This window comes from Arvicanthis niloticus, chromosome 16 (genome assembly GCF_011762505.2).
Source record: "Arvicanthis niloticus isolate mArvNil1 chromosome 16, mArvNil1.pat.X, whole genome shotgun sequence".
In the NCBI taxonomy this organism is placed as follows: Eukaryota; Metazoa; Chordata; class Mammalia; order Rodentia; family Muridae; genus Arvicanthis; species Arvicanthis niloticus.
In genome coordinates, this window is record NC_047673.1 from 61,384,669 (window position 1) to 61,454,067 (window position 69,399).

Sequence of the window (69,399 nt, forward strand, 5' to 3'; positions counted from 1 at the left end):
CTATACACACATTCAAGAGTGAGTTTACCTACAAATACATACACACACACACACTCAATGCAAGAACTCAGTCTATGTAGCTCTTGAATGCTCTCCCACAGTCCATTGCTATATTAACTCCTCAGAACAGAAGTTCAGAAACTTCTGAAAGAACCAGATCCTTACAAATATTACTCACTACTGAGGTCTTGGGTCAATACAGGCATGTAGACTTGTTTTCCCTCTATCTCTTTTTGAGACAAGGTCAACATCTGTCAATTTTTTTTTTTAAAGACATGGTCTTAATGATGTAGCCCAGTCTAGGTTAGAATTCTCAGTATTCCTCTCTCAGCCTCCCCCGTACGGCGATCATGGGCGAGCCTGCACACTGAAATGTGAATTTTATAGAATTTATGTGTTTTGAAATAGTCTTCAACTTTGCTTTACTTTCTCTTCCTCCAACAAAACAAAGTAAAAAACACTTTGGTCTTTCCAGGTGGCCACAGACCCCCAGGGCGCATAGACCAAACGCCCTACCCGCCCTGTCAGCCCCTCGTGCGGACACGCCCCTATTTGACGCCATGAGTCTCCACCTCTAGGAGGCGGGGCCCGCGCAAGCGCGACCTGGGCTCAGGCGGAGGCGGGGCAGACGCGGCTCTGACTTCCAACATGGCGAACGCAGGCGGTGGAGGCTCCGCGGGTCGGGGATTCGGTGGCTCCCGCTGGGGTCGTTCGGGCTCCGGGGGGCACGAGAAGCTGCCGGTGCACGTGAGTGATGTCCCCAGCCTCCTCCTGGGAACCCGGACCCCCTCGGGGATGGCGTCCCGCCGTGCGGCCCCGCCTCGGCCTCCCCTCTGCGCAGCTGGGGCCCGGGGACCCCACACCCCTTCCGCGGAATCCTTCAGTCTTCGCGGCAGCCCCTCGGTTTCCCCCTAACAATTCATTCTCTCCGCTGCACGGACTTCTTAGAGATGCGGCGATCCTTCTCACATCTCTCAGTCATTCTTGCAGTCCCTGTCATCCCGGGGACCCTACGGTGCGCCCTGAAAACCCTCGGTCCTTCTAGTTGGCCCTTAGGTATCCTTGCAGCTCCCTCGGTCTTCCAAGGGATTTCGCTACCTCCCCGAGACCCTTCGGTCTTCCCCGCCGGTCCTCGGTCCAACCCGGAACTCCTCGAGGCCCCTCGGGACTACCCGCTGGCTTTCGGTCCTCCCAGTCGGCCCTCGGTCCTCCCCGGAACACCGCAATTTATCCTCGCGGCCCTCTGCTGCCCCGTGTCACCCCTTCTCTATCCCTGGCCTTCCAGCCATCAGTCTCCGCGTCGCGTGACCCTGGCCCACCCATGGCCTTCTTGTTCCCCACAGGTGGAGGACGCTCTCACCTACCTCGACCAGGTGAAGATCCGCTTTGGCAGCGACCCTGCCACCTACAATGGCTTCCTGGAGATCATGAAGGAGTTCAAAAGCCAGAGGTAATCTGCAGAGCCTTGTACACCCAGGAGCTGGGGGCCGAGCCCTCCAACTCCCAAACCAACTACACCGTGCCCCCCCCCGCCCCCAACTGGTGATCATACACAGGGTTGGCTGGCCCTGGGAGCCTCTTCTAAAACAATCACAAGATGAGGTAGTTCTGAGGAACCGAAAGGGTGAAGGAGTTAGTGAATCAAGGCCTGGACAAGGAGTGTTGGGTGTAGTCTTTATTTAAAATGTTGATTTGGGGGTAAGATGTCCCAGTGCGTAACAGTGCCTGCCACCAAGCCTGACCACCTGAGTTCCAGCCCCAGAGAGAAGAGAAGCTTCAAGTTTTCGACCTGCCCTTGGGATCTGTGGTACACGTCCAAATGTAGAAAGTAAAGGGGGTACAGATTTTGATTGTTTTGGGAAGCAATTTTTGTTAATACTGCAAGAAAATATTACGAGGGGCAAGCACAATCTCTTCTGCACTCTTGTTACTAAGATGCTTTTCATAGCACTTACTAATCTGACCCAGTGTGGCTATAAAGGACCTGAAGCACAGGAACTGTTTTGTAGGCACAGAGCAGTTAGGTGTTTTGGGTTGCTTCTGAGTTATGCCTGTTTTCTAGAACCTTCTGGGAGGGGAGGCTTGGTTTAGGTAAGGAACTCACCCTAGTGACAGGTGGGTGGAGCTAGAACCTAGGCTGTCAGTCAGTAGGCTTTCCACAGGTCTTGATACTGACCTGCCTGTCTGCTCTCAGGAAGTGTGGAAGGCCTGGGCCAGTTTCTTGTGGATATTTAGGGTACTGAGGCCAGAAGAAGGCCCCCATGTCATTCCAACTTTACCAGACCCCCTCCTTTAGTAAAAGAAAATTAAAGTGTATCCCCACCCTTCCCTAATTCACAAAATAAGAGGGAATTTCTCACACTGCTTGGAAAACTATATCCTCCTGTTGAGTCTCAGCCCAGCACCCAACTCTTGGGACGTTTTCAGAATTGGACCCAGGAACTCAGATGGCCTGGAGATACAGTTTTTATATAACACACACACACACACACACACACACACACACACACACACACAACCTATCATTTAAATATATAAATATAGATAGAGTTTTTGCTAGACTTAGCCACAGGTGGTTTCTCATGGCGGGGCCCATTTGTTTAGTGGGGCATGGTGGTGCATACCTTGAATCTCAGGCAAAGGCAGGCATATGGAGGCTAGCCAGGGCTACACAAGAGAAACCCTGTCTCTAAGGGAAAAAACCAAAACAGCATGGTGGGGCCCATTTTCAGAGTCTTTGCCATCAACTAAGCCTGGGCTGAGGTGATCTTGAGGCCATCCAGGGCAGTTTACTCCCAGGACTCTTGCCCACTTCCCTTTTTTTTTTTTTTTTTTTTTTTCCCTCAGCATCGATACCCCTGGCGTGATCAGGCGTGTGTCCCAGCTCTTCCATGAACACCCTGACCTCATCGTGGGGTTTAATGCTTTCCTTCCGCTTGGATACCGTATCGACATTCCCAAGAACGGCAAGTTGAACATCCAGTCGCCTCTAAGCAGCCAGGTAGGCTTTGCTTGAGTGATGTGGACCCACAGGGAGCACAGTGCACTAGGCATTTGTGATGTTTCTGGGAGCCTTTATATAGCCTTTTCTTTTTCTAGGTTCTCTAGTGCATGGCCGGACAGAAACACAGAGAGACAGCCTTTGCATCCCATCAAGTGTAGTGGCTGGGGTGTGCTTCAGTGTGGGATAGTACACTTAGCATGGGCAAAGTCCTGGGTTCAGTCCCTAGCACTTAGGGGTGGGCATGTAGGGAGGAGATTCCAGGCTCATTGACTCACTTGTTGCTGAGATCTAGCCTCCAGGCTTTCCCAAGAAGTCTAGCAGGCCAAGTATACACTGGCATCTTACGGCTTCCCTTGATGTCAGGCCACCAGTAAAACGGAGGTGTTGAGCTGTGCGCATGGGAATAACTGTTTCTCTCACTGTGTCATAGGATTGCCAAAGGCTCTTTTCTCAGCTCAGGCTTGGGCTCTGCAGCCTGCTGTCTGTGGTTCTCCACACTGCCACTTCACAGTAGCCAGACAGGTCTGACCCTCATCCTCATGCCTCAGTCTTCCAAGTGCTAGGATCACATGAGAGCTGCCACCACAGGCTTTCAGTGAGGTTGAGAGGGACTCGGGAAAGGTGGTGTGGCCCCACAGGCCCTCCAAGTGGCTCCTGTGTAAGTTCTGCGGCTCTGCTCATCAGCGTGACTCCTAACTCCGAGCCCTGCCCAGTTTTCAGAGGGAACTCCTGGAAGCACATGCTACTGAGTTGTCAGGGTCTTTCATTTCCCACCTGTACCGGGACCCAGGAACTGTGACCACCAGTGCCTTAACAGAAGTGACTTCTAGACTCTGGCTTTGATACAAGGTGGTGCGAGCTGTGTCAAGAGCAAAAAACAGTTCCTACGGCATGCGTGATGTCAGAATTCAGGACACCACTCACTAGAAAGCTAAGGTGCAGGGAGGGAGAGCTGGCAGGAAGTAGAGTCTGAGTCATGGGGGTGGCCTGTTCCCTTCATAGGTGCTTAATTGACCAAGGGGCCCCTGTGACTTACAGAAAGAATGACCAAGACAGTCTTGGATCCTTGAACAGGCACCTCCTGTGAAGGGAGGAGACAGATAACCATGCCCTGACATAAGCGGGAGGCTTGAGGCACATTTCCCCTGCTGTTGCTTCTCCCTCAGCAAGCATCCTGGGAGCTGTTGCCTCAGATTCCCCGCTGCCACTCACAGGTGGGAGAAGTATATATTCCTTGTTTTGGTGCTGCCCTCCTGACCAAGCTCTTCGGGGGAAGCAGGACCTTTACCTGGCTCACTGAGCTGTGTTGGGAAGGAGTAGGAAACAGCTGTCAGTGGGCAAGTGGGCTCCTGGGGACAGTCAGTAGGTCCTGGTCTCGCATACTCACAGGAGGCTGGCCCTTTACCACCCTCTTTGGGGAGGCTTGGTCAGTTTTTGACAAGGACAGGTAGTGCCTTGGGCCTGATAAATTCCAAACCACTACATCCTTGGACACTGGTGGCCCTCTGTTGTATTTGGGGTTTGGATGTAGGACTCCCAGCATTGATAGGAGGGACTTTGTGGAAACTGGACCCATGTAGGGAAGGGCCTTGGAGGGATGTGCCATTAGGAGGGTTGTCTGTAGAGTAGAGTAGGGCTAGAGGGAAGCTGAGAGGCAGGCTTACAGGGCATGAATGGCCAGGAATCAGCCCAGCCAGAGGCGCCAGAGAGGTTGGGGAGGACAGGATCCAGGAGGGGATTAGTGAGGTTGTAAGATGAGCCAATGGTTCAGGCTGGCCCTTCTGGTAGAGGCAGAGCCAGGAGCCCCGGGGCTGGGGCTGGGGCTGGGGCTGGGGCTGGGGCTGGGGCTGGCTGTTTGCTCATTTAGGTTCCCGAATAGCCAGGAGAGCTGCATGGTTCTGGGCATATGTGAGGCTGAGTGTGAGTGTTAGCTATGTAAACAAGTCACCCTAAGTGCAGGCAAGAAAGAGGATGGAACGTTCCAGCAGGGCCTATCTTATAGCTGTAGGCTGTGTAGTGGTGGTTTTTATATTTTCCTAAGATCACAATAGAAGATGGTATTATGGTTGTACAAGCATCACCACTAACTCCAGAACATTCTATCACTCCAGAACAGACCCTGTTTGTTGTCTGTATATTATCTCTTCTGGCCATTTTATCAGTCACTCACATCATAGTATCTGTCAGTGTGTCTTGTGTGAATAAAGTTCCACTGGATAGACTACATTTCATTCATTTGTCTGGGGATTTTAAGAAGTTGCCACCTTTTGTTGGCTTTTGTGACTGGTGCTTCATTGAATGTTGGTGTATGAGTCCTCTTCAGTTTTTGGATCTGCTTCTAGGATTGTGATTGTTGGACTGTAGGAAAATTCTTTGTTGGATTATTGGTTACTATGGCTGTTGCCATAGTAACTGTCCTTATCACCATCTAGTGCCTTCTGCAGAGTTCCTGACTAGAGGGCTGGCTCTGTGTGCCATCCGGCTTATTCAGGGAACCAGAGAGATCATACAGTGCTGGGGAGTCCTTAGGCTTACCAAGGGCAGACTCAGACCCCGTGACCTTGAGTGAGCAGTCAGGTTCCTCAGTTGTAGCCCACATTTGTAATCAGTGTCTGTGTCCTCAGCTTTGGCTTCTAGCAGTGTGTGTGTTCACTATTGTAGCTCAGTCCTGCCTCCTAGTTATGTGTTGAGGCTTGACTCCAGTCCCTGAGAAGACCACTAGTTGGTCTTTGACCCTTGAGTTCTGCACTTGCAGATTTGGCACAGGTAAGACATTTAAGGGAATGACCATGTGTGCTGAGCACACAGGGCGGTTTAGGGGACTGGTCTGGTGCTCTGTGTCTGAGCCACCCCAGTCTATGCTTGTGTTGTGTGAAATTGCTTCTCCCTGGTTCACAAGGTGAGTTATTGACAGTGTGTTGGTGTGGAACTCTTGGAGACGGTGTGTGCTGTGGGAGCGAGTCCGTGTGCTGCCCTCCACGTTAGCACTCTGAGGAGGGTCCGGAAACCTGCCCCCCTTGGATACTAAGGGACTACTATTTGGAGATAGGACCTTGACTGAGCAAACATGGACCAGATGAGGCCATTTGTATGTTCCCTAATTAAATATGACTGACATTTAAAAAAATTTTTTTTTAACCTATGGTTTTTTGAGACAAGTCTTTTTTGTTGTGTAACCTGGGCTGTTCTAGGACTCACTCTGTAAACCAGGCTGCCTTGAACTCTCTTTCCCTAGTGCTGGGATTAGAGGTGTGTGCCACCACAACCTAGCTGCTGGTGTTCTTTTAAGAAGTTTTGAGGGCACAGTGCAAGCCTTCCTTAGGAGCCTGAGCCCTTGCTGCTGGCACCTCAGTACACACCTTCTGCCTCCAACCTCGTGGGGAAAATTACCCATTGTCCACATAACCCCTCAGATACCGTGTGTGAGCTTGTTGCCCAAACCAGGGAGCTGCTAGGGAGAACAGGACAGTCGTTCAGAGTCACTTAAAGATGGTTCTGGAAGATCACAGTGAGCATGCATGTCATCTGACTAGAACCATGAGCTGAGTGGGTAGTGACAGTGATCCAGGGAGAAGTGTGGGATGGTTCCAGTTGGGAAGTCCAGCTGCTGTTCCTTCCCACGGCCCCATTCCCTCCCACAGGGCCTCGTTCCCTTAGGGCTCCATTCCCTTAGGGCTCCATTCTCTCCCACAGGGCTCCATTCCCTCCCTCAGGGCTCCATTCCCTCCCACAGGGCTCCATTCCCCGCTGGGTTCCCTCCAGCAGGGCTCCCGCAGAGCTGCTGCTTGGGTTGAGTACTCTGACCTGGACTACAGTCCTTCCTGTACATCAACTGCGACCCCCCCCCTCCCCCCCAGCAAGAGTTCACAGAGTGAAAGAAAGAGCGGAAAGAAAGAGCCATGTTTGTGTCTACAGCTGGAGAGAAATGTGCACAGCATGCTCTGATGACTGATGCCTCTCACTTGAGCTGTCCTGGGGCTTAGCACCCAGAGGCCCTGTTGTGAGACTCCCCTGAGCTAGCTGTGGCTAGATGCACACACATACTGTGATGCCCCCTTGAAGTTAGCAGACCTTGTTTTTACCTTACAACAGTCTTACTAAGATGGGCATGTTACTCACAGCCCTGCACATAGCTGCAGTAAGATTCAGCTTCCAGGATCTGTAACTTTCCCCCTGCATGTTAATATCTCAGAGTGGAAAGGACTTGGTAAAGTAAACCTCTGACCTGGGGAGGCTGAGGCAGGAGGTTGGTCAAAGTTGAAGCCTCATAGAGAGATCTAGTCTCAGGAATACAGGGGTGGGCTTTGTTGAAACTGCAATTCTAGCTGCAGTGCTTGGAGATCTAGGGAGACTCCAGAGGGAAGAAGTACTTGACTCCAAGGGGTGCATAGGGGTTATTGGAACAACACTTTACAGCAGGCAGTAACAGTGTAGTGTTTATCTCCTGGCCACCCCATGCCACTCACTGCCTATGTTCCACAGGACAACTCCCATAGCCATGGTGACTGTGGGGAGGACTTCAAGCAGATGTCCTACAAGGAGGACAGAGGCCAGGTGCCCCTGGAGTCCGACTCTGTTGAGTTCAACAATGCTATCAGCTATGTGAACAAGATCAAGACCCGCTTTCTGGACCACCCTGAGATCTACAGGTCCTTCCTGGAGATCCTACACACCTACCAGGTGAGGCCTAGCCCACCACGGCATCTGGGGCCTTGTCCCACCTGGCCATTGTTTGGCATTTAAGAGCTGAGAGTGGAGTCCAGGGCCTCACAAGCTAGCCACGCACTTACTGCACACCACAACCCAGCCAGACTCTCTTGGTAGCTTTCCCTAGCCAGGTCACACCCCAGTGTTCAGTATGACTCTGGGGGAGTCGGGAATAGGTTGAGGTAGAAAAGGGGTGTGTGTTGAGAGGTGTGTAGGCCAGCCATTGCTGCAGTAGCAGGGAGAAAGAATGCTGGGCAAGCCCCCTGAGGGCTCCAGGGGCCAAAATACGGAGCTCTGATTCTCATACAGGAAACTTTCTGAACCACTCAACAGCTACCACTTAAAAAGATAGGTCATGTCTCCAGTACCACACAACACATAACGTTGTAGAGACAAGAAGACTGTTGTTCTTTTTGGCATACAAGTTCACCATCATAGAGGTAACTAACCTGGGCTCCCCGTGAACTTACAGAACCCTAATAATGGTGCACAATTGACAGCGCAGCTCCGTTACTGTGTGCCGGAGGATGCAGCTCGTGTTAGGTGGATGTGGAAACCTCAGGCAGTGACATTGTGGCTCCCAGCACAGCAGGACCTCCAGGGTGGGCACAGATGTGGGATACTAGTGTAGTGTGTTCTTGGGGGCAAACTAGCCAGTTGGGTGCAGTTTTCTACTAGACTGTGTCTGAGACACATAACAAGCAAACACCATAAGCTCCTTAGCCTTAGCTAAGTCTTAGCTTAGTCTTGTGTGGCAGCCCTCCTGAGGCTGCTGTGCTACGTGGACATGCCCAGAGCTCAGGCCACAGCCAAGGCATGTGCACTCTACCAGTTCCCACTGCAGGATCAGCTCAAGGTTTTTGTACCTCTGTGCTAGAGTCTCAGCTTTGCCTGTCTTGTCCCGCCTCCCCCCAAAAACAAGGTTTCTCTGTGTAGCTCTGGCTGTCCTGCAACTCTCTCTATAGACCAGGCTGGCCTTGAACTCAGAGATCTGCCTGCCTGCGCCTCTTGAGTGCTGGGATTGAAGGCGTGTGCTACCATGAAACAGTCCTAAGTTTTGCTTTTAAAAACAGTCGTTTGAAGCCAGCTGTGGTGGCACATACCTTTATCCAGAATTCAGAATGCTTAGCCAGGAGGATGCTGTAAGTCCAAGGGCGTCTTGGACTCCACAGTGAGCCCAGGCTCTCCTTAAAACCAACCAAGTCTGCTCGGGGTGTTCTGTTGTAACAGGCATGGCTTCTCCCCTGAGGGGCTGCTTTTAGTTCTGGCTCCTGTTGGGGAATATTGGGGTTAGGGTTCTTTTTCTTCTTCCCTTAGTAGGCTCTACAAACACCGAGGATTTTTCCTGGGAGCTGAAGGTGCCATTCACAGGGTTAGTGAAGAGGTGTGAGGCCTCAGTTCATTCCCTGACAGTATGCAGAAAACCAAAAATCAAACAACACAGCTCCCTTCCTTGAAGTGCAATTAGTGAGCTACGTTGGCTGCTGTCAAGTTGTGGCCATGTGGCTCCCCTGCTCTCTTGACCATGACAGTGAATGTAATGAAGCATATTTCTACCAAAGTCCTTTTCTTTTTAAATTTTAAAGTCCACCTGGATTCTGCATCCCTGACCCCAGTCTCTGGCCCTTCCTGTTGCCTCCAGCTCCAGGTTTGCCTGCCTCCCACATCTTGGCTCTCCCTAACTTCTGTCTAGTGATGTACTGGGAGCCATTCTCTGCTCCTCTCATCCAGCAAGCATGGCTCCCTTTTTGGAAGGGCCCCGGATTTTTCTCCTACTTAGTGCCCTGCTCTTCCCATTGCTCTGAGACCCATTGTACCCTCCCCAACCAGTATGGCAGGGCTTAGACCACTGAGAGCAGAACAAACTCAGAGTGTAGGCATAAGGCTGATGTCTGTACCACTGCTCATGCCTATCCTGGGACCCTGCTCACCCTTTTTTCTTTTTCCCACTTGCAGAAGGAGCAGCTGCACACTAAGGGTCGTCCATTCCGTGGCATGTCCGAGGAGGAGGTTTTCACAGAGGTGGCCAATCTCTTCCGTGGTCAGGAGGACCTGCTGTCAGAGTTCGGACAGTTCCTGCCTGAGGCAAAGCGGTCCCTGGTGAGTGCCAAGTGTCCAGGATCCTGCCTGTAAGATGTGTGCAGAGCTAGAGCCTGCTGAGCCTGTCTTATATATTGTGACTATGGTGTTGTGGGAATATGGATGCCTTTGCACAGAGACAGGGAAGCCAGTGTGAGGATAGTGGTCCAGGCTTACACAGGTGCCTAGGACCAGACTGTACTTGGCTTCTCACTTTGTTCCAACAGCCTGAGGCCTGCCAGAGGTGCCTTTTCTGTGTCTTCTTTTTTATGCATATTAGTCTTTTTGAAAAGTAGAGATGAAATTCATGATCCTTAAAGTACACCATAAAATTCACTACTTTATAGTATATAATTCTGGGCCGGCTAGTGGTAGTGGCGCAACCTTTAATCCCAACACTGGAGGCAAAGCCAGCTAATTTCAGAGTTTGAGGCCAGCCTGGTTGACATAGTCAGTTCCAGAGTACTCAGGACTACGTGAACCGTGTCTTAGAAAAAAGGTATGGTTCAGTGCCATGCAATCTACTAAACAATTAGTGCGACTGTCACTTTTAGTCCTTACAGGTTATTTGTCTCCAAAAAGAAACCTTGTCTCCATCAGCACTCACCCTGTCCATCCCCTAGCCTCCGACCTGCTTCCTGTCTGGATTTGCCTACTCTGGACATTGTCATGGGAGTCTGTGTTTGTCAGTGACTGAGTAGTAAACATTCCCAAGTGTAGGTTTTTCCATTTTGTCCATTTGTGTTGTGGACATGGGGTGGTTTGCTTTGAAGCCATTGGGAACGAACAGACTTGTACAAGTCGTTTGGATGGCCGATCAGCTCTGGGTCAGCCTCTGTGGCCTTCCCAGATTACATGGGAGTTTCATTTAACTTTCTGAAGAACTTGTGTTTTCTGTGTCAGAGGCTCCATTTCCTGAGTCCTGCCAGTATTTGACTTTCCATTCTGTGTTCGGTTGTTTTACAGCTGTCAGAGAGGGATATTCGTCAGCTTTGACTGCATTTCCCCAGTGCTGATTGATTCTGTTGAGTGTCATGTTTCTGTGCTGGCTGGATTTTAAGATATGTTGTTTATTACTATTTGTGTGTACATGTTTTGTCTGTATGAGTTTTGTGCACCGTATACATGCAGATGCCTATGGAGACCAGAAGAGGGCGTCAGACCACTGGAGCTGGAGTTAACGGGTAGTTGTAAGTTGTCATGTGGGTCCTGGGACCCGAATCCAGGCCCTCTGCAAGAGCAGCCAGTCCTCCTAGCCATTGAACCGCCTGTCTGCAGCTACAGCGGAGTCCTTGCTATGCTCCCGTGAGCTCCTTAAAATGTGTGACCTCACCTCCATCTCCTGTTACCTTTTTCCTGCTTTGCTCTGGTTTTGATGAACAAAATCTTTAGATTGTGATTAATTTTTTTCTCATATCACTCTTACGTGTTAAACTTTAGAAGCTGTTGCTGAACAGTTAGGTCCTGAGCTTTTTCTTCTTTTCTTACAGTTTTAGCTCTTGAGCTGTGTTTGTCTGTGGAAATGATCCTTGTGTCTTGCACAGGTGTTGAGCCTGCCATGCTGGGCTCTGTCTTGACAATATTAATGTGTGTGCGTTGCTTGTGGTGACTGTTGCCACCTCTTGGTCTGTGTGTTCTCAGGCCTGCCATTGGCACTGCAGCTTTTGCAGTGAGTTGACGAGCAGGAAGCCATCGTCTTCCACCTCCTGCTTCCTTGTCAGACTGTGCCAGCTTTCCAGACCCCTGATAACTTGTTTTCTCTTTGAGATTGGCTCTCACTGTAGCTCAGGCTTCCTTCAACATGTGATCTCCTGCTTTTGGGCTCCATGAATCACTGGAATCACTGTCAGGGGCTACTACTTCCGATCATTTTTTCAGTTACTGTTACATATTTGTGTGTGCACGACAGCCGCAGGTGGATGGAAGTCAGAGGACAACTTGGGAGAGTAAGTTTTGCCCTTTTACCCACATGTCTTGGGGTCATACTCGGATCCTGGCCCTGTACCTCCTGAGCCACGCTGTTGACCTTGTATTGGTTTTGGTTTTGTCAGGTGTTTTGCCTTGGCATGTTCTTATTGTTTTGTTAGGCTCCCTCAATCTTACCCAGGCCAGTGGCCAGTTGCCTTGGTCTTTGTCACCATGTCTTGTCCATAGTATCAGCCATGGGTGGGATAAAACCTGGAAATACCTAACTACGTCAGAGAAACTTGTGTCATCTAGCCTAGGGCTATGGCTTAACTGTCCCTCCTGCCTGGTATCTAGGTGCCCTCCAGGGCCCAGATGGTGCCAGAGTCCCAGGAGCCATGTGGCCTGCTCTGCCCTTCAGCCTCAGGTAGAGCCAGGCTGGGCATTGCCCTTAGGCCTTGCTTCCTCCTCAGAACTATGGCCATCTGTCTATTCAAGTGAGACCCTGAGCTGCTGGTTGACTTCCAGGTAATGACTGTAGTGCTAGCTCCTGGGACAAACTGCACAGGCATGTTCCCTGTCATCTCCCTGAATGTCCCCATGGGATCCGTGTCCCCAGAGCTGCACAGACCTACAGGGGCCCTTGAGTGTGCCTGGAGGGACACTAGGGTCCTTCCACACTTCCGCTCTGTCTTGAGTCCCTGTCTGCCTGTTTCTTTCTGAAGTTTAGAAGTTCTAGTGAGGTTCTCTTTGAAATCATGACTGTTGTCTTAGTGGTTTCTTTGTTTTCTTCAATGTCACTGTGACAGACCTAACAGAAGAAGGGTTCATATGGCTCATCGTTTCCTAGATCTCTGCTGCTGTCCTTGGCTCCCTGGACTCTGAGGCTGCTCTGGAAAGACCCTCAGGGCCACTGGGGGCCGGTGGCAGAGGCTGCTCACTTTCCCAGCAGACAGACAATGGGCTTGGGGACCTCTCACCTTCCCTCCAACCAGGCTCTCACCTCTTACCTTCTAGGACCTCACAGAATATCACACCTAACTGGACACAGAGTCATCAGTACATGATGGTACATACACTTCATCTGGATACTGTGGTACCCTATTCCTATCAAGAGAATATTCTATCTTTGGGGACTATAATAGTATGTAGGAGAGGGGTGTCACCTTTAGGTTCCTGATGGCCTGGCCACAGATCTGTTAGGATGAGTTTCTTGTAAGCTGCTACTTAAGCTGGGGTTGGTATTTGGGTTGTCACATCTGGGTGCTGCATCTGAGCAGCATGGCTCTGTCCCAACACCCCTTGGAATTGATAGCCTATGTCATCCTCCACTGCACTTCCCTGAGCCACAACTGATGGGGGTCGGGGATGGGGGATGACAGTGGACTTTGAAGTCCAAGGGAGTTCTGGGTGCAGGGGCTCCCTTGTTTTCTGTCGTGGTGGACCTGGTGCTCTGCGGCCTTGCAGGCTGTACACACATCTCTGAAGTCCTGCTTCTATCCTAGCCCACAGGAAAACCAGAAAAAACCAAGCAGCTTGTCTGCTGGACCAGGGTGATAGTGCAAACCTTCTTAGTCCCTGTACTCTGGAGGCAAAGGCAGGTGGATATCTGTGCATTCCAGGCTACTCGGGGCTACATAATAAGGCACTGTCTCAAAGTAGTAATTGATGCTGGCCATCAGCCTTAGCTGGTGAGGACTGCCTGTTACAGAGTACCAGCTCCTCCTGGCACTTGTCGTCACTCTGCCCCTTCCCCTTTTCCTCAGGGGCTGGGCTTCCACTTCCTCAGCTTCTGATCCCAACATAAGGCAGCCATTTTGGCCACCTAGTTTCTTGGTCTTGTGGCTCCTGACCGGCTCCACTCTTGGATCTTTTTTGGTCATGTCTTCCTCCCTCATGGGAGTTTAGCCTGGACCCTTCAGGTGTCTCGGACTGTGTGTACAGTAACACCTCCTCAGCCGTACCTGGGAGTGACCATGTCTTTATCAGATGGAATGAAAAGACAATGGTATGGTTGTTGAGCAAGGCCATGGAGTGGGGAGTAGAGAACTTGGGAACCCAGAGGCCACGAGGGCATTCTCAGGGTGAGAAGTGCAGGAAGGAGTGGAACTCAGTCACGGGTAGACTGAGAGACTGATGATTACATAAGTTTGTCAGCCATTTTTGCTGGGTTTTGTTGAGACGTAACAATATTAACAATCACATAATAACAACTCCTGTTCGAGACCAGCCTGGTTTACAGAGCAATTTCCAGGACAGCCAGAGAAACTCTGTCTCAAAAACACAGACACACACAAATCAGCTTCTGAACCAGCAGTCACGCTATTCATGGAACTTGCAGAAGAGAGGCGGCTTCCTTCACTGCACTTGTCTTCAGTCACTGCCACTACTGGGGGTTTACAGTGTCCCTACCCCTAACAGCAGAGTGTGTAAATGGCAGTCAACGCAGTGTGAGCGGTGCTGTTGTGTGCATCTAGGCAGAGGGACTATCCATCTCATAAGCTGGGATTCACAGTGTAAGCCAGGGATACACTGGCATCCTTTCTAAGTCTACCTGTTAAGCACCAGTTGGGTCTGAGTGTTTTCCTACACATTGGCCCCATGGCCTCAGTATAACGACTCAACCCTGCTCAAGTAGCTTAAAAATAGGTAATCTGATCTGACCACAGGTTGATAAAAGGCCAGGAGAGCTTTGCAGAATGACTGGGTGTGGCTGTATGTCAATAAAACTTTGTTTTACAGAGTGGATGAATAGGTTTGGCTGTCATTAAAACTTGACAGAATGAATGGGCTGCCTGCAAATAAATAAAACCTGATTTATAGAATGAATTGCTATAGCCAAGTTGGAGATAGGCTCTGGTGAGTAGTTGTTCAACCCAACCCTGATTTGGAGTCGATCTAGGTGAAGAACATTGAACAGTAGAGTGAGGACTGTGAGCAGGGCCAAGACCAGTCTGCTGTGCTACCTGTCCCCACCTGCCGCCTCAGAATTCGGTGTTTGAATTGACAAAAAGGAACCCAGTGAAGAATCCTCTGGATACCACTTTACTTAGGGTCCTGGGACAGTTTCTATTTTATTTTATTTTATTTTATTTTTTATTTATTTATTTATTTATTTATTTATTTATTTATTTATTTGGTGGATGGGTGGGGGGGGGAGACAGGGTTTCTCTGTGCTGTCCTGAAACTCACTCTGTAGACCAGGCTGGCCTCGAACTCAGAAATAGGCCTGCATTTGCCGTCCAAGTGCTGGGATTAAAGGTGTGCACTACCAGTGCCCGGCCAGTTTCAAATTTTTGACTAATTGAGATTTTTTTTTTTGAGACAGGGTCTTTCTGTGTAGCTTAGACTAGTTCAAACTGGTGCTTCTCTTGCCTCAGCCTTCTGAGGGCCAAGATGACAACCATGTGCCACCATACCTGGCTGTTGGATTTAGGGGATCTGTCTTACCTTGGCTTAAGGGTAGGCCTTTAGTGTTGTAGAAATGTCTTCCCTCATAGAGTAGTTTCTCCTCCAAGAGAAGCAGGTCTCCTCAGAGCACCGCTGTGTGTGCATGCTCCATCGCTTTCCAGAGTGAAGCAGTAACACGTGGCTGCCTGCTGATTGTGCCCTTTGGGTTTTTCTTGGTTTTTATGTTTGTTTTCTTTTTCTTCTGTGTGTGGCACATACCTGCCACAACAGCAGCACAGCTGTTCAGTGTACCATTTTACTGCCATTGGTTCTGTCTTGGTACACTGTGACTTCACTTTTGCCCACGATCAGAGCCAAGAGCACATCCTTCACATGGTCCCATGGTGATGTGGGTGGGGTGCACTGGATTCTGATACCCATTTATGGTGTTAAGAGAATCTTCGACTCTGCGCTTTCAGGGGTAGCATACCTGCCCTGTCTGTCAGCTGACCTCACTCAACCACCCCTCCTTGGAGTATACCACAGAGCAAGGGCACTCCCAAGATGTGTTCTGTCATTCATGACAAAAAATTTCAAAACCTGCCTCCAAGGCCCCCACCAATGACGTGGATGACATCAGCTACTACTTGCTGCCAGGGTTGTGTACTGCTACCTACCCCTACCTAGAATGCTCTCTGTTCTCTGTAGACACCCAGTTTACCACGACACACTTAGTTATTTCACTCCTGAGCCTCTGACTCTACCCTGGAGGCCACAGGGGGGGCCTCCTCAAAGCTGTGTAGATTTACCAGTAATGTGTGCACTCGTGTTCTCCCCCAGAAAATAAACCATCTTCAGTCTGTTCTCACTACAGAGACGCTGGCCTATGGCATACAATGCTTTCTAGGGCTTTAGGCCAAACCAGAATGCAGTGCATGTGTACAGGTGGCCATCTGCTTTTCTCTGTCTATCTGTAAGGTTTCTGTTGCTATGATGGAACACCATGTCAAAAGGCAAGTTAGGGAGAAAGGGCTTACATATTGCTTACACTTAAATATTGCTGCTTATTATTCAAGGAAATCAGGACAGGAACTCAAAACAGGGCAGGAACTTGGAGGCAGAGGCTGTGTAAGGGTGCTGATTACTGGGTTGTGCCCCATGTCATGCTCAGATGGCTTGTTTACAGAACCCAAGACCACTAGTCCAGGGATGGCTCCACCTGCGATGGGCTGGGCTCTTCCTCAACCAATCACTAATTAAGAAAATGCCTTACAGCTGTATCTCACAGAGGCATTTCCTCAACTGAGGCTCCTTCCTCCAATGACTCTTAGCTTGTGTCAAGTTGACATACAACCAGCCAGTACACCATCTGACCACCTCCTGTGTTTGTGTCTTTAGTTTACAGGCAATGGGTCATGCGAGATGAACAGTGTCCAGAAGAATGAGGAGAAGAGTCTGGAACACAACAAGAAGCGCTCACGGCCTTCTCTTCTGCGCCCTGTGTCTGCGCCAGCCAAGGTAACTGTGGGTTCTCACTGCACATGACAGGAGTGGTGTGAAGGCCCAAGCAACGGGAGCCTGAGGCCAGAGCCTGCCTGGTCTGGCACCATCTGCTGAGCTGGCCTTCCCTTACCTGCTCTCCTGACTCAGCCGTGAGGAGGAAGGGAAATTGGAAGGACGGGCGTGGGCGCTGCTCATTCTCCTTTTCACTGTCGTGACTCTTTCGTAGGTGGGGCTGCAGTTGAAATGTGCAGTTGTGTGGTTTGGTTACTACACAGCTGAGGAGTGAAGGTGGCTGGCAACAGTTCCTGTCCCGCTCATCACCCACGATGGTGGATTTCTAGACCTGTCACTCTGTTTTCTAGTTGACGTTCTACAGTAATAAAGTGATTTGGCATTTCTGTTTATTTAGTTATGTGCAGCAGTGTCGCCCTCAAGTCACAATACATTACTGGTATCTTGACACCCAAACTGTCCAGGGCTGGCCAGCTGTCCAGGGCTGCCCTTGGACATCCTACCATGTCATCTGTTCCATCTTTACTTCACTCTTTGGGGATGGCTATGCAGCAGTATGCTTCATACCACGAACCTGGGCAAATGCAGGTCCAAGTCTGGTTTACTCAAATATGTGTGTGTGTGTGTGTGTGTGTGTGTGTGATGAATATGTATGAATGTGGCATGTCTCAGAGAACAACTTGAGGGCTCATTTGAGAATTGATACGGTTCTTCACACGCAGAGCCTTTCCCCTGCCTCTTAAGTCCAGAGATAGTGTCTGCACACAGCCTTACACCTGGCTTTCTCAGGATGCTACTGATGCTGCCCCTCCCTGCCTCCTAGTCATCCTCTGGCCCACAGGATAGATAGCAGCTGGTTTCTGTGTCCCCAAGTCCGGGATAAGGGCTGGGGAGCAGCTCACTGGCACAATGCTCTCTCGGGTCCCTGAGCTCAGCCCCAGCACCTGAGGTACCCCGTCATCAGTAACGTACAGAGCATGCCCCGGTCCTGGTGTCCCCAGAGTACACACATAGCAACCAGGCTGTTTCTTTGGTGCTTGCACAGCCTTTCTACACTCGGTGTCACCCAACCCCAGGCAAGGGCCTGGTTTACTGAGTCCCAGTTAATATCTTCTGAGCATGCGTGAGGCCCTGGCTTTCATTTTTCCAGTCCATGTCTACTGAATACTCGCAAGGTGTTTGTCCTCGGTTCTATTCCACTGAGTTGTGGGATGCACGACGCTTTTGATTACCCCGGTATTCTCTTGAGCATGCCCGAAGTCCTGGGTTTCATTTTCCCAGTCATTGTCTTCCAGTTTGTGCAAGGTCTTTAGGTTCCGTACCTATGGAGCATTCACCATGCTTTAGTTCCATTTCCCCTTTCAGCACCTGCCCAGCCCTTGTGAGGCCTGAGCTCTAATTCTTCAGAGCTTATCGCACATGCATGTGACCCTGGGTTTGTTTCCCCAGCAGCTGTCAAATCTGCTTCCGCAAGTCTTCCCTGGCTCTTGTGGAGCTTGGACCATCACTGCATATGTCCATAGTCCAGTGTTCTCCACAGCCTTCCAAGTGTCGTCAGCACCAGGTTCAATCTGCAGATCTGATAGGGTGCCGCTGTGGGCTTTGCCTTTCCTTAGGTCCTGAATTAGGGGCCCATCTCACACAAGGCCAAGGAGGGAGCAGCAAGCCCCCTGATGCTGGGCAGCCAAATATACCTAGGGTGCCCAAGACAGGGTCCTGCTGACTACATTTGATGCTTCCCCGGGCTCCATGCATCCTTGGTCCTTGTGGTGGGGACACACCATTAAGCCAAGGGTTTCTCTCCACAGAAGAAGATGAAGCTCCGAGGCAACAAAGACCTGTCCATTGCTGCTGTGGGGAAATACGGCACACTGCAGGAATTCTCCTTCTTTGACAAGGTGAGCGAGGCCCTCTGAGGTCCTCTCCATCTGGACACAGCTGCTTCCTGCCAAGTCCTGTGGGTCCCCGGAAGCAGGGCCACTGTGGTGCGTGGGAGAGGGCAGCATAGACCACAGAACCAGCCCAGACGATTCATGGTCATGCGTCATGCACATGCCCCTCCACACAGACACATGTATGTGGCTTCTGGGGTACCTGGTGCACACGCCTTTTACAGCTCTGTCTCTTGTGTTCGTTTCTCCTCACTCCCAGGTGCGCAGGGTGCTGAAGAGCCAGGAGGTGTACGAGAACTTTTTGCGCTGCATTGCACTCTTCAATCAGGAGCTGGTATCTGGGTCTGAGTTGCTGCAGCTTGTCAGTCCGTTCCTGGGGTGAGTGGTCCTGACTTCTAACTCCTGGGCTTCCTCCTATCCCAGCCACCAAGTGAGCCGTAAAGTTTGTTTATGTGATTTGTTGTTTTAAACATTAGTTTGTCTCCTATGTGTGTACAGGTACAGACCAGAGGACAAGTTCTTGGATGGGTGTAGGCTCAGATTATTCAAAATCTACTTTAATAAGGGTTCTTAAATGCTTCAACCTCCCTTTTAGCCCACCACCCACCAGTAGAAAAGGTTAGTAGGAAACGGGGTTGTAGACCTGTTTAGAAATAGTTCTTTGGGGGCTATTCAGTAGTTGCCACTCACAAATCAGCAACGGCAGGCAGTTTGATCCAGAAGAAGCCACAGAGCTCTGCCAAAATCAGCAACTTGAAGCCAGGTGAGCCAATGCCAGAGCCTTCCTCTGCTGTCTGTGGGTTCACATTTATACTCTTTCTAAACACCACACGTCCTCTCACATGTCTGCTTCAGCAAAACATCGTATGACATAACTGAGTTTCCAGAGATACCAGAAATTTCCACTTGAGGTTGGTTCTTTCCCATTATGTGGGTATCAGGAAGCTAACTCAGTTTATCAAAGTTGGCAGCAAGCACCTGTACCCACTGAGCCATCTTGCCCACCTGTGGTTTTCTGTATTAATTAAAGTTGTTCCCCAGTTATTGCTGATAGGTTCACATTTGTAAAAGAATGACTTGGAGAGAGCATGGCCATAGTGCTCGGACGTTACGGTTGCCAGCCCTCCTGGGACCAGAGTGACCCTGTACAGTGTGTGGCCAGTGTCCTTGGCTTCCCAAGGCTCAAATTATGACTCTTGATTTTATGGCAGTGTGGGAGCTATAACCATTGAGTAGACATTTTTCCTGCATTTTACAGTTGTAGACATCGATATTTGGGAACCATCTTTTGGCAGGATACTGGCACCCCTCCTGTGTAAGAGGAAGCAGCCTGAGTGTGCTGGGTTGAACTGCACATTCCTGTTAATGAGACAGTCTCTTTTCATGGTTTTACATGTATGTACACTATGTTGCACACATTCTGTTACCCTTCTGCAGTCGACAGTCTGCTGACTTGAATGTCACATGTGCCTTCCCTGAACACATGGGATACAAACAGAAGGTATTACATAAAAAAATGAACAGAAATTGAGGTGGCATTGATGTCATTGCTGTAAAGCATCTCATTAGCATGCGTCCTGTTTTCATCCTGACTTCTGAGAATGAACTCGCAAGGGCCTTTGTGGGGAGAGGCTGCGCTCATGGAGGAGGGAGGCTTCACCCAGGAAGACAGTCCTGGTGGACACAGCTGTTCTTCGTTCTGTCCTCTAGAGCAGCCATGGACAGAAGCAAGTAAATGAGGCAGGACTGGGTGCCAACAAAGCTTTATTTACAGAAACAGTCTGTGACTGCAGTGTGTAGTACCTGGATCAAGGACATTGGCCAGTCCTGGGCTTCTGACTTTTGGAGTCCAGTTTCATCCTCCTTAGGCTGCAGCAGCCATTGGAGTCACCAGAAACAGTAGAAGGGAGACCGTCCCAGCCTGTCCCAGGACTCCAGCATAGGACCTGGAGAACTTTGTGATGCCTGTGGCCTTCTGAGGGATATTGAGGAGCAGGGGTGCTCTGTCCAGGCCTGGGTACAGCCAGTGACTAGAAGGGGCTAATGTCTTGGGCTTGGGGGTCAAGGCTGATGTCTGTGTTTTGAATAACTTAAAGGAGGTCATGTCTAGCCTAGAACTAGGTTCATTTCCAGACTGGTTTGGACACAAATTGGCTGTAAACACTTGGTGCTGACCAACTGGCCACAGAGCCGTTGGGACACTTGAATGTGTGGGTTTTGTTTTTGTTTTTGTTTTTTTTTTTTTGAAACAGGGTCTCAGCCCTGGCTGTGTTGGACCATGCTCTGTACCAGGCTAGCCTAAAACGACCAAGATCTACCCAGATCTGCTTGAGTTCTGGGATGAAAGACATGTGCCACTCTATCCTCTTTCTCTCTTTCTTTTCTCCCTCCCTCCCTCCTTCCCTCCCTCCCTCCTTTTCTCTCTCTCTCTCTCTCTCTCTCTTTCTTTCTTTCCTCATTTCTTTTGTTGATTAATTAATTAATTTTTATTTCATCTGCATTGGTGTTTTGCCTGCATGTATATCTGTGTGAGTGTCTCAGATTGCCTGGAATTGGAGTTACAGGCAGTTGTGAGCCACGATGTGGTTGCTGGGAATTGAACCCTGATCCTCTGGAGGAACAGTCAGTGCTCTTAACCACTGAGTCATCTCTCCAGCCTCCTCTTACTTTTTTTAAGTTAGGGGACAGAAAATCAAGGCAGTGAGACCCACAGATGTTATTCCCAGTGTGCTTTGCAGCTGTGGCCTAGTGCAGCTATAAGGTCTATAGCTATAAGACTGTTTGGTGTTGATGGGAGAGAATCCTCCTCCCTTTCCTAACATTGAGTTCTGATTCAAGCCATCTTGAAGTTCCATATCTACAAGGCTATTGTCATGACTCTAGAACATTCTCAAAAGGCCCAGTGTCCACTTAAAGTTTCTGTTTGTCTTTGAAGGAAGTTTCCAGAACTCTTTGCACAGTTCAAGTCCTTCCTGGGAGTGAAAGAGCTGTCCTTTGCACCACCCATGAGTGACCGGTCTGGAGACGGCATAAGCAGAGAAATTGACTATGCGTCTTGTAAGCGAATAGGATCCAGCTATCGGGCACTTCCCAAGACCTACCAGCAGCCCAAGTGCAGCGGAAGGACTGCCATCTGCAAGGAGGTAGCACCCTTGGGGTACAGGTCAGCCCTCTACGGCACACAGCCATGTGCCAGGGTTCAGACTTCCTGGTGATGTTTGATACCTGAGGGGTGTCAGCAGAGGCCACCTGAGCTTCATGCCCTGTTGAATGGCAGTGCTTACAGCTCACACTGGAGTGGGGACTTGGTCAACTTTATCACTACTCAGTCCTGCCCTGTCCCCAAGTGTACTTAGTGACACCCTGTCCTCTGGTCTAGGTCCTGAATGATACATGGGTCTCCTTCCCATCCTGGTCTGAAGATTCCACCTTCGTCAGCTCCAAGAAGACGCCCTATGAGGAGCAGCTGCATCGCTGTGAGGATGAGAGATTTGAAGTAGGTGAAACACCTCTGGCTGCCTGTCCTGCTGTCCTCTGGCTGCCCAACCCAGCACCTTGCTTACACAGTCTAGTCCTGAAGCCTCTTCCCCCTGCCACACAAGGGTGCCAGTGCTGTGGAGCAGCTCTCTCTGGCTGCCAGCTCTGCCAGCTCTTAGCTATAGCACGGTATTAACCTCTTCCCTTTAGCTAAAGACAGGGGTTAGTTAGCTTAGACAAAGTTAGCTTTATTTTTTTATTTTTTGATTGTTCAAGACAGGGTTTCTCTGTGTGGTTCTCACTGTCCTAGAACTCACTATGTAGACCAGGCTGGCTTTGAACTCAGAGACTCTGATGCCTCTGCCTCCCAAGTGCTGGGATTAAAGGTGTGCACCAGCACTGCCTGGCTAAGTTAGCCTCATTTCTTATTGAAGTTGTAGTTGAGTTCTTCAGACCCAACCAAGTGCCCCTCCTGGGGACAGACAGATAAAGCACCTTCATTTCATCCTGACTCCCTGCTTACAAGCTTATGTTTGCATGTCTTTTTGTTTTGTTTTGTTTCGTTTTTAAGATTTATTTTTATTTTACCTGTGTGGGTGTTTGCTTGCATGTCTGTCTGGTGCCCATGGAGGCCAGTAAAGGGCATTGGATCCCTTGGAACTGGAGTTAGGAACAGTTATGAGCCACCATGTGGGTGCTAGGAATTAAATCCCAGTCCTCTGAAAGGACAGCCAGAGCTCTTACCTGCTGAGCCGGCTCTGCAGCCCTTGCTTTTCTTTTTGAAGTATCTCTTTGTAGCCCAGGCTGGTGTGGAACTTGAGATCCTCCTGCCTTAGCCTTTCAAGTACTAGGATGACTGACAAGTGTACATCCTCCACTCATTTCCTCTGTGTGTGTGTGTTTCCAACTTCTGCTGTGACCAGTCCCAAGGACAAGACAGCTTATTTGAACCAGAGTCTAGCAGCCGCTGGGAAGTGTAATTCAAAGGTGCCATACTTCGCAAAGCCTGCTTATGGTACTTCATGGTGGTTGGGATACAAAGGAGGCCAGTTGTGGCTTGTAACCCCTATTCCTAAACATTGCCACCCACCCGTGAGGACAGTCTGTGGCTGGAGCACCAGGTCCTGTGTTCTGTTTGAGGCAAGGTTGTCTTAGGACACAGTCTTCCTGCTTCCATTAATACTGCAAACTCACTGTTAAACTTCCGTTTGGCAGTATGGCAGGTGATCAGACTGGGGGTGGGGGGAGAGGGAGGGAGGGAGGGAGAGAAGGAGAAAGGGAGAGAGGGATAGCGCCTTTGTGTGTGTTAAGTGCCCCCCAGTGGTGGTATGTGCCACTGCTGTCACAGGAACACTGCCTGTCCCACACAGGTGTACTCTGGTAGACACCCACACTTACTTGACAGCTCCTAACCACCCACCAGCTCTGACCAGCCTGTCTCCTCCCTGCAGTTGGACGTTGTCCTGGAGACCAACCTGGCCACCATCCGAGTGCTGGAGAGTGTGCAGAAGAAGTTGTCACGGATGGCTCCTGAAGACCAGGAGAAGCTGCGCCTGGATGACTGCCTGGGTGGCACGTCAGAGGTGATTCAGCGCCGCGCCATACATCGTATCTATGGAGACAAGGCCCCAGAGGTCATTGAGAGCCTGAAGAGGAACCCTGCCACCGCTGTGCCTGTCGTTCTGAAAAGGTATCCCCCTCTTCTACTTCCCTCCCCGACTCAGGAGTTACCAGGGTTTCTGACCAATGGAGTCACTTGACTGTGCCTTTAGGTCAGCCTCCAGCTGACCTAGTCCTGAGCAGAGTCTTGACAACCAGGCTCCTGGACATCTCATGTGTCTCATTCATCTCCAGGTATGGACATGTAGTCTCACCTTTTGCTTACATAGAATCTATACACACGTACCTGTCCATGGCCTCTCCATGACTTACAGCGCCCACGGCAGTACATGCGCATTGTGTCCCGTGGAGATGTAGCCTTCTCTTCAGTGTCCCACTTAGGTGTGGTTGAGACTTGGGATGCAAAGCGTGGATTGTGACTGAAACACAGGATCCCTGGGCCACTGTCTACTGACACGCCATGGAGCCCTGTGCTAGCCCATAGGTCTGAGCTGTGGTGCTCAGCGGGGTTAGTGACAGAGCTGTGTGGGTTGCTGGGTGTCTGGGAGGAGGTGGAGAACTAAAACCAGCCACTCCTGGAGAGCTGGCTAGCATTCAGAAGCACTGCTGCTCTTCCAGAGGACCCTGTCCAAATCCCAGTACCCACATGGTGGCTCATAGCTGTCTGTAACCCCAGGGTCACTATATGCATGTGGTACACATACACACATGCACACAGCACACACATGGACACAAAATAAAAAGTAAAAAAAATTTTAAGTAGCCATGTTGGTTATGTAAGACCACTTCTCCTTTTACCCCCTTCTCCCCACATGGGAGGTGTTTGTTTTGTTTTCTTTGTTTGTTTGTTTTGGTGATAGTGTCTTATATAGCCCAGACTAGCAGTGGACTTACCATGTGCCTAAGGAACCTTCTGACTCCAGATCCTCAAGTGCTGGGATGACATTCTTGCAACACTATCCCAGGCTCTTTTTTTGTTGTTTTTTTGAGCTGGGGCTTTCTCACTGTAACCCAGGCCAGCTAGAACTGGACATCCTCTGCCTTAGCCTCCCTGGTGCTGGCTTGCTCTGTGCCGTGCAGACCAAATGTATATTTGCTATGAGGAAGTGGGCCCTTCTCCTGGGGTCACAGGAGGATCTGGGCATCAGGCACTGAGCCCCTCTCTCTACAGGCTGAAGGCCAAGGAGGAGGAGTGGCGGGAGGCCCAGCAGGGCTTCAATAAGATCTGGCGTGAGCAGTATGAGAAAGCGTACCTCAAGTCCCTGGACCACCAGGCTGTGAACTTCAAGCAGAATGACACCAAGGCCCTGCGCTCTAAGAGCCTGCTTAATGAGATCGAGAGCGTCTATGATGAGGTGAGGCATGCTGGCCAGGGGCCGGGCCACCAACCTCCTCACACCTGGACCCACACCCATACAGCCCTTGCTTGCCTTAGTGGTGGGGAAACTGAGGTATGAAAGGCTGCTGCTTGCTAGACTTTCCCTGGGCTTGCTTTCTGCTGTACGGATTGATCTTTTGTTTGTATGTAGAGGTCAGAAGTGTGTTAGCCCCCTAGAGCTAGAGATATAGGTGTCTGTGAGCTACTAGAAATCCAGCTCAGGTCTTCTACAGGAGCAGCAAACACTTTTAATTCCTGAGCCATCTCTGCAGTACCCACGGCCTGACCTTTGAAGGCAGAGGTGGTAGTGTGGGGTAGAATACTTGCCTAATTTGAGGCCTGGGTTCAAAATTGAGGTAACCACATGGAGGAAAAAGGTTCTTGAGGTGTCCATATATTAGTAAGTTAGTCTCCATTCCTATGACCAGCATGTGAGAGAAGCCATCCAATAAGAGGAAGGCTGGTGTTGGCTCATGAGTTTAGAAATTTCAGCCCAGAGCTGCCCAGCTCCTCCATTGCTTAGGCTCTAGCAAGATGGGAATATGAGGGGGAAGGGAGATCTCAGGACGGGCACAGGAAGCCTGGCCAACTTCCCAGTAATACCTGTTAGAGAGCCACCCTTATGTCATCTGTCCATGAGCCCTCATGATGTGATTGGGTTTACCAAGGAAGAGTAAGCCCTTTGGACACTTTGTAGCCAAATTCTAACAAACTTTAATTTGCTTTCCTACTGTGATAAGTAAGCTCCATGACAAAGGCGACATGTGGAGGAAAGGGTTGGTTTAGCCCTCAGGTTCATCTTCAGGGCTGTCAGGGCAGGAACTTGAGGCAGGAGCTGAGAAAGGTCCATGGGCTAACCTGATGCAGGCAGTCCCTCCATGGCTCCTCTTTCCAAATGGCCCAGCTGACTGTTCATTGTGGCCTGAACAAAACAAGAGTCTTGGAAGGCCAGAGGAGCCCCAGGCTATGTTGAGGCACTGTAGTGGTTAGGGCATTGGGCCCACCCATGATGGCTCTGGCCATGGGTCTCTGAAGTACTGAGTTGAGCTTCCTACCCATCAGTTAGGGAGTATGATCTTCAAACTGGAAACTAGATCCTGCCAGAGATGGTGTTGGAGGGACCCCCAGGAGCTCACTGTGCACTGACTACTGAGAGCTGAGGAGATAACTCACCCTGGAGTTGGTACCGTTGCTGACCGAGGGACCGAGGGACCAAGTGCAGAAGCAGCTCCTTGTGTAGAGGGAGGAACAAGTAGTGGTCACCTTTGAGTTTGGGAATGCCATTTTCCAGACCAACATTAAGGGGTGGACTATGGGGAAGTTCACCTGGACAATGAGCAGCCAGCATGTTTAAAGGCCTTGTACACAGCAGAAAGGAGCCTGGCCCAAGAGAAAACTACAGACAGCAGGCCAAGGGCTAAGGTCTCTAAGAGCCTAGAGATCCCCCCATCTCTTGTTGTTGGCTAAGGAACTGGGCAGGTGGCAAGCTGTTTTAATGGAGTGGGGGAGGGGCAGCTGAGCCCTGTGGAGTAGTAGAGCTGAGTGTTTGAGTGACAGATGGTTGGAGGCTCCTGGGGCACTCTGAACTTTGAGCCTCACCCCATGGAGACCTTACTCCTTGGCCAGTCTGTGGGAAGCCTCGTTTCATTGCAGTCCCCTAGTGCTAACAGCCACCTGCAGTGAGAAGGCCTTGGCTTGCCCAGTTGAGAGGTCGGCTGGGGGCTGGACTCTACCAGGGCAGCTGTGACCCTGTGAGACTAGAGGAAGGTTGGATAAATGACCCTTACTTGTGCGGTATGTGGCAAGGTCACTCATCCTTTCTAAGGAGGCTGGCTGTTATGCTGGAGGCGGGGCTTGGGAAGGCAGGCCATGCCCGCTGACTGCTACCCTTTGCAGCACCAGGAGCAGCACTCAGAGGGCCGCAGTGCACCTTCTAGTGAGCCACACCTCATCTTTGTGTACGAGGACCGACAGATCCTAGAGGATGCCGCGGCACTCATCAGCTACTATGTTAAGCGGCAGCCAGCCATTCAGAAAGAGGACCAGGGCACTATCCGCCAGCTGCTTCACCGGTTCCTGCCCAGCCTGTTTTTCTCGCAGCAGCGCCCTGGCACCTCTGATGACTCTGCTGATGAGCACGACCAGGACAGCGCCGCCGAGCCTGAGCGCTGCCGGCCCACCGATGGGAAGCCGGCCGCAGATGCGCCACCAGAGCCTCCGAAGGCCCTGGATGACGTGTACAGCTTGTTCTTTGCCAACAACAACTGGTACTTCTTCCTGCGGCTGCACCAGACGCTGTGCGCTCGCCTGCTCAAGATCTACCGGCAGGCGCAGAAGCAGCTGCTGGAGCATCGGCGGGAGCAGGAGAGGGAGCAGCTGCTGTGTGAGGGCCGCCGTGAGAAGGCTGCTGACCCCGCCATGGAGCTGCGACTCAAGCAGCCCAGTGAGTGCCTGGGCTGAGGCTCTGGGCTAGCCTCTGTCCCTCTAGGCCACCTTAATGGAGGGTGGTGGTGGACCTAGGCTAGGGCCTTCTTAGCAAGTCCTGGCTCCTGCTTTCTGCAAGAGAGTCAAGTGACCCCGTCCTTCCCCAGGTGAGGTGGAGCTGGAGGAGTACTACCCGGCCTTCCTGGACATGGTGCGGAGCCTGCTGGAGGGCAGCATCGACCCCACGCAGTATGAGGACACTCTCCGTGAGATGTTCACCATCCATGCCTACATTGGCTTCACGATGGACAAGCTGGTGCAAAACATTGCCCGCCAGGTGAGGGCAGGCACAGGGAAGCTCTTTTTATCTGTCCTTGTCACCTTGGAAACTAGTCCTTTCAACACTTTTGTTTCGGTGAGGTGAAATTCACACAACAGAATTAACCCCTTAAAGTGCATCCATAGTTCATAACATTTAGCACCGTAACCACCTCTAAGGCAATACCCTTTACCCCACCTGTTCCATGCAAAATGAGAGTTCTAGCGCAGAGCTGTGCCATCTGGGGAAACGTCTTCTGGGTCCAGTCAGTCACAGGCAGTGCTTTAGAGAGCCGTTTCTCTCCCAGGGCTTAAAGACCTTTTTATTATGTACTATTTATCCATTTTTGTGTACATGTACATGACAGCCATGCAGACAGGACATGCTTCTCTCCTTCCCCTGTGTGGGTCGAGGGATGGAGCTCTCAGCTCAGCCTGTCAGGCTTGCCTGCAAGTGCCTTTTTCTGCTGAGCCATCTCACTGGCCCCAAGAACTTGTTTGTTTTTCCTTTTTGGTGCTGGGCATAGAAACCAGGGCCTTGAGTGTGCTAGGGAGGTACTTTTCACTGCGCCAAGTCCCGGCCCCTAAGGACTTCTACTGTAAAGTACACAGACAGAAAGTACTCAGATCTCCAGGGGCCACTTAGTGGGTTTTCATGAGCAAAACTTCCTCACCCTGATTCTACATGGAGGTTTCAAGCTGTGTGGAAGTAGCTGCATGCTGGCAGTGACCTCTCTTCTCCATCCCTGCCCCTGCCCCGCAACGTTCTGACTGCTATGGCGCAGCGGGGCCTCCTAGTGGTAGGTGAGGCCACGACCTGTTTGCCACTGTTTGCTCATGTTGCATTTCTCCCAGTGGCTCACGCATGGTCTGACCTCTTGTGAACACTGTGGGATGTTTGGATGTCCTGTCCTTGTGGGGAGTCAGAAAGCCTGACTTGCACCACCCTGTTGCTCTGCAGCCCACCCTGCCCAGCACATCACAGCTAGCAGTTGACATGGTCCCTCCAGTTCTTCTCTTTAAGTACCTAAGCTTTATATGTATGATCCAGGAGTGGGTCTGTGCCTTCCTGTCCCTGCCCACAGTAGCGGCAGCTACAGCTGGGTGATGGGGAAGCTTCTGGGCTACACACACAATGTTAGGACAGCTAGGTGGGGGACAGTAGAGGACCATAGTCCCTGGGACAGCAGCCTCATTGTTGGCATTAGGTGACTGTGTCAGACCAAGTCTTTTGGCTAAGCTTCTAAAGTAACCTTTCAAGGCTGAGAAGACAGCTCACTGGATAGGAGTGTTTGCTGTGTTCAAGCATGAAGATCTAAATTCAAATCCCCGGCACCCTGAGTTGGGCATGGCAACATGCTCCTTGTCTTAGGGTGCTAGTACTATGATGAAACACCATGATCAAAGCAAGTTGACAAGGGAAAGGTTTATTTCAGCTTAGAGTTCCATCTAACAGTTCACTGCCATGTTCACCATCAAAAGCAGTGAGGGTGGGAACTCAGCGCAGTGCAGGAACTTGGAGGCAGGAGCTGAAGCAGAACCACTGAGGGTGCTGCTCACTGGGAGCTTTCTCACAGAACCCAGGACTAACAATCTAGGGATGGCACTGCCCACAAAGGGCTGGGCCTTCTCTCATCACTAATAGTGTCTTTAGCTGGCCTGCAGCAGGAGGCTTTTTTTCGATTGCTGTTCCTCTCAGATGACTTTGCTTGTGTGAAATTGAGATAAATCTGTCTAGCACACTTGTGTACCCCATGCTGTGGAGGACAGACAGGAGGATACCTGGAGCTTGCTGGACATAAGGGTGGCTCTAGGTCCAGTAGGGGATTCCATCCCTATTCTCCACCTCAAGGAAATAAGGAGACAGATGGAACAGGACACCCATCACCCATTGTTCTCTGGCTTCCTTGGGTGAACACACACACACACACACACACCTCACCCTCACTCTGTCACAGACAGTAGAAACTATTTTAAAAAGAAAACAAACTTAATTTGATTAAGCAGGATTGACTCCTTTTGTGGCTGCCCCAGACCCTTACTGTAGCCCCCAGCCGGGTACTCACCAGGGGCCACCCTGCTGGCAGAGGCCAGCTTGTCTGCTCACTCGCTTTAAGGCTGAGCTCTAGGCCTGGCCTTTTAGATCCCTGTCCCTGTTCCCTGTGTCCTCCTTAATGTCCTCATACAGAGATGATGGGAGGGGAAGGTCCATGCTTTACCCCGAGGTGAGTCAGCTCACTATGTTCCTCTTCATAAAAATGGGTGAAAGGATTGTCCCTAGACATCTAGAAGGAAATTTCATATGGGGCCAGTGCTCTCAAAGGGCACATTTGTCTCTTCTGGACACTTATACCCAGGCACGTGTGCTGGTCTTGTCTAGTTTGGTTTAGTCTGCTCTGGTCTGGCTTGGTCTGCAGCTGTGACCTTGTTCTCTCTCCCTGCCAGCTGCACCATCTGGTGAGTGACGACATATGTCTGAAGGTGGTGGAGCTGTACCTGAATGAGCAGCAGCGAGGGGCAGCAGGGGGAAACCTGTCCTCCAGATGTGTCCGTGCAGCACGGGAGACCAGCTACCAGTGGAAGGCGGAGCGCTGCATGGCCGACGAGAACTGTTTCAAGGTGAGACATGGTAGGGTGGCCTGGGGCTGAAGGCCAAGGCCACTGGGAGAGGACTGGAGGCTGAGCAGGATGCCAGGGGCACTGTCACTACACTTCCTGTCAGGTCCCTCTGTCTTGCATGAAAGTGCCAGGGCCTTGAAGGGGGTGAATGATGGCAGCTCAGGCCATGCCATCTCCCTAGGTAATGTTCCTGCAACGAAGAGGCCAGGTGATCATGACCATAGAGCTCCTGGACACAGAAGAGGCACAGGCTGAGGACCCTGTGGAGGTACAGGTGAGTGTGCTCCTATTGTGTGCCCTCAGCTGTGCTGGTCTGTCCCCTACAGCCTTGACCCTGCATATGCTCCCTCACACATCACAGTGCCACAGTCCTGCTCACATCCCCAACTGTGCTGACAGCTAAAAGCAAACCTATGTAAGCCACAAAACAGTCTCTGAGGACCCTGGCCTGCCTGTCTCCTCTGTCCTCTTGGTGCCTTCCAGGGTCCCTGTGTGCCTGTTATTCAGAATGTCAGAATGCACAGTAACTTTCTGTGGTCTCCACAAGTAACCATAGACCAGATGTTGCTAAAGCAGAGCCTGTCCTCTTACCCAGAAAGCCTGGGCTCCAAATGAAAGGGGCATTGAGGTCCCAACTTTCAGAGGTGCTGGGGGAGGCCCCATGTGACCTTGGGCTTCTGAGGGCTTCAGCTGACCTTGGCTTGTAGTTCAGTCACCTCACCTCTGCCTTTCTATGTGGCTCTGCCTTCTGAATATTTCTGTGTCTCTCTTGTGTTTTCTGTTAGATGTGGCAACACAGTCCTGGGGTCCTTGCTGTTCAAGAGGCTTAGGGATGGAAGCAACCTCACTGGGGTCCTTTTTTGAGTGTTTTTTTTTTTTTTTTTTTTTTTTTAGAAAAGCCTAGGGATAGCTGGCATGTTTTGTTTGTTTTTTTGTTTTTTTGGGTTTTTTTGTTTTGGTTTGGTTTTTGGTTTTTTTTCGAGACAGGGTTTCTCTGTGTAGTCCTGGCTGACCTGGAACTCACTCTGTAGACCAGGCTGGCCTCGAACTCAGAAATCCGCCTGCCTCTGCCTCCCAAGCGCTGGGATTAAAGGCGTGCGCCACCACCGCCTGGCTGCTAGCATGTTTTTAATCCCTGGACTTGAAGCAAGTAGATCTCTAAGAGGGAAGTCCTGGACAGCCAGGGCTACAGAGGGAAACCCTGTGTTGAAAAACCAAAAGAAAAAAAAAAAAAAAGCCTGGGGTTGTAGCTAGGTGGTAGACACTTGCCTGGCATGGGGCAGGCCCTGGGTTCTGTCCTCAGTGCTGCAAATGAGAATATAAAATGAGGACTGCCGCCCTCTACAGACTCACCTTGATTGTGTGCCTTATTTGCATATGAGGTCACACATAGGTCCCAAGGCCCTGGCGGACCAGAACCAGACACACACCAAGCCTCCTCTCCAGCCTTGCTCTGAGCCAGACAGTCTGGAGACAAGAGGTACAGGAAATGCAAAGGCCCTGGTGGCTACACATTCCTGTCCTCAGCCGAACTGGCTAAGCACAGGGAGGTAGGAGTGAGGGAGCACAGGCTAGACCTGAGGGCACCTCTGCATACACCTCTTTGAAGAGCAGGATACCACTCCTGTATGCTGCAGCCAGAAGCCTCCTTCCCACAGCCTCTGTTCCTTAACTAGTCTCCCTCAACACATACTCACTCCCCCGTAAAGTCGACATTCAAAGGCAAGTGATGCCCATACACCGGCCCTTTTCCCTTCCCAGTGTTGAGAAAACATTTCATGGAGTTGGTCTGGAGAAAGTTGTCTGCTGCCTGTTGCTGTGATAAGCAGGGTGGTATTGCCCACAGTAAGCTAGGTCTTCCATCAATTAGGAATCAAAATGGCCCGCAGACATGTCCACACTCTAATGTGATGGAGGCAGTTCCTTTTTTAAAGGTTCCTCTTCCTAGGAGACTCTAGGCAAGGCCCTGAGCCACTTGCCCAACCCTTCACAGGGGGATTCTAGGTTGTTACTCTATGCCCAGACATGCCCTTAGCACTTCGGGTGGCGGGGAAGTATGCTCTAGGCAGGAGCTCTATCCCCAGCCCCTCACTGGGGGAATCCTAGGCAGGAGCTCCACCCCTGAGCCACACCTTAGCCTTTTGTACTTTGATGCTCTGCACTGCCCACCTTCCTGTACTAAGATGTACTTCCCAAGTGAGAACACCATGTGGTTGCCTAGACTTATACAGAGGCATGACAAGCTGGCCTCAGACCTAAATATCATCAGGCCGTAGTGTCCTCTCATAGCAGAGCCCTTGCCGACCTGAAACAAGTCTGGGGTTTTATGTGCACATCAGACCGTCAGCCATGTCTGCTTCCCTTATATTTTGGGGTTGGAGTACAAACTCTCATGATTTGAGATCCAGGATAAGAGGTGGGCCACCTTATCCAAGGTTGTGTTCTTCCCTGCCCAGCACCTGGCTCGCTATGTGGAACAGTACGTGGGGACTGAGGGTGCATCCAATTCGCCTACTGAAGGCTTCCTGCTGAAGCCGGTGTTCCTCCAGAGGTGAGAGCAGGTTCCCATGTGTGCTGCTTGCCGGTGCCTGGTGTGCAATGAGATATGACATGGGGGTGGGGAGTGCAGGGAATGTAGAGGGCAATCTCAGGACAGCACCCCTCCCCCACCCCAGGGAGCAGAGGGGGTTATCACTAGCCCTGATGGGAGAAGCTTCCAGAAATTAGGGTAGGATGATGACGTATCATGCATGCTGGGCTCTGGGTGGGCCTCTGTCATCATCTCCCTGTCCTCTGGAGCCTGCAAGTCCCCTCCCCGAGGCCCTGTCCCTGCAGGAACCTGAAGAAGTTCAGGCGCTGGCAGTGTGAGCAGGTGCGTGCCATGCGTGGTGAGGCCAAGACCTCGTGGAAGCGGCTCATGGGTGTGGAGAGTGCGTGTGATGTGGACTGCCGATTCCGGCTCGGCACACACAAGATGGTGTTCATTGTCAACTCCGAGGACTACATGTACCGCCGTGGGACACTGTGCCGTGCCAAGCAGGTGCCACATCATGCCCAATTGCCCTAGCCCTGAACCCGTGAGCCCTTCACCCCAAAATCCAGAGCCTGGGAGACCCGCACCCTGGCCCCAGGGAGTTCACAGACACATATACCACAGGTGCAGCCCCTGGTGTTGCTGCGCCACCACCGGCACTTTGAGGAGTGGCATGGTCGCTGGCTGGAGGACAATGTGACTGTGGCAGCGGCAGGGTTGGTGCAGGACTGGCTGATGGGTGAGGAAGAGGAGGACATGGTGCCCTGCAAGACACTCTGCGAGACTGCACACGTTCACGGGCTGCCGGTGACTCGCTACCGTGTGCAGTACAACCGCCGCCCTGCCTCACCCTGAGGATCTGGAGGGGTCCCCAGCACGTGAACTCCACACACACCACACATCCTGTTCCCAAGAGGGTTTTTGTCACTTTGAGCCCGGGGTCGCACCTTGACCTCAAGCAAGCAGGAGCTGTAGCTCTTGGCAGTGCAGGCCAGATCCCGGGCAACAACAGGGACCGTCCCCAGTAAGGCGGCTCCTTCCTTCCGACAGAGTTGGAGATGGTGTTCGCACACATATTTATTCCTTCCTGTGCTCATAGTGGTCGTGACTTTTGAAGCAGCAGCTCCCCTAGCTTCCCATAGGAGAGACCTCCCTGTGGGCCCGTGAACCACCCGCCATTCCCACAGCTCCCGTCTGCAGGGCCATGTCGCTGTGCCAAACCCAAGGTTTCAGAGAGTACTTGTTCTTGAAGTTTCCTGAGCCTTTTTTTTTTTTTTTTTTTTTTTGACCCTGGGCCTGGGCACTGGGGAGCAGGTGTGCCTGCCCAGGCCTGGCTGTGTGCCTCTCAGTGGATCCATGGGCACCTTGGGCACATCCTAGTTTTCTGAGATGGGCATTGCACGTAGGGACCTTAAGCCTCCCTTCCCCAGAGGGGAGCCTGGGCACTCTTGCATGCTTCTGGGGATCCTCTCCATCATGTTTTTGAGCAATTTCTGTTCCAGCTTTGATCTCCCTTTGCAGCTCTTTTGAATGTAGTTTTTTTTTTTTTTTAATCTATTTATTTGCACATTAAAGTTAAATATTGACGCCAAGCCTCAGGGTCCTTCATCATTTCCTACAAAAGTCCCAGGCAAATCTTGCACACAGCTAAGTCTCAAGTGGCATCAGTAGCTGCTCCAGAGTTCTTCCTCAGAGAGGCAGAAACTGCCCAAAGTGACAGCAGTTCCCTCAACTTGGTAGTGCTTTCTAGAATATTCTCATCCAATTATCTTTTCACATCTAATAGAGGTATATCTTTTCTACACTTGGGTTATGATTATACAAACTAGTTTCGGGGTGTGGACAGTAGTGCAGTGACTAAAGGCTCCACATAATGGAAGGAGACAAGAAAGTCACATACACTGGGTTTTACTTTAAAAACTACTTTAAGGTGTAACATTACTTTAAAAAAAGTGTGCTGGGGCTGGGTGGTGGCGCAGATGGCACAGACCTTTAAGTCCCACCCTGGGGGGGAGGTGGGGAGGTGGGCAGAGGCAGGAGGATCACTGAGTTTGAGGCCAGCTTGCTTTACAGAGAGTTCCAGGATGGCCAGGGCTACACAGAAAAACCCTATCTAGAGAAAAAAAGAGAAGAAAGAAAACCAACCACCATCAGCAACAGAAACCATTCATAATGAGGAGCTAATGAAATGGCTCAGTGATTAGAGCACTGGCTGCTCTTGCAGAGGACCCAGGTTTGATTCCCAGCATCTAATTGGAGGTTCACACCCATATAACTCCAGTTCCAGGGGATTCAACACCCTCTATTGGTTTCCACAGCAATCAAGAAAATCATGAGGTATGTGTGGTGGGGGAGACTGAGACTGGGTCACACACACACACACACACAAAAAACCGTGTAGCAGCAGCTTAAAAATTGAAAGCTGGGGAAAAAAATAAAAATAAAAAAAAGAAAGAAAGAAAGAAAGAAAGCTGGGGCTGGAGAGATGGCTCAGCAGTTAAGAGCACTGGCTGCTCTTCCAGAGGTCCTGAGTTCAATTCCCAGCAACCAGATGATGGCTCACAACCATCTGTAATGGGATCTGATGCTCTCTTCTGGTGTGCCTGAAGTAAATTCCATAGATGGCCTTAGTTCACTACAATACTAAGGCCTCCTTAAAGTTCTACCTTGAGGATATGGTGAATGCCCTTCCGTATTTAGGGCTGGGAACCCGGGGACCATTCTGTCCTCAGCAAGCCTTAACCTCCCATGTCTCAGTGCTGGACCTGATGGGCACCCCTCCCCACTTGCTCTCCCCTCCACCCCACTCTGGACACAAACATCCTGGTCCAGATATTCCCATTTGTGTGTGTGTGTGTGTGTGTGTGTGAGAGAGAGAGAGAGAGAGAGAGAGACAGAGAGACAGAGAGAGAGAGAGAGAGAGAGACAGAGAGAGAGAGACAGAGACAGACAGACAGACACTAGCCTCAGCTCCAGACACTGAAGCTTTTGGGTCACATACACTTCCCAAACCTCCATCCCCTGGCTGTCCCTGAGAAGGCTGGATCCTCCCACACCTCTGGCATTCCAGGCCTGTTTCCCCTCCAGTGCAGGCTTAACCTATAGGAGTGCTCACTCACATTCTGCTATCTTAGGGCTTATGAGGCTAGAAATGGCTGTGTTGCCCTCTTAAATTGGTTTCATGTTTCCAGACTTTGGCCACCAGAATCCAACACACCCTCTGAGGTTTGCCTTCCCCCCTCAGTGGACAGGGGTCCTTGAAAGCAGGCTTTTTTTATTATTATTATTAATATCGCTGGGCATGAATGTGGGATGTCAGCATGCAGTGTAGCACTGAGCTCCGGTCCCTCAGACGTGTGTGTACCCGCCTCTCTGAACCTCAGTCTCTTCTTCTCTCCCTCCCCCACCCACCCCTATGTGGAAAGCTTTGTGTATGGGCGTGCAGAGGGCAGAGGTCTACTAAGTGCTGTGTTTTCCCCTAGCACTCAACCTTATTTTCGAGACAGGGTGTCTCTCTGAACCTGGAGCTCACTGATGGGCTATGTGTGCTGACCAGTGAACCTTCAGGACCTTCAGGACTCTTTGTCGCCAGCTGTGGTTCACAGGTGCGCTCTGCCATGCTCAGCTTTCTTACATGGGTGCTGGGGATTTGAACTCAGGTCCTTAGGCTTTCACAGGAACATTCTATACCAACCCTCTCCCCACCGATATTGTGGACTGTTTGTCATCACATAACCCAGGCTGCACTCAAAATTGCAATCCTCCTGCCTCAGCCTCCAAATGCTGAGATGACAGACATGCCCACCACCTCATCTGAACACATGGTTCCCAACAGAACAGTGCCTGTGACAACTCTCCAAAATGTCTAGGTCACCGAGGAAGCTCAGGAACCTTCTGTGAGCTCAGGCCACCCAGCTTTGAGGCCAGTGACTGGTGCCTCCAAGGGTCCCCATACCCTGCCTTACAGCAGACATTCAGTGTCAGGTCTATGGAAGGGCAGAGACCCCCTCAGCTATTCCCAGATGACCCCAGGCTCACAGAGGCCTCATTCCCACACCTCACTTTACTCCTGGGACAAGAGAGGCATCCAAATGGCAGGTGGCCCCATCTTGGGGTTTCAATTTCTGTAACAAAACCCTGTGGCCAAAAAGCAAGTTGAGAAGGAACAAGTTTATTTGGCTTACAGTTCCTTATCACTGTTCATTATTGAAGGAAGTCAGGACAAGAACTCACACAGAGCAGGAACCTGGAGGCAGGAGCTGATGCAGAGTTCATGGGGGGGGGGGGGTGCTGCTTACTGCCTTGCTTCCCATGGCTTGCACAGCATGCTTTCTTATGGAACCCAGGACCACCAGCCCAGGGATGGCACTACCCACAATGAGCTGGGCCCTCCCCCACTGATCACTAGTTGAGACAATGCCTTACAGCTGGCTCTCATGGAGACATTTCCTCAATTGAGGCTTCTTCCTCTCTGATGACTTTAGTGTGTGTCAAGTTGATACACAAAACTAGCCAACACATCCCCCAAGAGGACTTAGGGTACTTTGGACAGCAACAATTGTTGATTTGCCTTTAGCTTTTTGTTACATCTGTCTGTCTGCCTGTCTGTCCGTCCGTCTGTCTGTCTGTCTGAATATCTATTATCTATCTATATCTATCTATCATCTATCTACCATCTATCTATCTATCTATCTATCTATCGCCAGGGTCTCACTATGTAGTCCTGGCTGTCCTGGAACTTATTACATAGATCAGTCTATCTTTGAACTTACAGAGGTCTGCCTACCTTGGATTCCTAGAATGCTGGGATTAAAGGCTGTGTCACTATCTTAGTCAGGGTTTCTAGTCCTGCACAAACATCATGACCAAGAAGCAAGTTGGGGAGAAAAAGGGTTTGTTTAGCTTATACTTCCCCACTGCTGTTTATCACCAAAGGAAGTCAGGCCTGGAACTCAAGCAGGTCAGAAAGCAGGAGCTGATGCAGAGGCCATGGAGAGATGTTACTGACTGGCTTGCTTCTCTGGCTTGCTCAGCTTGCTTTCTTATAGAACCCAAGACTACCAGCCCAGGGATGGCACCACCCACTTGATCACTCCACTTGGGCCCTCCCCCCTTGATCACTAATTGAGAAAATGCCTTACAGTTGGATCTCATGGAGGCATTTTCTCAACTGAAGCTCCTTTCTCTGTAATAACTCCAGCTTGTGTCAAGTTGACACAAAATCAGCCAGTACAGTCACCATGCCCACCCTAATTTATGTGTCTGTGTGCCTGTGTATGCATTTAGATGCCAAGATACACACACGGAATCCAGAAGACAAAGCCAGAGAGTGGAGTGGTCCCTGCATATTGAACGCAGGTCATCAGACTTGGTGGCAAGCACCTTCTTCACCTGCTGCCATCTTGCTGGCCCTTGTTGATCTGCTCTGACAGAGCCAGGATGCACTGGGATGGGCTATTGTCCTGCCAGCCACAGATAGGAAGTAGGGTGGCTTCTGGAAGGGCCAAGAACCCCACATGGTGATGACTTGGAGGAAGGCTGGATTGTCATCTAAACAGAAACTGTGTGACTAGCCAGCAGGAAGTGGCCACTTGATCCACAGATGTTTCCTGGGCTGGATGGAATGGAGGTGGGGTAGGGGATAGGGCTGAAGCCCAGGATTCTTTTCTCCCATCCTTGGCCCAGTTCGTTGTGAGGCATTGTGGAGAGAGAGACCTAGGCAGGATACCCATAGCTCCTGAGTGCACATGGGGACGGTCCATGGGCTCTAGGCTGAGCAAGCAGATCCCAGTGGGACTATGGGGGTGGGAGCTCTGCTGTAGGCCTATCTCCCCAAAGGTACAGCCGCTCTCCACCAGGGCTCCGGAAGCTGAGGGTGGGGTTGACAGGGCAGGAAGTCCCAGGCTTCAGCCCAGAAAGCTCCTGATCCTGGCAGCATGTGCTGGCCACTGCTGTATCCTCTGGTTCTGGGGTTCAGCATCAGCCTGGCGGAGGGCAGCCAGACCCCCAGCATCTACGATGATGTAGAGAGTGCTAGGGGAGGCCATGGTGAGTGACTGTCCCTTAAAGGGGTGGATCAGAAATGGAGCTACTGCCGAGCAGGCCTACGGTCTTAGGTCCCTAAGCCCATGCCTTTTGGGGGCTAAGCATTATCCTTCCATTCACCAGCCCAGGGTGCCTGAGTGCTGGAGTCGGGATGCTGAGGCACACATGATGCCTAAGACTCTCAAGCTCTCCCTTCATCTTGTATCCCACAGGGCAGGGGCAGGGGCAGGGGCAGGGGCAGGGGCAGGGGCAGGGGCAGGGGCAGGGGCAGGGGCAGGGGCAGGGGCAGGGGCAGGGGCAGGGGCAGGGGCAGGGGCAGGGGCAGGGGCAGGGGCAGGGGCAGGGGCAGGGGCAGGGGCCGGGGCAGGGGCAGGGGCAGGGGCAGGGGCAGGGGCAGGGGCAGGGGCAGGGGCAGGGGCAGGGGCAGGGGCAGGGGCAGGGGCAGGGGCAGGGGCAGGGGCAGGGGCAGGGGCAGGGGCAGGGGCAGGGGCAGGGGCAGGGGCAGGGGCAGGGGCAGGGGCAGGGGCAGGGGCAGGGGCAGGGGCAGGGGCAGGGGCAGGGGGGCAGGGGGGCAGAGGGGCAGAGGGGCAGGGGCAGGGGCAGGGGCAGGGGCAGGGGCAGGGGCAGGGGCAGGGGCAGGGGCAGGGGCAGGGGCAGGGGCAGGGGCAGGGGCAGGGGCAGGGGCAGGGGCAGGGGCAGGGGCGGGGGCAGGGGCAGGGGCAGGGGCAGGGGCAGGGGCAGGGGCAGGGGCAGGGGCAGGGGCAGGGGCAGGGGCAGGGGCAGGGGCAGGGGCAGGGGCAGGGGCAGGGGCAGGGGCAGGGGCAGGGGCAGGGGCAGGGGCAGGGGCAGGGGCAGGGGCAGGGGCAGGGGCAGGGGCAGGGGCAGGGGCAGGGGCAGGGGCAGGGGCAGGGGCAGGGGCAGGGGCAGGGGCAGGGGCAGGGGCAGGGGCAGGGGCAGGGGCAGGGGCAGGGGCAGGGGCAGGGGCAGGGGCAGGGGCAGGGGCAGGGGCAGGGGCAGGGGCAGGGGCAGGGGCAGGGGCAGGGGCAGGGGCAGGGGCAGGGGCAGGGGCAGGGGCAGGGGCAGGGGCAGGGGCAGGGGCAGGGGCAGGGGCAGGGGCAGGGGCAGGGGCAGGGGCAGGGGCAGGGGCAGGGGCAGGGGCAGGGGCAGGGGCAGGGGCAGGGGCAGGGGCAGGGGCAGGGGCAGGGGCAGGGGCAGGGGCAGGGGCAGGGGCAGGGGCAGGGGCAGGGGCAGGGGCAGGGGCAGGGGCAGGGGCAGGGGCAGGGGCAGGGGCAGGGGCAGGGGCAGGGGCAGGGGCAGGGGCAGGGGCAGGGGCAGGGGCAGGGGCAGGGGCAGGGGCAGGGGCAGGGGCAGGGGCAGGGGCAGGGGCAGGGGCAGGGGCAGGGGCAGGGGCAGGGGCAGGGGCAGGGGCAGGGGCAGGGGCAGGGGCAGGGGCAGGGGCCTGACGTCCCTTCTCTCCCACAGAAGGCCCTCTGGGTCCCACAGCAGAACTCGAGGAGTCGAAGTGCCCAGACCAGCTTCATCCACGAGGCTTCCCGGGCAAGTTCTGTGCCAATGACAGTGACACACTGGAGCTCCCAGCCAGCTCTCAAGCACTGCTGCTGGGGTGGGTTCCCACGAGGCTGGTACCTGCCCTCTATGGGCTGGTGGTGGCCCTGGGGCTGCCTGCCAATGGGCTGGCACTGTGGGTGCTGGCCACAAGGGTGCCACGCCTGCCTTCCACCATTCTGCTCATGAACCTGGCAGCGGCTGACCTGCTGTTGGCCCTGGTGCTGCCACCACGATTGGCTTACCACTTGCGTGGCCAGCACTGGCCATTTGGGGAGGCTGCCTGCCGGGTGGCCACAGCTGCCCTCTATGGCCATATGTATGGTTCAGTGTTGCTGCTGGCTGCAGTCAGCCTGGACAGATACCTGGCCTTGGTGCATCCTTTGCGGGCCCGGGCACTGCGTGGTCAACGGCTAACCACTGGACTCTGCTTGGTGGCCTGGCTCTCTGCAGCCACCCTGACTTTGCCTCTCACTCTGCATCGGCAGACCTTCCGATTAGCTGGCTCCGATCACATGCTGTGTCATGATGCACTGCCCCTGGCTGAGCAGATATCCCACTGGAGACCGGCCTTCACCTGCCTGGCTGTCCTGGGCTGCTTCGTGCCACTGCTGGCTATGAGCCTGTGCTATGGGGCCACCCTTCGCGCACTGGCGGCCAATGGCCAGCGCTACAGCCATGCACTCAGACTGACAGCCCTGGTACTGTCCTCGGCAGTGGCCTCTTTCACACCTAGCAATGTGCTGCTGGTGCTGCACTATTCAAACCCAAGCCCTGAGGCCTGGGGCAATCTCTATGGGGCCTATGTGCCCAGCCTGGCACTCAGCACCCTCAACAGCTGCATAGACCCTTTCATCTACTACTATGTGTCCCGCGAGTTCAGGGAGAAGGTGCGGGCTATGTTGTGTCGCCAGCCAGAAGCCAGCAGTTCCTCTCAGGCCTCCAGGGAGGCTGGAAGCCGAGGGACTGCCATCTGCTCCTCTACACTTCTGTGACTGGTAGCTGAGGTGGGAAGGGGCCATTCCGGCTTTACTGGATCTCCCCTTAGACTACGTCCCTCCTGGACTCTTAGGACATGACCTTATTTGGATGTGCCGTTGGTGTGACCTTTGTTAGTGGAGCTGAGGTCCACTGGAACTGCCCTTGTAAAAGGCCTGAGCACTACACACCTGTCACTCTAGCACTAGGGAGGTGGAGAAGAGGATCAGAAGGTCAGGACTATCTTTGACTATGTCGTGAATTTGGAGCTAGGCTGGGCTATGTGAGAATCCGGAGGCAGAGAGGAGTATAGGTCACTAGCTAGGGGATGCTGAGAAACCAGAATTGAGGCTGTTTCCCTCTTAGAGCTTCAGAGGATCCAGCCCTAGACACCCTGATTTTGTCAAGGTATCTCTTTGAACTTCAAACCTTTGTTCTTTGCACGTGTCTGCATATGTATATTGTATGTACCTGTGGGCACACAAAGAGGCCAAAGGAGGATGGGCATCTAATTCATTTCCCGCTCTACCTTTAAATTTTTTTTAAAAAAAGATATTTTATGTGTGTGTGTTCTGCCTACATGTGTGCCTGGTGCCCTCAAAGGTCATAAGAGGGTAAGATCCCCTGGAACTGGAGTTACAGCTGGTTGTGAGATGTCATTTGGATGCTGGAGATGGAACCCCAGTCCTCAACAAGAACAGCTGATGCTCTTAGCTGCTGAGCCATCTCAATGGGCCTCCACCTTAATCTTGGAGGTTAGGTTCCTCAGCAGATTGAAACTCATTGCTGTGGCTAGGTTGGTCTGCCAGCAAGTTCCCTGTCTTCTCTCTCTGTATGCCAACCCTGGCTTTTATATGGGTTCTGGTCCCATGCATAGCAGGTTCTACCCACTGACCCAACTTGCCTTCTCTCTATGCTTATTTTTTTTAAAGGCACACGGGTCTTTCACAGTACTCTGCTCTTTGTCCTAAGATGCGGCAAGGGAAGGATGAGGATTCCGAAGCCCACCTGGCTTCTCAGCTCTGCTCTTGGGGTCCCTGCACTTAACAAGTCTCTCAGGGGCTGGCAAGAGAGCTATGTGAGTAAAGGCTAAGTAAGGCCCTGAGTTCGATTCCTTAGATTCACGTGGTAGGAGAGAACCTACTCTAGCAACGTGACCTGTGACCCTCACACATGTGCTGTGGCACACATGACAGTCCCTTTTGTCCAAAATTAGTATCTTGTCTTCACCCAGCCCCAACGGTGAGATGCAGGAAGACTACTGGTGCCTCAGGGGATAGGCAACTATGCCACTATGTCACCTGTAGCCAGGTCCTGCATGAGAAAAAAACTAGCCCTATATTCCATTGTCTGAAGAAGGCTAAAGACTACAGGGGCGTGGGGTCAGCTTGTACTTACCAGTGACCCAGCGTTCTCTACAGCAGTGGGCACAGGACCCCCTCCTGGCTAGCAGGGCTGGGTCAGCTGTGTGGATGACATACTTCCCAGGCTGCAGCAGTCTTGGGCCTTGGCCTTTCAAGTGTGTCTAGGGGTCTATGAAGAGTGCCCTCAGATCTGCGAGAAGGACAGCATCTTCCAGATACCAGGAGAGATGGACTCGGGTGAGGGAGGGGTCTGCAAGTGGTCCAGCCCATAGCGTTAGGTTGCAGTGCAGTATGAGCAGATTCTGCTCATACACTCCAGCTTATTCTTGGCCCAGCACAGAGTGCAAGCACTGGGATGGCTGTGGCTCTGCTTGGGGCACACAGAGGAGGCTGTGGGGACAGTCTCTGGGAAGGGCAGCTAACTGGACATGGCAACTTTCAAACCCTCAGACTGAGACCTAGCTGTAGTTCAAGAGTCAGAACTTGCTCTGAATTTGGAAGTCTTGAATATGCGCCTTAAGGGACTCTCAGGACCATTGGGTCCTGCCACAGACCAAAACTTGAAAATTGTGGGAAGACCTGCACAGATCTGCCTAGAAAGGAGCTGCAGGGTGGTTGTCAGGGCTGGCTCCAGATCATCTGTGGAGACACAGGGCATTATTAGCAGGTCTCTGGTCCCCAAAGCAACGTTTATGTGTGTTGGGGTTGGGATTGGAGTTGAGGTTGGTGTTGGTGGTCGAGTTGGTTCTTCTCTTACATTCCAGAGATAAGGGGAAAGGGAGGCACTTCAGCAGAGATCTCACTTGTCCCTGCAAGTGTGAATGCCAAGTCACAGGCTGGAAAGTGAATGCCCAGGGCTGGGGTGCACGGGAAACACCTGCACAGACAGCTGCCCAGGAGGGCTCCCTGTGGGCCAAGGGAGCTGAGGCTCCAGGCTGCCAGTTGCTCTCCTGTTCTCTCTCATCCTCTGTTCATCCATTGGTCCTTGTCCTTCCTGGCCTCCTGTTACAAAGTACCAAGCTTCTGGCACCTGCAACAGCTGTGGGTGTTGATGCTCTGAACGCCACGAGTGTCCCAGGCTCAGGCCTGCACTAGACATGAGGGTGAGAGAGCAGTAAGCAAACCCTATGCAGCTAAACCATCCCCCTCAGGTGGGCTGCTCCAGAGAATCACCAAAGTGCATGTAGCCCACTGGTTTACCAGTGACTCCTCACCACCCCACTGGTAGGGCCCAGGGCTCAGGACCAGTTCAGAAACCCCTTCCCCCAAGTGCCTTCCAGCTGTGAGGTCAGCAGCCCGGGAACAGAATCTCTTACTCAGTTGCCAATGTCCTACCTACACAAGTGAGGACGTGGGTTCCGATACCACACCAGAGCTGAGGCACCGATGATGTCACATGTGGACCTTGGGGCTCCTTCCTGTCATGGAGATGCCTACCTAGGAGCTCCTGCCCACTTCCTTCCATGTGGACAGCCTGTGTGGGCAGCTCGTGTCGCGTGGTGTCCAGGGCTCTGCCCAGGGTCTTGTATTCCTCTTTGAAGCACTCTAACACAGGCTGAAGAGGGCTTAGCACTTCAATCTGCAGATGGGAGGGGACACTGATAAGACATGATGTGCTCACCCCCACAGAGAGGGACTATCTGAGAGTTGGAATAGGCCTTGATTATGCTAAGCCCTGCTCTGGTACTGCATGTCTCCAGCCTCATGGACCAGCCTGACCAGGCAATGCCTCCACAAGATCCACTGTAAAGCATTTTCTCAATTACTGAGGGAGGAAAGCCCAGCCCACTGTGCATGGTGCCATCCCTAGGCTGGTGGTCCTGGGTTCTATAAGAAAGCAGGCTGAGCAAGCCATGGGGTGCAAGCCAATAAGCAGGATTCCTCTGTGGCCATTATATCAGAGCTCCTGCCTCCAGGTTCCTGTCCAGTGTGAGTTCCTGTCCTGACCTCCTTCAGTGATGAACAGTGATATGGAAGTGTAAGTCAGATAGACCCTTTCCTCTCCAACTTCCTAACACAGCATCATGCTGACACCAGAAGCCTGAGCAGAGTGGTCAGAGTGCAAATGGCATCACCCTGATTCTCCCTCCCTCATGTCCCCTGGGGGCTTCAGGAGCATGCTCAGATCCACCTGGGCATCAAGGGCAGCAGCCAGCTCCTGTTGTTTCTGTCGGAGAAGCAGCTGGCGCCGCAGCTCCAGTGCCTGCCTCTGCAGCCTCTCCTTCTCATGGCATATGGCTGCCAAGTCCTTCTCCGCCTTCTCCTCCAGCACAGCCAGGTTGTTCTCCATCTGTGGGCACAAGAATGACTCAAGTGGGGTGGGGAGATGACAGAAGACACACACAGGTGCTCATGAGGCTGAGCTATGCTCACCTTCACAGACAGCAGGGTCATCAGCAGGGTCTGTGACTCCATCATGTCCATGGTCTCCTGCAGATCCTGCAGGGGTCCAGCTCTTCAGTTCCCAGTGGACCTGTCTCTACCCATGGCAGCACCCCCACTTCTGTGTGCTTTATAGGTTCAAATTGAACATGTCTGCAGGGCTGGGATGGAGCCACGCTCATCTTGCCTGAGATACAATTATGGGTGTCTCTGCTATGTGGGCACACTGACCTGAACAAGGACCCATGGGCACCATAACCCTGGTCTCCACCCAGGAGGACCAGTTGCATCTGCCCCTGGAGCTCTGGGTGCAGGGAGTGAGACCTGCTCTCTGTCCCCACGCTCACCCGTCTCTTCTTTCGAAGGACTCCTGTTTTGTTACAGCTAGTGAACAATGTGGACTTAGCTTTGTCTGTCATTTCCCTGTCAAGCTGGGAAGCCTTCCTGGACATGATTTTGTCTGAAATAAAGACCATTTCATTAATTTTAAAAGAGTGTTTTCCACTTGGTTTTTGAAGAGGTAGCCCAGGCTGGCCTAAGACTCAATTCTCCTGCCCCAGCACTGCCTAGGACCTTCACTGCAGCTGCCACCCCACCTGGGACCTACACCTGCTGCCACCACCCACCTGGCAGGAGATCAGACCTGCATGGAAAGCTGGGAGCACATTGAGACTCACAGTCCCAGGCTTGGTGTGCATGAAAGGGACCTGCTGCTCTCAGAGTGAATCAACCTGGGATAGCAACAGGGCCATCCAAGGCTGGGGACCATCCTTGCAAACTTCGCCCTAAAATAAAGAAACCACTTACCATCCATGGCGGAGAGGTCCAGGTCTGGTGGGTTTATGCCATGCCCTTCTGTTTTGAGCAACCTTGCTTATACACTGAAGGCCTAAGTCAGCCATAGGCCTAAGTTAGTCATATATGCCTACTAACACAAAGTCTTGGTCTCTGTGGGGAACCACTAACCCTAGAACAGATAGCTATAGACCTTGTAGATAGATAGCCTTGGTGGAAAGTACCAGCTTAGATAAGAACAAATGAATCATAGACAGAGTCATAGTGACCTGTTCTCTGTTTCTTCACCCAGACAACACTCTGTTCTGGAAGATATCTGTACTCCCCCTGATAACACCTATCCTCCTGCATCATCCCCCTCCCCACATCCTGCCTCTATGTGTATATAACACCTGTGTGAAAAAATTAAAATAGCGGTTTGATTAGACTATAGACAAGCTGTGGTTCTTTGCGTACCTCTGTCCTCCAGTTCTCTCTTTCAGGTCCTCAGGAGCCCAGTTCAATGCCCTGTGAGACTGGGGCAGCAATTCTTTTACCAGAAGATACAGTTATAATGCCATGGGGGGGGAAAGCAGCCATAATTTAAATTTCTCCCTGATAATCATTATCTATAACACCTGGGTAGAAGCAAATTTAATGCCCCAAGATAGGAAAACTATATGTAAGGCTACTTTGTCAGAAGGAGATTACTTACTTTGGAGCTCAGAATGGAGCCATACAAGTAAGAGAACCATCATGATGAATGCTCAAGCAGGCAATGCAGATTGGGATCTTCACATGCTTCTAGGAGAAGGTCAATATGAAGGTAATGCTAATCAGGTTGAGCTGCCTGCAGGAGTGTATGCACAGATTGCAATGGCTGCCCACTGTGCTTGGAATCAATTACCTACTAAAGGGGATCTCAGTGGGAACTTATGTGGTATTAAACAAGGCTCTGATGAACCATTTCAGGAATTTGTGAACAGGCTGCTGAAAGCAGCTGGTAGAGTTTTTGGAGATCCCCAAGCAGGAATTCTTTTTGTTATACAATTGGCTTATGAGAATGCTAATGTGGCTTGCTGCACAGCTATTTGACCATACAAAGCAAAGACTGACTTACAGGAATACATTCGTCTTTGCACTGAAATTGGGCCCTCATACAATTAGGGTCTGGCCATGACTGCTGCCTTACAAAGGACCACTGTGCAAGTAATGCTTTCACAGAACGGTAAAGATGAAAAATGTTTTAAATGTGGAGATTTAGGTCATTTTAAAAATGACTATCCCAGGAACAAAGACACAAGCAATCAGGTTGCATGCCAGAAATCTGTCCTCGGTACAAGAAGGGTTATCATTGGGCCAAGGAATGTAGATCTAAAACAGATAATCAGGGCTGTCCCTTGTTGGGAAACGAGTGGAGGGGCCATCCTCTGGCCCCCAAGAATTCACAGCCAACAGCTTATGGGGCCATGAGGCTGTTGCCAAGCCAGAGAAATTCATTTCTGAACTTATCCGAACAACCCCTGGAAGTGCAGGACTGGACCTCAGTTCCACTACTTACATGGCATTGACACCAGAAATTGGAGTTCAGATGCTGCCTACAGGAGTTTTTAGGCCCTTGCCTCCAGGGACATGGGGATTACTTCTGGGCCGAAGCAGCATTATTGTAAAAGGATTACAAATCTATCCAGGTGTTATAGATAATGGGACAGTAGGCCCATACTGTGCCACAGCTGTTTTTAATTCTTTTATCACTTTGAACTCCAATGCCTGATAGTGTCTGACTCTTTTGTTCTGCTGGTCAATTATATCAACTACAGGAAAAGCTAACATGTCAGATGTATCTTGCCCATCCCTGTGAGCCTGATTCACAGCTTTTTCTAACGGCAATTGGCACATCTCAAAATCATTGCTCTTTTTTGCACCTGATACACACTTTAACTCCTGTAGCTCATTAGTCAATTTCTGCAGCTTAATTTTCATCTCTAATTTATATACCTTCATGTCCATCTGGGCAGCTTCTGCTGCATCAAAGACTATAGGTGGAGTGGAAGGTGCATAGGGAGGCCAATCCTCATTGTGATTTTGGCAGCCCTTTCTTTTAAATCAGCTCCCTCCTCTGGGTCTAATTATCAGAATCTCCAATTTCTTTTATCTGAGCTGTAAAAGGTGTACTAGGTCTATACTTCTCTGATATAGAGTTGAGAGGGCTTTTTTTTTTAAATGTAAAAGCGCACTCTGATAGGTGTTCTTGAATCTCTTTGAGCCGTGCCTGGGCAGCAGCTAACACCTACAAGGTTTCTTTATCTGTTTTATTATCAATAGCATTTTTATAAGCTCCCAGAGGCAGAGGGTGTTAGGATCTGCCTGGGTGGTTCTCAAAACTTCTCCAACTGTTTCCCAGGATTTTTTTAATTCAAAGTTCCTTCTTGTGGGAACCATGGGCAGCATGAATCTATTTAATCCAAGAATTTTTCTAACATACAATTTGAAAACCCTGCTCCTCCCACCTGGAGCAGCTCTTTTAGGCTGCAGGAAAATGCCTATTTAGAATTCTCCTGTCCCATGTTTTGCTATCACCCCCTAGGCGAGGTTAGCATTGGGTCAACACCTATTCAGCCTAGATCATATCCACTAAAAACACACTTGGAACATGGCCTCCAAAAGATCACTAGTGCTAGCATCAGAGTTTGTTCATTACTTATCAAGTGCTGGATACTCTTCTTTTATTTTCCTTGGAGCTCCACCTAAGACAGCATTTCTCAGCAGGTCCCCTGTTTTCAGGCTCCACGTTGAGTGCCACCTGTAGCCACCTGCAGTCATGGACCAACTGGGTTCTCCTGAAAGGGGGGCTGGAAATGAAAAAAGGGATAGAAGGGCGAGAGAGAGATGAAGCCAAGACAAAGTTCTCTGATCAAGGCTCAAAGTTTAATATTCAGCACTTCTAATTTAAAGGGAAAGCCCCACAAAACCCCTTCTAGTTTCAGCCAGAGATGGGTGGGGGAACCCATTCTTACTCACAGCCAGAGATGTCTCAAGGCAAGCTCAGCGGGCAGTTTATTCTTCTAAGTTCCTGTAGCAGGTTGTACATGCAGCCAAGGTGGGTAACTCCACCTAGATCCTATTATTTGGTCTATTGTGGTAAACAAGGTCTTTCAGGCCTGCTCAAGGCTGGTCGGGGAGGGCACAATTCAACAACAACATGACAGTTAAATAAGGCTTCTCCTCCAGACATCTATATCCAAGTATAGTGGCACCTACTTATAATGTCACCACTCTGTAGGCAGAGACAGGAAGGTCATGAGTTCAAGCCCAGTCTGGGTTACATATTGATTGAGTTTAAGACCAACATCCATGCACACTGAGACCCTAACTAAAAAATAAATTAAAAAGTGTGTGTGTGTGTGTGTGTGTGTGTGTGTGTGTGTCTGAAGACTTGATGGTAAAGGCACCTTCCACCAGGCCTGACAACTGGAGTTCAATACCCTTGACCCATATGGTAGAAAGCAAGAACCTGTTTCTGTTGTTCTTGGACCTCTACGTGCCCACATCAGCATATACAAGCACATTAATTTAACATGCAATAAAAAATGTATTAATAAATCCTCTATGGTACCACAAAACCCACTTCAGAAGTATTCAGCAAGCATGCTGTAGGGGAGAAGCACCTGGCTCTCACATCGCCTTGTCAGGCAGGAGCTGTATCAGGGTGGTTGGACTCTGGCAAGCGTGCCTGTGGTTTCCTCCCACCCCAGCCTCTGTCCCAGGAAGGTGAGTAAGTGGCACCCAGCCTTACTCAAGTTCAAAACACAGGCAGTGCACAACTCCAAATATGTGTGTGATGCAGGCACGTTCCTGCATCTGCAGCTGCAGCTGTGGCACCGTTCTAAATACAGAACCCTGGTCCATTGCATCCACTAAACCTGTTTCCATGAGAGAGATGAGCAAGGGAAGTGCCACCAGCAATGAGTGCATCTGAATAGGCCACAGCAGGAAGAGTGGTTTCAAATATCCCACTTACCAAGTCTCAGGGCCTCCTGTAGGGCAGGGCTAACCAGGCCTGGCAAATACTCTCCCTATTACCAAGGCATTTTTCTGCTATGTACCCTTAGGTCTGAGAGGACAGGATTGAAATGATCTGGGAAAAAATGTGGAGAAGCCAAAGAGACCAGTATTTGCCACACTCCTGCCTGCCCCTCGGTCCCCAAGCCCTCATCCATAGCTCTGTCTTCCTTAAGGTGGTGTTGGAGTGGGTAGGCAGAGGCCTGGGGCCTTCAGTTCCTGACCTCTGACTGTTCTGTAGAATAAGCACTCAGAGTTTTGCTAGCTGAAGTCCCTTCTGATGGGACAGAGAAGAGAAGGAGACTCTAATCAGATCACACAAAGCCTATCTAGCCCCATCTCTGAAGCAGATGGAGAGGAGGCTTCAGGCAGGGACAGAAGTGGCTTGGTGGGAACCTAGGTGCTTGCTGTGCTGGGGACAGCAGATGGCCTTCTGAGTCTCATGGTATCTAGTTAAGGAACTCTTGAATCCAAGGCTTGTCAGCCTCTACAGAAGCCACCCAGTGGGTGCTGTGGTGGCTAATATTGTCAGTTTCACAGTCTCTAGAAACACCGAGGAGACAGATCTCTGTGTATGTCTATGAGAGTTTCTGTAGTTTAACTGAAAAAGGAAGAGCGGCCATTCCATGGGCCAGGGGCCTGGACCGAATATGAAGAAAAGTACCAGCGTTCATCTCTGCTTCCTGACTGCGGACACAGTGCGACCTGCTGCCTCATGCTGTGCCACCTAACTCTAACCCTTCCCTTACCTGGTGGGTCGTACCCTCAAAGCATAATCCAAAATAAATCCTTGAGTTTATGGTCACAGCAACAGAAAAGTAACGAACACAGGTGCCTTCCTACCAGCCAGTGTCAGAGACAGGTGGGAAAGCCCCCTCCCCCATCCTGCACTAGAGAAAGGAGGAGGGAACATTGCAGCATCTAGGAGCTCCTGTGCTCTGACATCTCTCCTGAGTCTGTTAGCTTGGGCTCCCTACAGAGTCACATGGCCTCTGTGAGTGCTGGCCTCCCCCCAGCTTGGAGTTCCTGGGTTAGGAGGTCTGGGGTTGGACCTGGAAGTTGCAGTCTCAGGCCCTTCTGCTGCTGGTGTTGGTGAGAGATACAGCTGGAAACCACAGCTCCACATGACCCCAGGCCCTCCGCTCACCATGTTTAAAATAGACTCTTTTCTGCACAGCTGCCTGCTGCCTGGTGCCTTCGGTGTCACCTGCAAACCCATCTTCTTCCTCCCTGTATCCGTCCCTCATGTCCATGTTATGCTGGGAAGTCAAACTCTAGGTGCTAATGAGATGGTTACTCACTGGAATGCCTACCTGTTCCCCTCCTCCCTGTCCCCAGCAGTGAGGTAGCCACACAAAGGATGGCTTCAGTCAAGGTGTAAGGTACCTGTACCTGTCACTTGCCAAGGCCTATGCCTGATGACTCTCTGGGGTCACTTCTCTCCAGGTCCCCTGCCATGTGGCTACATGCACATCGTCAGGATGTTTCCACCCTAGCTGGGACAGTCACCTCCACCCCTGCCCTGCCACACTCACCAATGTAGTCAAAGTGTCCAGGAGCCAGTTGCCAGTTGCCATGGCAGGTGAGCAGAGTACAAGAAAGAGTCCAGGAGCATCATGACCATGTGCTTCTGGTGATACAGCATGGCTTCATTTCTTGAACTCTCCCCTGGGAACAGGAAGAGCTGCGGGTATTTGAAAGAACAGATGGTCTTGAGAAAAAGCCAAGGCCACAGGGCCTCACCTCTCAGCACAGCAACGTGAACTCCAGAGGGGATGAGGGGAAACAGAAAGGAAGAGGACAGAAAGAGTTGAGCAGAGAGAGAGAGAGAGAGAGAGAGAGAGAGAGAGAGAGAGAGAGACAGAGAGAGAGACAGAGGGAGACAGAGACAGAGAAAGGGAGAGAGAGGAAGGGACCGAGGGAGAGATCGAAAACCCTACTAGATGTTGCTGCTCTTTCTAGAGGATAAAATACAGGCATTGTAGAACAGTCCTGTTTGTACCTGAGTCTAGATGCCCAGCTACAATACAGAACTGAGGCTCATGATGAGGGCTTCAAGGTTTAGAAAACAAGCTGGCAAAATGGCCACAAAAAGCAGGCCAGATACTACAAATGTGATAGAAAAAAAACTCTTTTTTTTTTTTTTTTGAGACAGGGTTTCTCTGTGTAGCCCTGGCTGTCTTTGAACTCATTCTGTAGACCAGGCAGGCTTCCAACTCAGAAATCCACCTGCCTCTGCCTCCCAAGTGCCAGGATTAAGGGCATGGGCCACCACCGCCCGGCTGGAAAAAAACTTTTAAAAAAGACTTGGAAGCCTTTCTGCATCATCAAAAAGGATAATTAATTGGCCTAGCTTGGTGACTCAAGCTTGGATTCACTCCCTAAGCCAAAAATATTGGAAGTTCATGGGCTGTGGCTCAGCAGTTTAAGAGCACTGACTGCTCTTCCAGAGGTCCTGAGTTCAATTCCCAGCAACCACATGGTGGCTCACAACCATCTGTAATAAGTTCTGATGCCCTCTTCTGGTGTGTCTGAAGACAGCTACAGTGTACCCATATACATAAAATAAATAAATAAATCTTAAAAAAAAAAAATTGGAAGTTCAAGGCCCATTTAGACTATGGAACTAATTGAAAGTCAGCTTGAGCAACTTAGTGAGATGCTGTCTCAAAACCAACCAATCATGGTTGGCGACACAGCTCTGAGATACAGCCTTGCCCAGCACACAGAAGACCTTAGGCTCCATACCCAGCATCAACCACTCCTCAGAGTATGACCATTATATTGCTTCAAAGTTAAGCAGAATTTTTGTGTTATTTTTATAACTAACAAAAGTACCTTCCCCTACTACGAGGAACCAGGCACCAGGCTCGCCATCTATTTGCCCCGCCCCATCTGAGCTTCAGTAGAGACCTTAAGGCAGACTCGATTTCCACATTTTATCCACAAGGAAAGTGAGCCTGAGATTGACTTGTGAGCCCCCGATTAGCAGTGAGGTGAGGGTTAGAATGATGCCAGCACAATTCTGGTATTAATGCTGCCACCTCCTGCCCCTCTGCCCTGCTGTCCCATATAGGGACAGCATCACAGCGCATGAAATCTGCATGTAACTGACAATGGCCGTCAGCTGCTGTTCCCTGTGTGTGTCTGCACAAACTCCAAGGACGGAGAGTAGTGAGCTGCATGTCCATCCCCAAGTCTCCTGTAGACCCACTCAAGGGAATTACAGAGAAAACACCCACTGCTTCACGGAGGTAGCAGGCAAACTCCTCAATATCCTGCGCCCCAAGCCCTTACCATCTGGGCCTCACATCTGGATATAATGATGCATTATATCCAGGAGTCCCCATTGCCTCCTATGCAGACGCAGATGCTAGCCTCATAACCGACGAGGAAACTTAGGTGTGCTGCCCAAATCCCACAACAAGTAACCATGGAGACTAGGATTTGAACCCAAGTGACCCCCCTTCTTGTCATGTTTGTTATCTCACCTCAGCTCCCCTCCCTGGTCCTTTCTGCCTCATTCTCATGTCACCTTTAAGACTTCCATCCCCACCTTTCCTTCACTGACACACTGATTACTGATGCTGTACAATCATGAATGTATTGCCCCCCCCAGCTGGCACTGAGCATGAACTGCCCCCCCCCAGCTGGCACTGAGCATGTACTGCCCCCCCAGCTGGCACTGAGCATGTATTGCCCCCCCAGCTGGCACTGAGCATGAACTGCCCCCCCAGCTGGCACTGAGCATGTATTGCCCCCCCCAGCTGGCACTGAGCATGTACTACACCCCCCCCAGCTGGCACTGAGCATGTACTGCCCCCCAGCTGGCACTGAGCATGTATTGCCCCCCCAGCTGGCACTGAGCATGTATTGCCCCCCCAGCTGGCACTGAGCATGTATTGCCCCCCCAGCTGACACTGAGCATATATTGCCCCCCCAGCTGGCCCTGAGCATGTATTGCCCCCCCAGTTGGCCCTGAGCATGTATTGCACCCCCAGCTGGAACTGAGCATGTATTGCCCCCACAGCTGGCACTGAGCATGTATTGCCCCCACAGCTGGCACTGAGCATGTACTGCCCCCCACAGCTGGCACTGAGCATGAACTGCCCCCCCAGCTGGCACTGAGCATGTATTGCCCCCCCCCCAGCTGGCACTGAGCATGTACTACACCCCCCCAGCTGGCACTGAGCATGTACTGCCCCCCCAGCTGGCACTGAGCATGTATTGCCCCCCCAGCTGGCCCTGAGCATGTATTGCCCCCCCAGCTGGCCCTGAGCATGTATTGCCCCCCCCAGCTGGCCCTGAGCATGTATTGCCCCCCCAGCTGGAACTGAGCATGTATTGCCCCCCCCCAGCTGGCACTGAGCATGTATTGCCCCCCCAGCTGGCACTGAGCATGTATTGCCCCCCCAGTTGGCACTGAGCATGTATTGCCCCCCCAGCTGGAACTGAGCATGTACTGCCCCCCCAGCTGGCACTGAGCATGTATTGCCCCCCCAGCTGGCACTGAGCATGTATTGCCCCCCCAGCTGGCACTGAGCATGTATTGCCCCCCCAGCTGGCCCTGAGCATGTATTGCCCCCCCAGCTGGAACTGAGCATGTATTGCCCCCCCCAGCTGGCAGTGATGTTCACCAACCCCCGGGCTGCAAACCTTACCCAGTTCTCCATGGTTGTTCCTAAGGCCCTAGTCAGTTAGTCTCCAAGGACCTCTGTGTTCAGACTATCTCTAACTAACCACAGCACCCAACTCCTATGGGTCCTGCCAGAGCTCACCACGGTATTATGACTCCCTCAGAGCTCAGGAAACCATCCCCTGGGAACTGCTGACAGGAGAGGAGGAGCCCCCCTCAAAGTCATTTTTAATATATTTTATATAGTGAATTTGAAGTCAGCCTGGTCTATAGGAGACTCTGTGTCCAAGAACCAAAACAAGGGCTGGAGAGGTGGCTCAGTGGTTAAGAGCACTGACTGCTCTTCCAGAGGTCCTGAGTTCAATTCCCAGCAACTACACGGTGGCTCACAACTCAACTATCTGTAACAGGATCTGATGACTTCTTCTGGTGTGTCTGAAGGTAGCTACAGTATACTCATATAAATAAAATAAAAAATAAAACAAATGAAAACCTAATTACCTTCTTGATTACCCTACGAAACTGGGGAAGAGGCATTGGCGTCCCAGACATAGCAGATTCCCGTGCAGCCTGGACGTATCAGGACCATGCTGCTCTGGCAGATTGCCTCCAAAGCTGTGTCTGACTTGTCCCTCCCTCACATGTGTTGTTGTAAGGACTCGAAGAAATGAGGTGCCACCACCCATAGAGTCACACACAACCCAGCTACTAAATGTTGCTCAGAAAACAAACCCCTCTCTGCTCATCTCACAGCTATGCCGGAGCAAGAGAGGACAGGTTCTGAGTGGAGGGTCTAAGGAGGAGCTGAGGACAGACACGGAGACATGGCTAGGATTTGGCCTAAGTGCCCCTCCCTGGCCCTGGCAGGCCCAGCCTCTGTCTTTCTCCCCCCAGGGGCCCATAACCCCAGCAGAAGTTGTTCAGACACAACAGGGCAGTTATGTATCTGTCGTGTCTGGGACAGGCTCACTCCCAAAAGAGAGCTTCTTGTGGTTGGCCACTTACACATAAAGAAAATATGGCTCTGACTTGTTGAAGGCTGTGCTCCAAAGCATGGGTTTCCTGTGACTTGTCACCTAGCCTGAAAAAGTGCTTCCCCAGGAGGCAAATAAATCAGCCTCTCTGCAGCAAAGTTGGGTCTACAGGGGACAAAAAGTAGAAGAAGCGCAGAATAGAAGAGAGAAAGAAACAGGCAAAACAGACAAGCAACACACACACACACACACACACACACACACACACACACAAAATGTCCAAACCACAGAAGAGGGGCCCAGCCCCAAGGTGCAATTCCATATCTAACCTCAGGATGTCGCCACAGCCAGACATTCCTGGAGGTAGCAGTTCTGGCCTGAGATGCCGCTGAAGCACCCGGCCAGTGTCAACCACAGCTGGTTTACAGGCCCTGGGATTGAGGATTGAGAGCTCTCCTCAAGAAACAAGTGCAAGAAAACACTGGATTTGGGAAGAAGCCTCTCTTAAGACTAGGTTGAGTCAGTAATCTTGGCAACTTGCTCCCTCTTGGTCCTAAGGCAACCTGTCAGAGATCTGTGTGTCTAAGTGAGTGTCATTGACATGACCTGTTTCCCTTGCTCTCTGTCCTGCTCCACAGAGCAGCAGCAGTTCCCTCTCTTTGGTGTGTGTGTCTGTGCATGTGTGCGCAGGCATGCTGAACACACAACATGCAGCACTAGACCTGGTGGGGGTGTGGACTGTGGGCTAGAAGAAAATAATGTATCCTGGTGGTAACAGGTAGTCAGGAGCTTTAAAAACGTAATTTAAAAGGCTACGAACATCCTAATAAGCTGCGCTGTGCACTCTTGGAAAAGAAATCTTGGTCCACAAACCACAGGGACTGTGTCTTCCACACCCATGTGCCGTCTCTACCCTACTACCCACAGCGTTTGCTCCCTCTGGTCCCCAGTTCTGAATACCAGAGCCATGAAAGAGCTTACGGACCAATTACACAGAGGCAATAACTGAACGAAAGACCAGATTCAGGGGTCTACCCAGGAGCCCAGGCAGCCACAGGAAAAGCTGCCAGACACACTGCATCTGTGTGCTGTGGGTATGCCCTCTGACCATGTATGCACCTCGCTTTACCCAGGATGGGGACCCAACCCCTCTCCCCACCATCTGTGGATTTCCCCAGATTTCCACCGTGGCACAGAGGCTGTATACCACACAGTTTAATGCCTCCTAGAATTAGAAGGACATAGTGATCCAGGACCAGAGACTTTATTTCCTGGCTCTACAGGTAGATTCAAGCTCAACCCAGCTTTCATGGAATTCTGTGTTTCCCAAGAAAATAAGAGAGTCTCTCCCATCTTCCAAGAAGGTAAGAGAACAGTTCCCCAGGGATGACACCATAGAAAATTCAGTGAGACACACCAAGCAAGACACTTTGACTCCCAGGGAAAGCAAACCATGATGGCTTCTAGACCTTCTCAAACATTCTGGCAAATGGAGGGAAGACTGTAGTGAAACTTTCTGATGCTGCATAAAAATCTATCCCCTACACACACACATTAAACAAACAAACAAAAACACAGTTTGGCAGCTTCCCCACAACCTGGGTATCACTCAGAGCAAATTGGAACCAAAACCATCTCAAAGAGGAAGCCCTTACTCTGCCTGCATCTCCTTAAAGAGGGGATAGCACAGTTGGGGGTACAGAGGACACACAGGCAGACCAACTACCTGTCCTGAGCTGCCACTTCCTGGCATGGTGGCACTATGTAGATGGGGCTGTCACCTTGCTACAGTCACCCAGAAGGTTTCCTAAGTGACCGAGGAAGCCTGTGCTTTCAGGCAGTCTACTCCCGCAGAACAGTGTCAACTAGCACAGATAGTCCCATGACAACACAGCTCACACTCCACCTCACAGACTCTAGCATGAAAGGAAAAAAGAATAACAGGATTAGAGACAGGGAGCTGGGTGTGACTCATGGCCACATTTGAACACCCTTCATCAGTGCACCTAGAGATGCCATACCCACCCATCCCTGTGAGAGGAGGACAGCCTGGTTACAAGGAACCCTCCCTGTCCAGGCTTGTGCCAGGCATCCTCAGCATAGGACCGAGAGTCTGCTATCCAGAAGGGAGCTGTGTGGACCCCACTGTACAGGTGAGAGGACTGAAGTTCAAGGAACACACCCAGTGATTTACCTAAGCGATAAAGCCATCTGTAGAACTTGTAGGGTCTATAAAAACAATTCTAGCGTAGGCCACTCTTGTTTGAGTTATGAAGAATTTCAGAGCATCCGGTCACATTTGTGGCTTTTCCAAAGAGCTGAGTGGCTGCCCGAGGGATACCCATGATGTCCAGTGTGAGAATTGATACTGTCAACTCAACAGAATCTTAAGTCACCATGGAGACAAATCTTGGGGTGGGCCTATTAGGAAGTTTCTAGATTAAATTAATTGAAGTGGAAAGGCTCACCCTAACTGTGGTGACATCATACTGTAGTCTGGGGTCTTGAAGTGAGTGGAAAGCATAAAGCTAGCTGGCGGGACCATCTCTGTGCCTCAAGCCCCAGCTGCTGTAATTTCTCTGCCGTGATAGACTGTGCCCACCAAGTGTGCTTTCTTTAAGTCACTTTTGTCAGGTGCTTTGTCCTAGGAATGAGTAAAGTAACTGGTACATTGCATGACAGGGGCTCTACCTGGAGCCTTTTCTGTTGGGCTCTTGTGCTGACCCCAACTGCCAATCTCATAAAGATGCCTACTAGGTCCTCTCATGGTCCCCCGCCTGCGATCAGAATGCCCAGTACCTGGAGGACAGGAGAGGCCAGTGCTGAGAACTGTGTTCAGCACGGCCAGAGCTATGTAGCACTCTTGGAAGGTACTGTAGACCAGTGCATCTGGGAACATGTATGTGGAGTAGGATATGGCTGAGCCTGTGGAAGAAACAGACCCACATGAAAAGACAGTAGGAGGCAAAGCTGACTTTGTTAAGGTTAATATTTTAAAACAACGGCACCCGATCTGGCTTGTTGTTACAGAGCTGCCACATTCCCTACTAGGCAAGGCCTGAGGCCAGGAACATGTTCTCACTTCTGCCGAGGTTCACTCAGGCCAGAAGCACCGGCCCTACCACCCACAAGACACCAGAGTGGGAGATGGCTCTGCCAATCTACCATGCTGTCTCCACAAGGCTGGGCTGATCCCAGACCATCCTGCCATCCACTTGGTACCTGGTAGAAATGAGACTCTAATGGTTAATGATTATCCAAAGGCTTTATGTTTGGTAATGCTCAATAACAAGATGCCCACACAATTAGAGGTGTTACCCAAGACCTAACCTAGATATATCAACTACCTTAGACTGCTAGAGATACTCGTACATCTGCTGCCATTTTCCCCTCTCTCCTCCTCTAGGGGTCCTGTGGGGGATGGGTGTTTGAGATGGGCCACGTGAAGGTGATCCCTGTTAATCACAGTAATGGCTACCCTGCAAGAGTGATTCAGACTCAAAATAAATTTGTTCATAACTCCCCTACATTCTGCTATGCAGCCTTAGGGAAGTTGGGACATTCATCTAAGACTGAATTTGGGACAGGTAGCACAATGCAGATTCTGGATCTTCGAGTGTTGTGTTAACTATGTATCGGAGGGAGAAGAAGCCAAGTTTGGTTTCCGGCACCCATGTCAGTCAGCTCACAACCAGTAACTCCAGTTCCAGAGGACTGGCCTCCACAGGCACCCACACATGTGGCACACAAAAAATAAATCTTTTTTTTTTTTTTTAAAGTGTGTGTCAGGTGCTCAGCACACGGCTGGCCTGGAAGGACTTGTCCAAATGCTCGCTTTTATTAGAACCCAGGAAGCAGCTCAGTTGGTAGAGAGCATGCCTGGCATGCACACAGCCCTGCGTCCTGCTCCCAGCACGGCATAAAGCAACTTAATGGCACATGCCTGTTCTCTCAGCACTCAGAAGATGGAGACTTGATGGTCAGAAGTCAAGATCACTCCTGGCTACATAGCCAGTTCAGGAAAGGAAAGTGAGGGGGAGGCGGGGAAGGAGAAGGAAGGGAGGAAAGAGGAGAGAGAGACTCTTCAGGAAGCCACTGGGTTGAGGGCTTAGACCTCATCCCAGGTAATATGACCCCTGAAGGCCTTTCAGTAGTAGGCAGTGGCCTGGCAGGAAATGAGTCAGGAACCTCCCAGGCAACATGGTGGAGCTGTAGGGCAGAGCCTCTCAGAGGCTCCAGGTCTGAGCTACGCCGACAGTGAAGGTTTATAGGACAGCCTGAGTTCGATCACTGATTAGATAGAATAGGAAGTAGAGGGAGGGGAAGAGGGACCGAAGCTTATTAGAGTTCTGACTTGAGCAAGCAGGAGGTGGCACCCCTAGCCAGAGGTAGACCTGAGAGGAAGGGCAGTGCTAGGCCAAGGGGGGACAGGGGTGGGGAGAACACTCCGTCAGCCCTGGCTTCAGGATCAGCTTCAGATCCAGTGTTTGAAGATAAGGTTTAGGGTCCCCTTGTCCAGAGATGGGAGGTCACTCCTGGGTATGTTAGAGAAAAAGCCCCATGTTAATTCTGAGTTACTGACAATTCAGAGTGAGCCGGCTATGAGGTAGAGTGTTGCGGCGTGAGCTGCCCCACATTAGGCACCAAGAATGTTGAGAACCAAGCTGGCCCACATTTTGGGGCCAAAAATGTTGCAGCCTGAGCTGCCCCACGTTTGGGAGCCCAAGTGTCTCGGACTGTTCTGTCAGTGTTGGAATCCGCACTGCCAAAAGCCTTGGGGGCTCAATTGTCCTGCACTGTCCCAAGCAGCTCCAGTCCACAGGTCGGGGTTCAGCAAGAGAGAGAGTGAGGACGGACATGAGGAATGGAGACCAGAAAGAGTGTGATTCAATCCTGTTTATTCTTCAGTCTCTCTTCTCTTCAAGTCCTAAGTCTTGAGTTCCTAGTCCCTAGTTTCTAGTCCCTAGTGCCTCCAAGTTCCAGTTGCTAGTCTCTTTCTCAGTTCCAAGTTCTTCCTCCAAGTGTCAAGTGCCTAACTCCAAGTTGTACTGTCTGAAGTGTCTGATTCTCTACTCTACTCTTCCGTCTGCCTCTCGCCTTTTATATGTCACTTCTAAGCCACGCCTCTAAGTCACACCTTTAATCATGCCCTTAGGTTTTATCTCTAAATCTGATATCTAAGTCACGCCCTTAAGTCACACACCTTTAAGTCTCACACACCCAAGGGAAAATCCTGGGTATCTAAAGCAAGATGTTATCAGAGTGTGCTCAGCTGTTGTAGGCTAATGCAATCAAGTCTCTGGTCAGAGTATACGGCTCAAGATGGCTGCAAAGATGATAGCCGCCTTCTTTTGGCTCCCCACAGTAGAGGAGAGGAAAGAACCAGAAACCTGAAAACAAATGAGAACAGGGATGAGAACATGATGGGCCTGGAGCCATGGCAACCAGTTTTGTCTAAAGGATTGGAGAGAACTGAACAATGGAGCATCAGGCCCTGTGTGTGTGCATGCATATGTTTGTGTGTGTGTGTGTGTGTGTGTGTGTGTGTGTGTGACACACAGGTGGGCACTTGTGAAAGAAAAGAAGGAAAAGGTTGAGGGTAGTAGTCTCCTGGACAAATTCTTGCAAAAGCAGATACAATGACTAGCTCTTACAGCTAGAGAGGGGCCAGGAGGGAGGGAGAAGCCAGTACCAGCATCCCAGGGGACAGATGAATGACCCTGTGGAGGAGAAAAGCAGGAGGAGGGGCTTCTTAGTCAGGGGGAAAAAAGAGTCAAGGAGGATGGGAGTGGCACCAGCCAGCGGCACCTGCAGTTCATTCTCTCCTGCAGGGCTGTGGGTGACTCTGTGGTGCCTCTAAGTCTCTGGGCCAATGTTTGTGACCTTCCTTTTCTCTACCAGGTATACCCTGATATGCTGGGGTCAGTCCACAGTGGCCCATGAGGGCCAAACTGGGAACATTTCAAAGTCCTTCCAAAGCTGTGGTTAATCCTGGCCATCATTGAAGCTAAGTTAAAGTAACATCACAGTAACGGAAGTCCACATGGATCTGTGTGATGGGGCTACTATGTAGTGAGGATGCTCCTAGGCTGCTCCTTAGACCTGTACACCAGGGAACAGGAATGGAGGCAAAGAAGGAGCATTTACCTCATAGGAATTGGCAAACGCTACAGATCAGGGTATACCACAGACAGCACGTGGATGGACAAGCTTTTTACGTAATCCACAGCAGAGTTCCTACATCCTGTGACTCTTCCAAAAACCCATCAAATCTCATGGGTAGTAGGGGAGGCAGGAGGGGACAGAAGGGCAGGGCCTCATGTACCCAGGCTGAAGAGATTGACTGACGGCACCATAGTCCAGAAGATAGCAGATATGCCAGGCGTTCTTGGACATAGAGCTGAATGTGTGTGCGCAGCTGGTCCACACGTACACGAACGTAGGCCACGAGTAGTTGTCATTCTGGATGTCTGTCATATACAGTGCAGTCATGAACCTCCACACAAAGAACCTAGAACAGAACATGCACCCACTCAATCCCCTCGTGTTGTTTTCTGCCTTCCGCCCCACTGGGAGATGGCCCATCCCATGAATCTTCAATTAAATTGCAGTAACATATACCAGAGAGGCCGCGGTGAGGGCGTGCCTTTTTGACTTGAAGCAGCGATTTGGGAACAGACACGTAGGGTAAGAAGACAGTCCTTGGGGCTAGAATCCCGCCAACAGCATCTTTCCCGGCATTATCTCCTGTCTCAGCTTACGTACCTCTAAGAATAAGGGTCTCATCCCCTCTCATGGTAGCTCTGAGTGTTGGGAGGGTCCTTCTAAGTCATATTTGCATGCCCTCTATCCAAATGCTGGTCCTCCCTACAGAACCCTTTTCCTTCCACAAACCACTACTGAAGAGCAAGGTCCCTTTGTCCGAAATGTCTATCAAGGAAGGGGACTCCACAAATCCCAGTAACTGAAGAAGGGTCACAAAGCATATCTGGCTACAAGGGTGAGCTTTTCCTATTGTCTGGCATAAGTTGTTTGCTGTTCCTCCCAGATTTTCCTTTTATCAACAACACATCATTCCTCACCCTGCTTGCTTGGGGTGTTTCAGATGCAGATTTTCCTAGGCTGTCCCCAGTGCTCTTGGAGTGGGCCATCTGAGCCTGGCTGGGTGTTGGGAGCTGGGAGCAGTGCCGATGGCTCAGCTGAGCATGGACCTCAAGACACACAAGCAGTGGCAGTCAGTACGCAGTGGTATAAAAGTCAAGACAGCTGAAACTTAGACAGACATAATGGGAGATAAAGGAAGATCATCCTTAGTTATATAGAGTTCAAGACCAGCCTGAGCTACGTGAGACTGTGTCTCAAAAACCTAAACCAAGCTAACTGTGGCCCATCCTCCAGTTGGAACAACTGTTCAGAATCTTTAGAGTCCCAGGCACAGATAATGTGATATCTGAGGGAGATGAGCAGCGGGAAGATCACAGGAGAAAGTCGGGGCCGGGGCACATAGACCGAAGTCAAGGCGTTCTGAGAAAGCATTGGAGGGCACACAGGTGCTCCAGAGAGGAGAACCAGGGGCCAGAGAAACAGCCTAGCTCTGTTCCCTTCTGCAGTCTTCTCTTTGTCCACGTGTACAGGCTCTTGTTGATACTGCTTTGAAACATGGCCCCAGTGTATAGCCCAGGCTAGACCTCAAAGTCATGATCTTTCTGCCTCAACTTTCTAAGTTCTAGGGTTACAGGTACATAGCACCACACTCAGCATAAAGTCTCTAAAACTTTTTTTTGGTATTTATTTTTATGTATATGGACGTGTGTTGAGGCCAGCAGCCAAGGCAGCTTGCCTCTGCCTTTTAGTGTCTTGGTTATTGCAAACTTTCTGGGCCACTTTGATGAACTGAGATGTTTTTATTCCTGTAAAGCTCTCTCTCTCTCTCTCTCTCTCTCTCTCTCTCTCTCTCTATCTATCTATCTATCTATCTTTTTGGTTTTTGCACATGCTTGGAACTGATTGACAAAAGCAAATTTAAAAAATTTTTTTGAGACAGTGGGTCAAACGGGGTGTAAAATTTGAAAGCTTTTTGTAATCACTCAAGAAATATCCCAAGACACTCTCTTGAGCCCTGAAGAATCTCAGTGATCTTAGACAAATTAGTGGGTTTTTGAGCAGTACCCCAAGTTTCAGTCATAAGGTATCAGTGGCAAGCATTCAGGGCCTGGGAACCTGCATGTGCACTGGGGCCCCATCAGGGTGCTTGGATAGAAAAGCTGCCTCAAATGACAGTAGCCTTTTAACTGGGTGGTAGTTGTGCAGATCTTTAATCTGAATATTTGGGAGGCAGAGGCAGGCAGATTTCTGAGTTTGAGGCCAGCCTGGTCTACAAATTGAGCTCCAGGACAGCCAGGGCTACACAGAAGAACCCTGTTTCAGGGTGGTGGTGGTGGGAAGAGACAGTAACTTTTTAGCATCTGTGCCCATGGCTGAGACCAAAAAGCTTTTCTTGCTTCTGCCCCAATATCTTCCCTTTCCTCTAAAGTAAACAGAGTCAAAAGTTTTTGGCAGTCATGCCAGGTGGGGTGGTAGGTGTGGAGGACAGATTACAGGGGGCAGTTAGGGCTTATCAGAAAAAGGGGAAAGGGGCCTGGGTCTTCCAGTTACACACATCTGAAGTAGAGAAAGGAATATAGATCAGGAGAGGGCACTGTCTTTCTCTAAGTCATTGCCTTCAGCTCCAGCAGTTGGGAGAGGTCCCCACAATGGAGAAACAGGGGCTGGGACCTGAGTTGGTCAGGGGCGTGGCAGGCTCTCAAATGATAGCCAAAGGTGGTGAAGGAAGTGCAGGAGGTTTGGGGGAACTGGGTATCTCCACCAGGAGGCGGAGAAATAACTACAAAGGGGAAGAAACAAGGGATACAGATCCAGAAGGGGAAATGGGTGAAATGGAAACAGGAGACAGGTGTGGGGTGAAAAGAATGGGGTGGGACAGGATGGAGGGGCCTGAGGTTGGGGAGGAGGAGGATGAATCTGGGAGAGGTGGGAGAGATGGGGAAGGTGGGCTATAGACAAGGGGGAAGGGAGCCTAGTAGAGGTAGGAGGCCAGTCAGCAGGAGGCTGGTGACACAGGTTTTTTATTTTTTGTTGTGTGGGTGTGTGTGTGTTTAATGAAAATGAGCTCTCGCCGGGTGGTGGTGGTGCACACCTTTAATCCCAGCACTTGGGAGGCAGAGGCAGGCGGATTTCTGAGGCCAGCCTGGTCTACAGAGTGAGTTCCAGGACAGCCAGGGCTACACAGAGAAACCTTGTCTCGAAAAAACCAAAAAAAAAAAAAGAAAAGAAAAAAGAAAAAAAAAAAAAAGAAAAGAAAATGAGCCCTTGTTATATATAACATATTGTGAAAATTTTATTGTACAAGTAACATATTCAATAACAAGATACCATTGATCAATTTAAAATGTCACTGATTGCACTAACTTAATGCTGAAGTAATTCTCTACATAACAGATTTTGCCCATTTTAAAATCTGTAAAGATCGTATCACACATGAAATTAAACAGAGTACTGTAAGATCTTAGATGAATGTTGCATAATTTGGGGTACAGAATAGTGGAAAGACATTCAACTAAAAATGGAATTTTTCTGAATGATTTCACAAAAGGCATGGCAATTGTTTTTGAAAGATGGAGAAAGTAAGACTTTACCTGATTGGACAGAATGAAGACCTTGAGAGTTATGATACAATGTTACCAAGTAATGCAAATGTAGTTTACTATATTGTAAGGGTGATGATGGGATTGGGATGAATTCAGAGAACCTTCTGGAGAAAAGATAAGCCAGATCCAGTAGCTTCCTGTGCTAAGAAGAAATGGTTCTCTTTACACTGAAAACTTCACTGTACCATGGAAGGATTTTGTTTTGTTTTAGAGAATAATCCCCAGAGGCAAACCCTTAAGTCAATCAAGGGAGTTTTGAACAAGAGCCAACTGTTGGGCTGTGGTGTGCTTGTGGGCATGGGTCCTGTGGGTTGAGTTGTAGGTCCCTCGTGTCTGCTGCCCCAAGGGGCTGAGGCCACGGCTCAGGGAAGCAGGGGCGTGGGAATTAGACTGTGTTTACTCCATGTTGGGCTGTGGGAAGCTGCAGGGCTCTACTCCAGGGTAGAGAGAACACAGTCTGAGACCCCTGAGGGGGGCCAGAGCTCTTGGCCTGGGGTCTCAAGCCCTTAGGCTCTCAGGCACCGCTGAGAGGCCACAGAAGGACTGAGATGGGGCCTACCAGCTGGATTGACCTTCAGCCTAAAGGGTGAGGGGGACAAGCTCATGCAGCACCCCACGGGGAAGAAAGACTCTTGGTCAAGGCGACATGCTTGGCTGGGTCTTGGCTGGGTCTTGGCTGGGTCTCCATGGCCGGAACATAGAGAGGTCGTTGGCAGAGGTTAGACAGCGGCTCGGTAGTTGAAGACCTTCTCCATGGCTCCCCACGGTGGGCCCCAAAAAGGAGACATAGTCCATGGTCTTAAAATATGGTCTTAAGATCTTTATTATCATGGCAGAAAAATGGATGAAGCTGTACCCCTTGTTCTCAGGGTGGGCCTGAGGTTGAATACCTTTTGCATGGAGGAGGGTCTGGGAAGGAATGCTTAATTGGCTACGCCCTCTGGCCTTTAGGTATCTCATGAATATGGAGCTATCTTGAGGCTCTGTGGCCTGTAGTCATGCCCTCTACCTGTGCTACCTGACACAAGCCTCTTTGTGGGAGGGGCTGTAGAGGGCTGTGGCTATGTGAAAGCAACCAGGGGTCCCAGGAGCAAAGCCAAACTCCTACTGTCCCTGAGGGTCTCCAGGGTTCAAAGCCAGCTCAACTGGGTAACCAGCTGCCTTTCACAGCCCACAGCCCCACAGCCAAACATTGATCAGTAAAGGGGGAGTGATCAGGGTGCCTAGGGGGTTCCTGTGACTTAGAGTCAAACTGTCTTCATAATATCTGGGTTCAGGGAACTGGCCATCTCGTTTTATAAGAGGGCCACTCAATAGCACAGTAAGTGGTGCATAGCCTCTGTTGTTGTTGTTGTTGATAGTGAAACCCTGTACTCCTCAAACTCAAACCCTTTGGGGGGAAAGTTTCATGGAAGGAATGAGAGTTTAAACTTGGTAGTCCCATGTTAAAAAACTTAGGTGACTCCAGAAAGTAAAATATTAATACGACCAGCAGCTCTAGCAAGAAGAGATGACTCTAGTTGTGGGAGCTAGTGATAATCTGAGGTTGGAGCGGTGACTATGGGAGTGGATTCATATGACTGGAAAATTTTCATCCTGAAAAGGATAGGAAACTCTTTTGGTTTTATTTTTCAGACAGAAAGACAAACAACAAACAATGGCATATAGAGGGTGCCACTCAATGGCAGAATCAAAAAAAACAAAACAAAACAAAACAAAAACAGCTGACATAAAAAAGAACAACAGCCTGCAGAGATCGCCCCTAGTGTTAAAATCTGAAAAACCCATCACCTGGACAATACCAAAGAGAAACACCAGCAATGAAAATTAAGAAGGCAAACAAACAACTACAATTACTTGGACCAAACTTGTCCATCACATCTAACCAGTCACACAGCCAGCCATTCAAGAAAAACCGAAACCAGATCACTCGTGAGAGATATAACCAGAATACAGCATCCCCCCCCCCACCTCCTCCATTATTGGCACCTCAACTTATCATGGGAGGACTGAGAAAGTTTCCTGTCCAAAAGAAAATGTCCACTTCCCAAACCAGGAAGAGGGCTCCTAAAAGGACTGGCTCTCTGGATCTCCCTTGGGTCTATCCCATTTTTCATAAGTCAGTGACTCCACTTTGGAGCCTGTCTTTATCCAGAAGGCCCCCTGTGGGCCTCATCGTCCTCAACTGGAACCAGAGAACAGCCAGAACTAAATTCAGAATACAGACACACTTCTTAGGAGAACCAGGGCTGTGTTTTTGTGTTTTAAAAACATGGCTGACAATACTGACCTCTCCAGACTCTGTAGAGCCTTGGAACATTTGTTAGGGAGCACCTCCCTTGTAACACCCTCCTGTACCCCCACCCCTGGCTAGGAAAGCCAGGAGTGAGGCAGAGTCCCATTGAGCAGGGGGAATCTCAGGGGACCTCCAAATGGAATAATGAGAGAACTCTATTGACAAACATGTTGATTAAGCCAATTAAGTTTTAATTTCTTTTCTTATGCATCTGGAAAGTCTCTTGGTGCCCAAGTTCAGGCAGGTATACAGTTTTAAAAGGCAAAAACCACAAAGATATGTCAAAGCCAGATGAGCGTCATGGTAGGTTGAAGCTCAGAGTAACCTTGAAACATTCACTCCTGGCAGAGAATTGTAGTCATTTTAGAAATAACTTAGCAGTTATTTATGTTAGTACATCTGGACCATGGTCAAGGCCATAAAATCTCCAATGTGTTGCCAAGGCAGATAGGACCACTGAGGGAAGGGACATGGGGAGGGTGGAACAAGAAACAAAAACAAACACAAAGTCAAAGCTGTGGCTTACCTTAGTCATTTCTTTTCTTTTCCTGTTTTTTTTTTTTTTTTTTTTTTTTTTTTCCTTCTTGAGACGGTTTTCTCTGTGTAGCCCTGGCTGCCCTGGAACTCACATTATGTAGACTAAGCTGGCCTGAGATCAAAAGGGTGTGCCAGCACCACTCAACCTAGCTTTCTGCCACCACCACTCAACCTAGCTTTCCTTTTAAAAACGTTTTTTAATTATGTATATGTATGCATGTGTCAATATGAGTGTAGGTATCCATGGAAACCAAAGTGGGGGCATTGGATTGAGTGGCATTGGAGTTATCGGGAGTGAAAGCTGCCTGATACAAGTGCTGGGAAATGAACTCAGGTCCTCTGTAAGAGCAGCAAGTGCCCATAACTACTGAGCCATCTCTACAATCTTTTTTTTTTTTTTTTTTTTTTTTTGGTTTTTTTCAAGACAGGGTTTCTCTGTATAGCCTTGGCTGTCCTAGAACTCACTCAGTAGACCAGGCTGGCCTCAAACTCAGAAATCCACCTGCTTCTACCTCCGAAGTGCTGGGATTAAAGGCATGCACCACCACTGCCTGGCATCTCTACAGTCTTAAACTCGCTTTTCTTTGTGTAAATATATACAACATTTGCGATCTCTGGTTCTTGAACCTCTAGAAAATCAGGTACAGGTGATTCTAGTTGTTACATTGATAAAGATATGTTCTGAAATCAAGTCCCTATCCCTGCTTTTTAGAGGTGGGATGAGCCTTTCTCCATTCAAATACTAGACTATCAAATTCAAATTCTGAGCCTATAGCCGTGGAGAAAAATTGTTTACCAAACTATGTGTCCCAACTGCCTTCTTACACAAGTACCTTAATGTTAACATGGCACAAAATACCTTTTGTTCGGCTCACTGTTTTTGTTTGTTTTGTTTTTGTTTTTTGTTTTGTTTTTTTTGAGATAGAGTTCCTCCTCTGTGTAGAGGAGCTGGCTGTCCTGGAACTCTAGACCAGGCTGGCCTCAAACTCAAGAGATCTGCCTTCCTCTCATGCTGGGATTAATGGCAAGCACCATCACTGCATGGCAGATAAAGTACCTTTCACATAAAACTACCTGCCCTCCCCCAGATAGGGTTTCTCTGTGCATTCTTGGCTGTCTTGGAACTTTCTCTGTAGATTAGGCTAGATTCAAACTCACAGAGATCCCCCTGCCTCTGCCTCCCAAATGCTAGGATCAAAGGTGTGTGCTACCACTTA

The 69,399-nt window shown here is 50.8% G+C and overlaps 3 protein-coding genes across 4 annotated transcripts; 2 read left to right on the plus strand and 1 right to left on the minus strand.

Moving 5' to 3' along the window:
* Positions 1–588: 588 nt before the first annotated feature.
* Positions 589–34,453, plus strand: Sin3b (SIN3 transcription regulator family member B). Of its 2 annotated transcripts, XM_034520311.2 has the most exons (19): positions 590–747; positions 1,344–1,450; positions 2,848–3,001; positions 7,487–7,684; positions 9,668–9,811; positions 16,484–16,603; positions 18,409–18,498; positions 18,752–18,870; positions 21,428–21,635; positions 21,872–21,988; positions 23,421–23,659; positions 24,761–24,944; positions 26,864–27,410; positions 27,559–27,728; positions 30,155–30,328; positions 30,510–30,602; positions 32,785–32,879; positions 33,164–33,368; positions 33,486–34,453. In XM_034520311.2, exons 1-19 carry the CDS (start codon positions 649–651, stop codon positions 33,714–33,716), a joined length of 3,294 nt encoding a protein of 1,097 aa, XP_034376202.1. In that variant the 5' UTR covers positions 590–648; the 3' UTR covers positions 33,717–34,453. The 2 variants fall into 2 exon arrangements, with proteins under 2 accessions (XP_034376203.1, XP_034376202.1); XM_034520312.2 differs by lacking the exons at positions 18,409–18,498; positions 18,752–18,870; positions 21,428–21,635; ... (8 more) ...; positions 33,164–33,368; positions 33,486–34,453 and adding an exon at positions 16,815–16,986 and having other exon boundaries at positions 589–747.
* A 2,036-nt stretch (positions 34,454–36,489) lies between these two features.
* On the plus strand, positions 36,490–42,005 carry F2rl3 (F2R like thrombin or trypsin receptor 3). Its single transcript, XM_034520878.2, has 2 exons — positions 36,490–38,909; positions 40,389–42,005. Exons 1-2 carry the CDS (start codon positions 38,798–38,800, stop codon positions 41,465–41,467), a joined length of 1,191 nt encoding a protein of 396 aa, XP_034376769.1. The 5' UTR covers positions 36,490–38,797; the 3' UTR covers positions 41,468–42,005.
* A 1,278-nt stretch (positions 42,006–43,283) lies between these two features.
* Positions 43,284–48,873, minus strand: LOC117722004 (HAUS augmin-like complex subunit 8). Its single transcript, XM_076913738.1, has 6 exons — positions 48,672–48,873; positions 45,544–46,774; positions 45,188–45,253; positions 44,946–45,104; positions 44,252–44,393; positions 43,284–43,453 (listed from the first exon to the last, which is right to left on the minus strand). Exons 2-6 carry the CDS (start codon positions 45,670–45,672, stop codon positions 43,284–43,286), a joined length of 666 nt encoding a protein of 221 aa, XP_076769853.1. The 5' UTR covers positions 45,673–46,774; positions 48,672–48,873.
* Between the last annotated feature and the right edge of the window lie 20,526 nt (positions 48,874–69,399).

Bases quoted from the DNA above. Each gene is read 5' to 3' on its own strand.
- Sin3b (XM_034520311.2), top strand. From the start codon at position 649: ATGGCGAACGCAGGCGGTGGAGGCTCCGCGGGTCGGGGATTCGGTGGC. The intron at 9,812-16,483 runs GTGAGTGCCAAG...TTGTGTCTTTAG, and splicing joins CTGAGGCAAAGCGGTCCCTG to TTTACAGGCAATGGGTCATG. The intron at 33,369-33,485 runs GTGCCACATCAT...CATATACCACAG, and splicing joins CACTGTGCCGTGCCAAGCAG to GTGCAGCCCCTGGTGTTGCT.
- F2rl3 (XM_034520878.2), top strand. From the start codon at position 38,798: ATGTGCTGGCCACTGCTGTATCCTCTGGTTCTGGGGTTCAGCATCAGC. The intron at 38,910-40,388 runs GTGAGTGACTGT...TCTCTCCCACAG, and splicing joins GAGTGCTAGGGGAGGCCATG to AAGGCCCTCTGGGTCCCACA.
- LOC117722004 (XM_076913738.1), bottom strand. From the start codon at position 45,672: ATGGTCTTTATTTCAGACAAAATCATGTCCAGGAAGGCTTCCCAGCTT. The intron at 44,394-44,945 runs GTGGATCTGAGC...TCCCATCTGCAG, and splicing joins CTGCTGCCCTTGATGCCCAG to ATTGAAGTGCTAAGCCCTCT. The intron at 43,454-44,251 runs GTAGGCATCTCC...GTGTCTCCACAG, and splicing joins AAGTGGGCAGGAGCTCCTAG to ATGATCTGGAGCCAGCCCTG.